We start from the raw sequence: 72,089 nt of genomic DNA on the forward strand, positions 1-72,089 counted from the left end.
ACTTTGCTAAAAGGAAAGTTAGAAAAAAGTTTTTGTTTGGTTTTAAATAATTAGTGAGTTTCTTTGGTGTTTATTTTTTGTTTTGTTGAAGCCCTACTTGCAATTAAATTATTTTACAGTATTTTCACATTCTAATTTTTGTGCAACTTGATAAAACAAAAATTCACATTTGGACGTTAATTGTATGTACTTGTATTTATTTGGATGGGTCCGCATGCCATTCTCTCGATATTGGTCCCATCTAACCTAAGTCCGGTCGTTGTTTCTTTTATCTTCGTCTTCTAGTTTTCAGTGAAAGATATTCTGTTTTCTATGTTTTTATAGACATCACCTATCTGTTGAAGAAAGTTTCGTTCTCTCACTTTCTGTAGACTTTGTCAGTCTAGAGTTTTCACTGGAAGATGTCTCATCCTCTGTATTTCTTTTGACTTCATATGTTTTTGTATTTCATGTTTTGTAGACTTCCCTGTCTTCAGCTTTGACTAAAAGATCTTTTGCCAAGGTTCACATTTTCCCTATTAACTGCTAAAAGGTTTTTTATTTTCTATTTTGTTATTTCATCTTTCGAAGCTCTACTCAAATAAGTAGTTGAGTCTAACAATGCAAAATGCATATTATTTCTTTATGTTCATTGGACATAAGATTTTGGCCAGCAGTGTATAAAGCTATCATTTACAGAAATTATTCAACGAGTTTATAATGTGTAATAGAATATAAAGAATTGTGTTATTACTAAAAGAGTATCATATGCGATGGAAGATGGAGAGATCTGTACAATGATTTTTACTGGTACCGGATTATACTGAATACATATATTTTAAGTAAAAAATGTTTTTGGTGTTTTCTTGGGGTGGATTGTGACTTCTTCAATTTCTTAATACTTGAAACACAACATATGTCCAAATATTTGAACAAAAATAAAATATTACATTGCTATAAATTGTAAAGGTGAAAAAATACATGTTTGTTGTTCTTTTATGAATTCCGAATTTTAATATTGGAAGTCTGTAAACTTGTGGCTGACCCAGCGCACTATGACTTACGTTGTCATTTTTAGTTGAACGTATGTCTTTCACATAGACGAACCCCTTAAGTACGTCTGTTTTGATAAACAGGTTAGTGGTTTGGTTTGTTTTGAATTTCGCGCAAAGCTCCACAAGGTTTATCTGCGCTAGCCGTCCCGAATTTAGCAGTGTAAGACTAGAGGGAAGGCAGCTTGTCATCACCACTCACTGCCAAGTCTTGGGCTACTCTTTTACCACCGAATAGTTTGATTGACCGTCGCATTATAACGCCCCCACGGCTGAAAGGACGAGCATGTTTGGAGTGACGGGGATTCGAATCCGCGACCCTCAGATTAGAAATTGAGTTCCTTAACAACCTGGCCATGCCGAGCCGCGATAAGTTAGTGTTGTGATAGAATATTACAATGATTTTTAAACACATGGACGATAAATATAAGTAAAAATAGTGTAACAAACTTTGTTATCTATTTATGATTTACTCTAATTAATATGAAATTAACTACCTTTATCGTCGATGAATTCGTAGAATATTCAGAGTTTTGATAATTGAGAATAATCTGGCTTTTTTGCAAGAGACACGTTAGATGTTTGAATAATAAGGAATTCAAAACTGGTATTTCACCAGGTATAAAAAATTTCTTTAAGAAGTAACATTCAATTAAACATTCCTTTGGTAAGATAAACCTAAGAGTGTGGTTGTCGGTAGTGGTGACTTGCAGCTCTTAACTCAAGTCTCAATTATTTTTAATAATTTAATACTTCTTCGTGTTCGTATAATTATTTAGGATAAAAGGGAAAGAAAAATATTATAATGACGTAACATTATAGTTACGGACAAAGAGAAACCTGTTGGTCTATCTTAGTTATCATATCCTGTAAGTAATACTAGAAAACAGTTATTGCCAGTTCTTGTCAAGACCTTTTTCTTTCATTACATTGTTATGTTTATTCCCATTTACATTAAACTTATAATTCTAATTATGATAAATTACATTCTACGTCTTGCATTTATTATAATTAAAACCTGTCTACTACTTATTCACCCAACTCACTAAGTTATCTAAATCCTTTTGTGAGGCAGCAGCATCCTCTTCACAGCTAGTAACACACAAGACCTTTATATCGTCAGCACATTTAACACTTTATTGACAATTCTTTCATCTATGTCAATTGAGCAATGTTCGTAAGACTGAGCCAAGAGGTACTCCATTTGCAACATTTCTCCAGTTTGATTGAACTCCATTCATAAAAACTACATGTGCAGTAACATGAAGAAAGATTTGTAAGGCATGATTTTTCCTCAGTGGAACCGTGTAGACAATTCAATAACATTCTATACTTTCTTAAATGATTTTGCAAAATATCTTTTATCAGACTTTCCACAACTGAGATCATAATAATAAGTGTATAATTACTGGAAAACTTCTATTACCTCACCTGAAGATAGGAGAGACATTACCTAATTTCCAATCTCTTAGTACTTGTCCAATGTTCGAGGACAATAAAAATTGTGGCAGGTAGTTCAAATATCTCATCCTTGACCTCCTTTAAAACTATCGGGGAAACATTATCTGGCCCAAGAGCATTATTATTCTTTAAATTTCACAATTTTATTTTAACAAGCTCAGGATTTATACAGTTGTCTGGTTCAATATTGTTTTCAACTATTAACTGTTGAATATGAGGAATATTGTAGTCTTCATTAGTAAAATCAGAAAAAAAGCAGAATTTAATAACGTAGCTATTCCATAATCATCATATACAAAGCTTGCCTTTACCTAACCTCAACTGTGATTATCCATATTGAACATTTTGTTTACCCTTAATGTACTTGAAAATACCCTTGCTATTCATTTTTATGTTTTCAGATAAAATTTGTTTCATAGATCCTTTCAGACATTCTAATTTCCTGTTTGACCCACTTTCTTGATCTAAATCTTCTATAATACCAGTCAATTTAAAGTTCCTAAATTCATTATGATTTTATTCAATTTTATTAAAGCTTTTCTAAAACATTCTAACGTGTGGTTTATCTCAAATATATCTACTGCTGGGTAGGAGACCGCAAGAAGGAAAAACATGGCGAATAAGAATAAAGAAAAACGATACATGTTTATATTCCACTTAAAGTGACGTTCAACTGAAACATTTAATGAGACTTAAAACGTCCAACACACAATCACACGATACAGATAATTGTTTTCGGTACAAACACTAATTTTATCACATAGATGGAAAAATGTAGTTGCTATCGAGAGCGATATATGTGTTGTTCGTTTATGTAAATATTGGATATTTTTTAGATTGATCTACGATGAAGGCTAACTATCTAAAAATAACTGTGTAGATACACGTGATATAGTTCAAAGCAGTTCCGTTAAGAGTTGTGACAAAGTGTTTTCTTTTCTTTTATTAAGTCACCAATTGCTGATGTACTGCTTGATACAAGTGATTTTTCGATAAGCTGAAGTTAAAATGGTTCTGTTAGAGATTGCCAGGTGGAGATAGGCATGAAACGCGTCTATTTGACCTAGTAGATTATAACTTCTTTCTTTTTGCTGAGGCGACTTTGTCTCAAATTAACCCTATACTTAAATTATCTTTACATTTGAAATAGTAACTTCTTGTACACTAAGTCTAATAGATATCTGAAAAGGTAAGTTTTGTTTTCTATATATCATTCTAAGTTTTAATGAAAAACACATGACCTTGATAACATTTTACATAACGTACAAATATAGTTCAAATAATAATTCATTATATTATTCACGACGTCAGAAAAAAAAAGTAAGTTCAATAAGTCTAGATACAAAATGATAAAAACCATTCTTTATATGAATTATCGTGAAACTACGAGATCTCAATATAAACTTGTACGTCTTTATGTTTTAAAGGTTGCCCTAAACACATACGGCGTACAAGGTATGGAATGTTTGTTTTAAAAAACACATCATTCTGAAATATCGAACGCTTTTTATTTATTTATAATAGCTAAACTAAGATAGCTCTAAAGAAGTTCTATTCTGGTGATTCATAATTACACCATAAAATGTTCAACGCTCACACACACACACAATGAAGTTAAGGTTAACACCAAAAATTTTATATTGCTGGATATGGAATAGCATTTCTACAGTGTTATGAAAAGAATAGTTTTACTAAAGTTCTTATAACACGAAACGTAGGGGGAAACCATATTTAATTTAAAATATTTCAGAGAAGTTTGGTTTTTGAATTTTGCGCAAAACTACACGAGGGCTATCTGCGTTAGTCGACCCTAATTTAACAGCATAAGACTAGACAGAAGACAGCTAGTCTTTTTTACTCTTTTCCCAAAGAACAGTAGGAATCACTATTACAATATAACGACCCCACAGACGAGAATTTGAAACTCCGACCCTTATGTTATGAGTCAAGCGCCTGATCAAGTGGCCATGCCGTGCCTTGTTATAGTTAATAACAAACTTAAAGGTTACGTTACTCAATTATTAATAAACAGTTATTAAACGTAACTGGTATTAACGCTTCGTTATGTTTCCTGTTGTTAATGAAGCGTTAACTTGTAATTATTATTTCGTGTTTTTTCGTGGATTAGAAGGCTTGACTTTTACTTGCTGATCATGGAAGAAACCATGTCTACAGCAGAAGGAAGAATCGAGGTCGTACATTTGCCACGTAGTAATAACTACAATCCAAAAATTAAATTATTAAAATTAAATCAAATTAGCTTTCAATCGAAGATCCATAAATAGAACATCCTGCATCTTAAAAAACGAAGAATCCGTTCTGCAACATTGTACATTTTATGTGATTAACAATTTTATTATGTTTTGCATAATGTTAACAACGCGCTAATTTAACACATTTATATCTTCATTTGTTACATTCCTACCATCTGGAGTGCACTTTACCTGATGTCGCAGAAAACATTTAGTTTTTGTTGTTTTTTGTTAGTTTAATAGACTTTTATAGTAAGGGTGTTTCTGCTACACATGTCTAAAATTTATTACACTTGGGACGGTGATAATTGTGGATGAAGATATGTGAAGATAAGAGGATAGTGGTGTCAATGCCTGGTTGTCGTATTTTCCTGTCTGGAGGGTCAGCTGGTGGTCATAATTAACTAAACACTTGTGTCGTTATTGGCAACGTTATATGTACGTGATTTACCCTATAAATAGTCTAGTACAAGTAATTAAATAAAAGTAACAGTTTTAATGACGCTCGTCAAACTAATAAACCTTTGATTTCACATAGGATGTTACTTTTCAGGTAGACAGTGAACAAATAGAAACTTGGACATCATAATGTTGAAAGAAGTGTTTGTACATAACGTTCTTAAATAATGATTTATATGAAAATAAAGAAATCTATCGAGTCCTTGTAAATAATAGCAATAAATGTTTAGAGATAAATGTTTAGGTTTTATTTCATTAGCTAACATTCTAATGCTTTACTAACAGTGATATGTCAAAAGGTGATTTGAACATTTTCCGACTACAAAATAAATTAATACCGTGACTTAAGTTAATTAGTTATAAAATAACAAAGTATATTATTTAGCGAAAATTCTGAGAGAAACAGAAATACAAGAGAAAGTACTAAATCGTGCCCCGCTGAGAAAGCGGTAAGTCTACGGACATACAAAGATAAAGGCCTGGCATGGCCTAGAGCGCTAAGGCGTGCGCTTCGTAATCTGAGGGTTGCGGGTTCGCGCCAAACATGCTCGCCTTCCCAGCCGTTAGGTCGTTATAAAGTCACGGTCAATCCCACTTTTCGTTGGTAAAAGAGTAGCACAAGAGTTGGCAATGGGTGGTGATGACTAGCTGCCTTCCCTCTAGTCTTACACTGCTAAATTAGGGACGGCTAGCCCAGATAGCCCTCGAGAAGCTTTGTGCGAAATTCCAAAACAAACAAACAAATACAAAGATAAAATCAAGGATTCGATTCTCCTAGAGTGATGTAGCGAATAGCCCGATTTAGTTTTGCTGTAAGAAAACACACACAAAGTACAAATCAGTAGTGTTGTTTAGAACAACAAGAATGTTTTGTTTCTTTTGAATTTTTGCGCAAAGCCACAGGAAGGCTATCCACCCCTAATTTATCAGTGCAGGACCAGAAAAAAGGTAGCGAGTCATCACTACCCACCATCAACTCTTGGGCTACTCTTTTACCAAGGAATAGTGGAATTGTCTGTACATTATAATGCCCCACGGCTGAAAGGGCGAGCATGCCTGGTACGACGGAATTTGAACCCGTGACCCTGAGATTATGAGTCGAGCGCTTAAACCACCTGGCCACACCGAACCGCTCCGTGACGGGAAAGTCGAATATAAATGCACACAAGATAAACATCTCGCTAAGTTGGGGGTTGCACATCGCGTAATAAATATGATTTTTTTCCATTACCATATAAGAAAGATTTCCATTATAGAATGATGATGTACTCTTCGTAAACTAAATAACTGTACATGTACTAGAGGACCTATTGTGAAATTTCTGTTGTTATTCATAAGTTAACCAATCATTTTATATAAGTCGTTCTTTGAAGAATTTAGAGTAACGTCACGCACGACGGCGTACCATCAGTACACTTCGGTGTTCTGTCAATAGTAAAAGCCATTATGATCTTTCTTCTTTCTGAAATATTTAAGAGACAACTTCCAAGTATCGCTAAAATGTGTGTTTCGGTAACGTTGGCGGTCATAGCACAAACAGCCCATTCCCAAAGTTATGCGCTTAACAACAAACCACCACAAAGATTGAACAGTTAATCAAACATCAAGATTCAATATGTTTAAAATCACTGAAGCCAAATGATAAAATCTTAAAACCCAAAATCGAATACAAATGCTCCTTGTACAGTAATACATATTTCTACGAAGAAACGAATGTCATCTATTTTTAGAACAGATTAACAAATTCATTTCTATTTTAAGTATTATAATATATCTTGCAATACAAAGTTAGTGGTGAACATAGACTTGATAAATAGTTAAAGGTCAATATTTTTTACATTGTTTTTTTGAAACCAATACTCCATAAAGAAGGCCTATCATAAGCCTTTATACACTCTTTTGTAACAACCAGATTGGTCTTGATGCATTGAGCCCCAAACATTAAACAATAAATCATGTGACTGTTGACATAATAAATTTGATAAAGGAAAAACCCTCTTGCACAGAGTGTTTCGAGTTAATTTTAATATACCCCTCCCATTTGAAGTTATTCTGAATAATTCCTCGAAGAACGTTTTTCGAATCTACTCTGGATAGCATATTTCCTCGAAAATGTAAAACATTTACTTATTCCCTTGATATAATCGTATATTGTAATTTAGAAGTATTTAAAACAAGGCAGTTGTCAACAAGAGAGGTATCTGTTAAAAATAGCTCATTGTTCGCTATTTTAAAACAGACAGTAGCTGGTTTTATTTGGCAATTATCAGCGCAAAGCTAGGGTATCTTCGATAAATAACTGGTAAAAACCATGAAAGTAAAATTGTTATAAAATTAAGAAATACATGGAGTTAAAACTAAACAATGTCTAAAATTCATACAAACGAATTATAAAGGCCAATAACAAGTAAAATTACCATTATGTTTGATAGTGTCACCATCGCCAAAGGCACTATCCAATGTGAGGGCTAAACGTTTATAAAACATGTATGTAAAACAGAGTCTTCGCTCAGACTTTAAAAACGGCACAATAGAACGATGTGGGATATTTTGGCTTGAGTTTTAGAAAGATCACACATTTGTTGACCAGTCCCAGATAAAAGAATACAGTGGATTTAGAAACTAGGATCAATGTGTAGCCTAGCCAGGACAACTTTCTTTTTCCAATCATTACGGAAAGAAGACAAACAAAGAGAAACAGAAGGTTTGATCTGGAAAACTTATCACATATCTCAATCCAAATCGACTGGCTGCCAGCGTAAAGCCGAGACTTTAATAGAGCACTTCAGTCCATATATGGAACAGGCACGGCCGTAACGGCACCACAGCAGACGAACTTAGTTGCGATGTTAGCGAGCTCGTTCCTGCGAATTCTGACGGGGCCTGGTATCCAAATAAAACAGATAGAAACAGAAGATAATAAAATAGACCAGTCGTTTTTGAATATCAACGAGAATATGGTCAGAACTAACCTGAAGAGATTAAAGATCTAGTAGAAAGCTACTAGAGTTTTGTATATAGTAATATTGGACTACTGCATATTTTACGTAATCCAGTAAATGGCATACAACTCGACAGTGAACACAGAAATTATAGAGTGGATAAAAAAAAAACACCGAATGGTTCGAATGATGTTCGACAAACAGAAGACGTACTTCCTATCGGTAGTATTCGCCTTCTTCATAGGAATCAAAGAAAGTTCACGGTTGGGAGGGTGGTAATAAAGGATTGATCAGTGGAGACAAAGATAGAACCAATTCAGCCAACTTCAAAAGGAAGAATGAGATTGTATATATTGAAAGAACATAATCCACTGAAGAAAAAAGACATAAGCGGCCGAAGTTAAGAGGAGGTTCACTGGACTCAGTGCATAAGCTCTGAACTGAAGAAGTGTAGAAAGCCCCTGTGCAGAGCCGATGCCATAGATGATGAATGGGGCGAGGATAATCAAAACCCAAGTTCACCAGAACCATAGACTGGAGACATATAGCCCAGCTTGGAGAAAATTAAGGCATGATAGATCATTAGCATAAAATATTGATCTACTTCTCAAGAGGTGGAAGAGAGGACCTGGATAATATACAGTGTCCTTGTACTCTTGTCATATAACTGTTTGATGTGTGGAATGAAAGTAAACTTACAGTCAAAGATAAATCCCAAGAACATTGCCTCAGGGGCCATGAGAAGAAACACATCACCAGTATGGTGTATACCCCGTTGATAATAAAAGTGCATGCAAATAGATTTGGAGAAAGAAAAGATAAAACTGTGTGTTGTGATCCACTTCAACAACCGATTGAGGGCAGTCTGAAACTGCTGATCAGTAAATCTCATGTTAGACGACCGACACGAGATGTGAAAGTTGTCAACAGATCCCATTTGCAACAGTAGGAGGAAGTTGTGTAGAGATATCACCAATTTTGATACTGAAAAGTGGGATACTTAAGACGCAGCTCTGGGGCTCCAAGTTCTTGTGGAAAATAACAGTAAAGTCTCGAACACATACGGAGTTGAAATCACCTGTCCAGTAAAATGTTCTAAATAAAAATGGATAAATTACTATGCGACCTAAATAAGTGGAGGTCCGGTTAAAAGAACAAGGAAATAAGATGTTCTCTCTTGAGGAAAGCCTTCTTGAGTCAAGTTTCAAGTTGAATCAGGTGATTTATGTAGAGCACTGTCTTTTGAACCTACATTGGGTGGGAGAGAGATGGTTATTTGATTCGATGAACCAAAGAAGACGAGCATGAACCTTCCTCTCTAAAACTTTACAGAGACAGCTAGTCAAAGCAAGTGAATGATAATTAGGGGAAATCTTTGGATCCTTCCCAGGTTTAAGAAAGAGACGATAATAGCCTAGTGCCAAATATGATAAAAACATTCTTCTGACACATATGGTTAAACACAACCAGGAGAATAACAAGAGAGGCAGGAAAGAGATGACACCATACCTCATAGTGAACATCATTAGATCTGGCTGATGTACTGTAAGACCAATTGAAAGCAAGTTTGAGTTCCATCTGTGTAAAGGGGCAATTATAGTCACAGAAACAATCGCCTCAGAGGAAAGAGGCGATCTAGCTATCCAATACTTAATGGTCAATTTGGCAATGGAAGAAACATAAGTGCTGGTTGCACAAGGAAAGATTTCAACAATGTTCTGCACATCAGCAATTTCCTGGCCATTGTAGAGGAAGATGGAAAGTGTACTTCCCGTTCACCTTCCAAATCTTATAAAGGATGGTTTTGGAACTGGTGGTTGAAGAGATGCTGGTTGTGAATTTAATCTTATGTTCCTTGTAAAATTTAAAACAGTGCTTACAAAAAGAGAAAATCGTGAATCAACATTTGATTCTCCACCTATAATTAACACCGCTTGAAGCAAGGTTAAAAGTTTCATTGTGTTACCATTAAGCCTTTTATTGTCTTGTAATAAACTTTGATGGAATTACTCGTACAGCAAAAGACAGTATTAACAATTAACAGTTTGTTATCTGTCAATTTCAACCTACGATAAGTAAGAGATTGAGTGTACTGAAAAATTTCACATTATAATCAAGTAAAGAGGATTCAGAATTGTTACAATTGTTATTATCGACACGTGACTCCAAAGAATCGAAAATATCACCACATTTAACTGAAGATGGATAATAAATATAAACAACAGTATGAAATTATTCTTTAGTAAAAGTACATAATATAATAAGTAATAATAATAGAATTGAAATTAAACTTATACTTTATGTCAGGGCTTGTATATATAACAATTCCACCACCATGTCTACCTATCAAATCAATATTATAGTTTAGTAAAGGACTTAATCCCCAGTAACAAATTAAGTAAGCACATCATCTGCCGTGTCTGTTTTCTATTATTGATCTCATTAGTAGACTTCTGTTTAGCCTCAGTTAGATAACATCTTGGACAAAAAATAAATTCACAGTTAAACCTGCCAGACAAAGTTTGATTTATTTTAAATGTAAAATAAAGTTGAATTGCTTTTTTAAGATTTTTTCATTATTAAGACAAAGATTTTATGTTTTAATTTTAGAAATCTTGTAGCATACTCATACAAAATGTTCTCAGAAATTGTTCTACTTATGTTCGCCATATTGTCATAAAAAAGTTGCTTCTGTCACGTATTTTGAAGTTGGGTATTCTTTTCACCAGAAACAAATTTTGAAACTTTAGTTTCGGCAACATGTTTAATGCATGCTTGATTAACCACAACTAATGTTATACGTCCTACTAGACCCTCAGCAGTAAATCTGAAGCGTTGCAACACGAAAAATGTGGTTTTCCATATATGTGGTGGGCACAGTGCATATAGCCTTTCAGTAGATTTGTATTTGCTACAAACAAGAGAGAAACAAAATATGTAAAATTTCATTGTTTTCTCATCTGAGTCACAAACTAAAGTCCCTAACTGTTTCTAACGATAGCATGTTTTATATAATCTCGTGTAGATTTTTCTCTTGGAAAACTAACTATAAAATAGTTATCTGACATCTCTCAGTACTAAGAAGGGCAGTGAGAGGCCTCAACAACATGAAATGAAGAGAGTTAAAGGCAGAGTTCGAGGGTAACTATACATCAATATGACATCAGTATTTATTTCTTTTCTCCATTATCAGATCCTGAGTTCGTCATGCTAAAAACTGTGTTTATACACTTACTAAGAAGCTAGCGAAACCAACTTGACTCACGTGCACAGATACCACATAATTTTAATAACTTAATAATAAACTCACTTTATGTTTTAAACAGGGCTTATATTTATTGTGCAGTTACATGAAAATGTAAGTTATGTTAAAGAAGTTGTAACTTTATTATTCAATCATGGAAAAATAGAAATTATATTTAAAAAGCTTTGACGTATTCTTATATAGTTAGAAATAGATTCAGAGTTCTATAAAGAAGTGATCTGTTCAGCTACAGAAAGATGTAAGATGTTGCAAAGTATTTTTGAGCATATTTAGTAAGCCTGATCATTATTAGTTCTGATTTTTATAATTAAAAACTTAAGGTGCCATCTATCATATGTCTGAGTTAGAATGTGTTTGTATTTTGTTTGTTTGTTTGTTTTGGAATTTCGCACTAAGCTACTCGTCCCTAATTTAGCAGTATAAGACTAGAGGGAAGGCAGCTAGTCATCACCACCCACCGCCAACTCTTGGGCTACTCTTTTACCAACAAATAGTGGGATTGACCGTAACATTATACACCCCCACGGCAGGGAGGGCGAGCATGTTTAGCGCGACGCGGGCGGAATGTGTTTGTAAGTATGCCAAAATGGTAGATTTTCATATCTGGTTTTAAACTTCAAAAAATCAATATATTTTTTTATCTTTTCTTACAGACTAGCCAAATATCGGACAAAATGCCCAGTTATATGGAATTTGATCACCTAATCACTTAAAAAAATTATAATTTAAATAAGTAGTGTACTTTTTGTCATATCGGAAGACATAAATAACAGAATATTGGTTTTTCTGCACGCACTTGGCTGAGCTCAAATAGCGTATTATGTACCTCCGCATTGAACAATAAACAAGCTGAGAAAGAAAACTACATCAATACCTTATTGCGTGCAGAAATTAATGAGAAAAGACTGTAAAAAGAACAAACTGTGCGAAATAATTATACTGGAGAAACTAGTTTGGCGAATTCTTTTAATTTTACTTTCTTTCTTGGCGAAAAACTGGTCAACAACGTCTACGTTACCTCGAAACTTCGAAATCCCGCAGAACAGAGAACAGATTAGCCCTAATTGACCTTGAGAGGTGTCGAAAGAAATAAGGCAGACTTTAGAAGTAGCTTTTGATAGTTCTTGATCTAACGTTGTTCTTTCGTATATAATTATTGCTGATTTACAGTCGAGTTCACGGCCATGATCTCTCACATGAACCAAAAAACAAACAAACGTACTGCTTGCTGCTATATTTGTCTTATAATTAGTATCAAAGGAAAAATATCACGCATGTCATTTCCTGTCTTATTTTTACATTTTCACTTTTAACATAAGCAGCAAGGATTAAAATATATCGGGATTTCGATCTTTGAACCATAAAAATCAAATACTTTAATTTGAAAAATTCCTTCAATAAAAACAGAAGCAAAGATCAGCTATGAAATTGTTTGTTTCTCATTTAAAGACATGACCTGAATTTTACTGCACATTATCTGTTTAGTTATAGAATATCATTATGGTCTCTTTACTGACGTTTTGCTTTGGTTAACAACAATACTCATTATGAATTATAATATACTTTGCGCATTTAACAACATATTCGTCACTCACTTGAGGTCACTACTTGTGTATTTGACTGATTTTGGTAATGTAGCGTGTTGATTGAGTCTAACTTAATCCTATTTTTCTTTCAAAATAACAAAACACATATAACTTCTGATAAAACTGTGATAAATCATAACAGCTTCTTTCTGTGCAGGTTAACTGCATTTAGTCAGTTGAAGTCTTCGTAAACAAGATGTAGAATGTAATAAATTTGCGCTCATTTTATTTCAATATTACATATCATAATACTCACGTGATCTGTAAGAATTCAAATTGTCCTCACGTTGAGCGGTGAAAAGATTTCTACAAGTTAAAAATAAGTTGGAGGTTTGTCTACCTCGAAATGGCATATAGAAAATTGTCGTTTTCAAACGCAAATCTTGGATGATGGGATACCGCACCAAAAGTGGTCTGACTTAGCAGTGCTAAATATAAGTTTCATGTCCGCCTTTGTGACGTCAAGACATGATTCCTACATGCTCTAGCAGCCAGGAAGTTTAATAAAACACGTTCATCCATAATGTGAATAAATATCGTGGTTCCACTGGTTTACTGTATTTGCTTCTATTTTTATTGTTTCAAATTTTTTTCATACTTTCATAAAACATTTTCTCAAGCTACCACTTATTGAGAATGCTAGTAAATTAACTATGGAACACCAATGTAGAAGAATACCAAATCATGACATGTTATATGATTTATATTGACCCTGAGTCCTAGTAAAAAGTCTAATTCGTTTATGAGTTGGTGATGAGTGCACAAAGTTACTGACCAACGTGTACAAAAGATTAATTTTTAAACAAAGTCGCTGATCGCGTAGCGTCACATAGAACAACTAGCTCACTTTCTACACTGCTGTGAATTACTGAAATTATAGTGTAGCTGGTAAGGTTTCAGTCACTAATAGTTTTCATTATAACGTATTGAACGATGCATCATAATATATCTTAAGTACACCGTTTTAACCTTCTGAAATACCACTGCTGTGCAAAGCCGATTCAACTCTAGAACTGGACTGACGATGAATGGAAGACGTATTCATATCGTTAGACAGTCAGAACCTAATGTTGAGCCAGTGTTGGAGATTCTGATACCAGTGTATTCTATAACCAATAACGTTAGAATGTTCTTGTGAACACTGTAGTATTTTTAAAGAGTTTGATTATAAATGTACAAACACTTTTGTTACACACTGGTCAGTCACACAATCCGTTTAATTTCGTTATTGAGGTCTTATAATGCTAAAACTCAGGTTTAGGTACTCGAGTTGGGAAGAACACAGCTAATGTCACTGCGTAGCTTTGCGTTTCACAACAAAATATTGAAACACCCAGAGAGACAGTTGAAACAATGACTGATAATATGATTCGTAAAATCAAAAGCAACAAATTCAGTTGCATAAAATGTTAAAACGTTGGAAGTAAGAACTTGCTGCTATAAATAAGGACTATGTGTACCAGTTGTTCTTAAGATAATAGCGGTAACACTGGAGTCCACAGCACCCATTGCAAACTCTTGGGTGACTCAGGTCGAATAGCTGAATATGATTGTCACTTTTATGACGCTTCAAACCTAGAGTGGGTTGAAATTTGAATCACATGGTTAAGAGCCATGCAATAAATGTTAAAAACAATTAACACAAAAACTGACAAATCTTAATTCACATTCGATGTTATAATAGGAATAACTTTGAACTAAGAACTTATTTTACTAATCTGTGTAAAACTGAACATTAAACCTACTTCGTACTTTCCACATAATTTTAAAATTGATTTAGCAAAATGAGTTACATCGTATAGAGTTTTTGTGCTCATCACATAACATAAATAGTCGCTCAGTTATTGTGACTAACACTGAAGTTTTGGCAGAAGTACCACATATTAAATGTTTTTTTTCTTACAGCAAAGCCAGCCACATCGGAATATCTCAAGTGGTAACACTAGAGACCTCAGTACCCACTGCAAATTCTTGGGTGACTTAGGTCAAGTAGCTGGTTTTTCACTTCTATGACGCTCATAAACCCCCAATGTAATGCATACATAGATAACCATAATATTGTTTGTAATAGTAGCAAGTCTATTACGATATAGGTAATTAGCTTAATTAATTATATAATAATGTGAACAACACAAACGATATCAGTAGTGAAGACATGGACTATTCCTTCACTGTACTGGGACCTTTGACCTTTCATCTCGATGTGAAGAATTAACTTTTACGTTGAAATTGGACGGAAACGTTTAATTATCTGTTTTAATAATTGTGACAAAAACAGTCTGTATGAAAGAAATAGTATTTTCACAAGTGCAATATCACTAAGCATGGTAGGAATTGCATTCAACCTGTTACTTACAAATAACTGCTAATGTTCAGTTATAGCCTAATTTGAGTTAACTGCCAATATCGGCCGTTTTACATCTTGAATAACAGTAATATCATTCTGTTCTTCTACAATACGTACTTATGTAAGGAAATAATGAGAAAAGCTATCACTTAACAGAAAGCTCAGTTTGTAATCACATATAACGTACATGTTTTATAAACATCAATTTCATTTCTAGTCGCTAGATAACAAAAAAAAATTGTTCTTCTATAACGACAGTTTTTGACTTTTCGTTGCTAAAACATGATATATGCCAAAAAAGTCCAATAAACGCAATGAAAGATAATCTAAATTAATATTAAAGGTATCAAGACAATCGAATATTTGTGCAACTGACAGACCTGTATACATGTTATTGAGCTGAAAAAGACCTTTTTTAAATAAAAAAAACAATACATTACATAACACTACTTTTTGTCGGTTTTTGTGTTCTTGACATATTGCAAATTGAGCCTAAAAATAAAATATAAAAAAAAATTCTATGCTTGAAAATATTAAAGTTCAGTCATATTTGATTTAGATGTACTATAATTTATATAGGTTTTTGTAATTATTTGAAAAATTGAATATCAGTTTATCTTAATCCTGCAATGTTTCAATATTTAAAAAAAGCTCGTAATTCTGTTAATAGCCATTTCGGAAATGTGTATAAAATCTAGAATGCAAACCAACTAAATGAAATCAAATTTTGTTTTGTTATATAATTTTTCTGACGTAATAGGTAATACAATAAAAAAACATTAAAACGTATACTAAAATTATGAACATTTATATTTCCAAACGTAGGTCCCTGTCACACCAAACATGCTCGCCCTTTTAGCCATGGGTGCGTTATTATTTAACGGTCAATCCCACTATTTGTTAGTAAAAGATCAGCCGAAGAGTTGATGGTGGGTGGTGATGACTAGATGCCTTTCCTCTAGTCTTACACTAGTAAATTAGGTATGGCTAGCACAAATAGTTCTCGTGTAGCTTTGCGCGAAATTCAAATACAAATAAACCAAACGTATGATTTGCTAACCGGGAAACGCCTGCCTGTGGAAACAAGAATTCACATTTTCTATATTTTGTACTCTCCAAAAGAAGAAAAAAACTAGTTCGTTGAACTTAAATCAATGTTTTCATATCTATAACTATAGAAATATAAAAATATTCTGTAATATGCAGAAACATTGTTCGTTTGGTCTTAGTTCGTAATTATGTTATTTTTAATATTTATCATCATATCTGCAGTTATAATAATTCAAATTTGGATAACTTGATCCTTTCAATATATAATCCATTTGATCTGTTTTAATTTTACTTTGTTTACTTGAAGTTAAGCATAAAACTGCATAATGTAAGAGTGAATTTTATGTAAATATATCTATATAATAAGCTAACTGTTCTCTCCCCACCACAGGTATCTAAACCCGGTTTTCTTGAGTTATAGACCTTCAGTTTCACTGCTCAGCCACTAGAAGGATACAGTTAAAAAAATTATAAATCAGAGGTAAATTATGAAACTGAAAACTAAAATCCGGTGTTCATTTCTCCCTACAGAAAATAGTGCAGGTAACACAATATGTAACTTTCTGCATAGAAAACAACAGTAACAAAGAATGTTTTATTACCCTCATAGCGATGATTTGTATTTGCATTTTTAGATCTTATTTGTATGTAGCAGCAAATAGCATACGTTACGCATTTAATTTAGATTGGTCTTTGTTCTTTCTTACATTAACTTCAAGCTACTCCAGAGCTATCTGCGCTAACCGTCCTTAAGTTATAGACTAGAAAAAAGACGGCTAGTCAGTGCCGTCAACTCATATGCTGATTTAATTCACTTATGGGATTTAACAGTCAATCTTATAACACATCCACGATCACATATTGTAGGGGAATTTTTTTCGATTTTACATATTAACATGAATGTTTCCTTTGGGGTTTCAGTCAAATCATTTTTGCTATATGTGGGTACAGTAACCCTCAAAGCCTACTCTTAAATCTCTTTAGTTTGTCTTGTAACCCCTCCCACAAAAATATATTAATTGTGGTTACCCAATTATACATTAGACATGTTGCCGAAACTGAAATTAAAAAAAAAAATTCTGCTTAAAAAATCCAATGTATCATGAATATGTAGTTTCCGACAATTGGCAAAAGGTTTTTGAGTTTTTACCTTCAACCAATGAAAAAAAACACCAAATCATGTGACAGAAGAATTATACTAATTATAACATGGACGACAGAAGTATTAAAACATTTTCTGAGAACATTTAGTATGAGTTTGCCAAAAGATTTATAAAACATAAAAATCTGTGTCTTAATAATGAAATAATCTTAAAGAACAATTCAACTTTATTTTATGCCAAAAATAAATCATACTTTACCTAGCAGGTTTAATGATCAATTTTTGTTTCGTCCAAAAAGTAGTTTAACGGATGGGCAAAAGGAGTCTACTTATGAGATTAATAATGGAAAATGGGAAGACAGTTGAGATGATTACTTAATTTATTATCGGGAATTAAAACCTTTACTAAACTATAATATATATTTTATAGGTACACACAACGGACATGGCGGTGGAATTGTTATATACACAAGTCCCAACCTAAATTATAAATTTAATTTCAATTCTATTCTTATTACTTACAATATTCAATTATGCAGTTTTACTCACGAATAATTTAATACTGTTCTTTATATTTATTATCTATCATCTAGTAAATGGTGTGATTTTATTAATACATTGTAATCGGTTGTCAATAAATCAAGCAAAATAACTGAATTCTTTTTACTTGATTATAATGTGAATTTTTTTCAGTACACTCAATCTCTTACTGATCGCAGATTGAAATTAACAGTTTGATATCTGTCATTTATACATATTGTTGTATTTACCAACACATTTTGTAAGTAAGGGCTGCTCTATAGACACTGATAATACTTTTACAAATTGTTGAGATGTTTCAGATCATTATGCGTTAATACTGTCTTTTGCTGTATCAATAATTCCATCAAAGTTTATTACAAGACAATAAAAGTCTTATTAATGGTACAAGAGTAAAAATTTTTAACCTTACTTTAAGTTACGCTAATTATAGGTGGAGAACCAAATGTTGATTCAGATTTGTTTTTTTTTCCTTTTCTGTAGAGCACCATTCTAGACATCATAGTACGTTTTCCATTTGTTGAAACTGTTAAATTAAATGGTGACAGATATCCACTTTGGATGACCATAAATTTATTACGTATGGTTAGACGTAAGCAAAGACTATCATCACTTTAAAACATACAGGTAATCTTTGGACACGCAATTAATAGTTAGAAATAAAGGTGTTACTTCGGCACTTGAACAGATGTCTTCAGTGCAATTACTTTTTACATATGAGGAACCATTAATAAAAAACTAGGTAAGACTAAAGGCAGTAATGTAGAGATAACACGTATTTATAACACAGGCTCTCGTGTTACTGACCATGTAGGTGTTGTCAATATTTTAATTATTATTTTGCTACGCATTGTGTTATTCCTTATAAATTAAATGTCAACACAAGTCTTCAACCAGACTAGTTCTTCTACAGCTGGATGGATGATATTCTAAAATTAGTGATTCAGTATTGGATCCTTAACTTTACTTGTAAATAAAATATGTACAATTAGTAAATTTCCTGAGATTATTCAAATTGGTAAGATCATTCCCATCTGCAAGGGTAGACATCGTGATCATGTGCAAAAATTATCTTACTACATTCAGTTGTATCATTGACCGTATATTTTACAATATAATTATTATGCGTTGTTTGTAATTGAGCAAAATGCTACACAGTGGGCTATCTGGGCTCTGCCAACCACGGATATAGAAACCCGGTTTTTAGCGGTGTGAGTCCGCAGATATTCCGCTGTGCTACTGTGAGGAGGGAAAATTATTTTGTTTCTTGAGAAAAACAATATTTTAAGTAATTCGTAGTTTGGTTTTTGTAAACAAAGATCTACTGAAAAGTCTTTAATGGATATGAATACTAATCTCGTTAAGGCTTATGAGACCAAGAAATCTGTTTTAGTCTCTGTTCTTAATAGCATATCGTATTAAACTGTAGGAGTTTTGTATGTTACAGGCAGAGCAACATAGTGTACAATATTAAATTTTGGGAGTTGTTTATGGTACAGGCAGAGTAACATAGTCTACAGTATTAAACTGTAGAAGTTGTGTATGGTCCGAAAGAAAGTAAGGTAGCAATAAGGAATTGTTTGATAATATGCTAAAATTTATGCCTTTTACATATTTTTTAGGCTTAGCGTACTGTGTATAGTCATTATGATCTTTATAAAAACAAGGTTTATAGTGATCGTGTCACACTCGCTATTACCACTCCAGTGGCATAGCGATATGTCTGCAGACCAACAGCGCTAGAAGGCTGGTTTTTTCCCTGGTTGGCAGAAGATAGATGGCTGACTGTGTAGTTTTGTGCTCAATTACAAAGTAACAAACAAACCTTTCGCTACCGTCACATATTTGAAGACATCGTAGAAACCAAGTAAGTGTACCTGTTGGGAACGTGATGATACAATTAAGATGTTTTGTCACGAATGTTTACAACTCTGAATATGAATGGCAGTCACACTGAACATGGTTATTTTGTTGACAATGCGAATTTCGCAACTAGTGGTCTCTGGAGATAATCTTTTTTGGCACTGTTTCAGCAAGTGAATATTGTGGTTACAATCCATTTTTGTAAAGCATGATAGTAGTTGTTTGTCTTTTTTTTCGCATTTATAAGTTACGTATACGCCAAAATAAAATTACTTTATATAACACACACATGTATATATATATATAGAATGCTGTGTACATCCACGAATTGAGTTTGTTTTAAATTAAGTTAGTAAAATGTGCATCTACTGTATTAGTATTATTACAAGAATATTATTATTTGCTGTTTTCTGCTCTCCTAACCGTTGTACGTGATACTGCGTTTTTTTCATACCATTTCGTATAGCTTTGTTTATGGATACGCACGAAATCACAAAACACATTATTTTCGCTATACCAACCACGTGCATAGAAACCAATCGTGGGTGTTATAACAGGTGTTATAACATCAGTTTTAACCTTAGTTATTTAAATTACACTTCTTTAAGACGTTATTACAGTAAGGTGAATACAATATATACAATAAAATACTTGTCAAGCCCCTCCCAACCAGTAGTACAGCTGTATGTCTTTGCACGAACTTCGCTAGAAACCGGGTTTCTATACCCGTGGTAGGAATAGCACAGATTGTCCTGAGTGTAACTTTGTTCTTAACTAAAAACAAACAATCTTAGTGTAAAATACACAATACCATGCATGTTAGTTAGTTACATGAAACTGAAAACAAAACACATTATGGAACAAATTATTAATCAGTGATGACGAGAAAACCCACTTGTAGAGAAAAATATATAGGTAAAACTATTACTTCTAATCCAGGAAAACTAGTTTTGAAGCTCTCACTCGTCCTTTTAGTCCTACACAAGAAAGTATCTAATCTAGTCCTCTAGACCTTGTATAAATATTTTGTTGTGTTTTACAAGACTAGACCATGCGTGTAACTAAATTCGTTACACCTATCTTGTTTAAATTTACCTTTGTTCCCATGTCATTTCCCAAGTAGGAGATAATTGTTATTGATCATGGAGAACATTTTTTGTAGTGACTTCGTTAAGGATGTTAAGGATAAGTCTTTCCAAGGTTGTACAGATATTATATGGTTATCACAATCGTATCAGTATGGTATAAGAATAACAAGCCATATGGAAGCATTAATTAAAATTTCCCATAATCAGAATATCATTAACATCCTACTCCAGAGTTTCTCATTACTTTATTCAGTTTTATTTGGTTATCTGTAAAAAATTCCAACTAATAGCCAGCCCATAAGGTAAATCCCATATCTATGCCATGTACAACTGAGTATAACAAAGTTTCAAAAGTGTGTTCACTTTTTTAATGTTAAATTCCTTTGTTTTATTATATATGAGACAGGTTTTAATTTTAATAATCAAGGAGAACACGAATAATCAATAAAACAGATTCATGAGTCAAACACGAGGCAGTTTCTCTGAGAAATTGTTTTTATTGTTTTCAAAATAACATTTAAAAACCTTAATGCATGATAAAGTATAAATATTATAATAATTAAAGAAAAGTTATACTGACTTTAAGCTTAAGTGCTTTATAGATGTAAATAAACCTTTCAACAAACTGTATATTAGAGTAGCTTGAAGTTTGTAGAATATGTTTGAATAAACCTGAAACTAAAGGCATACAAGCAAATACTTATGTCCATCCTTGATATACAAAATATATTAACTTTTTTAAAATTATCTTAGTATGGTTTATTTTATAATTTATTTTAAACTTATTAGTGAACAAAGTTCAAAGTTACAAACATCGTTGTGCAGTTGTTACTATGGCGCCCTGACAGCAATGAGAGGTTAAACTGTTGACAGGGAAGCAAAACTTTATCTAGTTTCCCTTACTTCCATACTTATACAAATATACTCACCAGAAGCGATGTTGTCATTCTGAGTTTGTCATGTGAGAAATATATAAATACAAATATGAGAAAAAAAACCTCTTGTAGACACATACGAAGTTTAATTTTCTTTGCGTGAATTCAGCCAACATGTATTTAAATGTTTATTTAAGTATCATTTACCAACATTAACTAATTAATTTTTCATGGTCGAAATATTCCGAACTATTTTCACCCGTTTCCGAATTCCCATTCAGGCCTAAAGTTCTACATCTTTCAGTGGGACTTATTCTGCGATCGTGAATGGCTCGTGTCCATGAACCAAACGATGTTTATGTTGGGAATGTTGTTTGGAGTATTTATAGCCGGCCATCTTAGCGACAAGTAAGTATTTTAGAGACGATTTACCTTTTATAAAACAAACTTTTCTTTATTTAAAACATTTTAATAGGACAGAATAACATCAAATATTGGAAATAATAATCTAAAGTCATTATCATTACTGTTCTTGTTTTATTATTACAAAACGTGACTTGTGTAATTCTAACCCTCAGCTTGTTCTCTTGTACGTTTACAATGAGCTATTTCAAAAAGAAATGAGCTCACACTTTTAGACTAGAGAATGAATGGCCTCACATCCTGACAAGGCCCGGTATGGACGCTCGACTTGTAATCCGAAGATCACGGATTCGAATCTCCGTCACACTAAAACGTACCCTTACAGCCATGAGGACGTTATAATGTAACAGTCAATCCCATTATTCATTGGTACAATTGTAGCCCAAAAGTGTGCAGTAGGTGGTAAAGACTAGTTGCCTTCCTTCTAGTCTTACACTACTAAATTAAGACGGCTAGCAAAGATAGTCCTCGTGTAGGTTTGCGCAAAGTTCAGAAACAAACAAACACATCTTGACGCGATCGAACGATTTTACTTTGTGTTCGTCAGAATGTAGTATCAATACATAGAGAAAATCGAGTTGATTTTATACTAAATAAATTTATTTTCAATATGCAACTCTGAAACTCTTGTGACAACCAGAACGATACAGAGTCTCAATGGAACGCCATGTATCAGAACTACATCTTGATTTTGTTTGAGTTTCAAGTAAATTAATGCCCTGTAAGTTTATTGCTTTTATGAAGAGTATGTAACAGATTTTTTTCCGACGTAAAATAGTTTTACATTCAAATGATAAAGATGTGTTAATATTGAGACTTTTTCAAATGGAGGCATCTTTCATATCTAATAACGTTGAAAGCAACGGAATATAAATCAACACTGAGATAGAGGACCATTCAAACAAGACCCGCAACAATTCAAACTCCAGGCAACAGTATAAAATATAATTTAGGGACCAACGAAGATTTCCGCCTGGAAATGAGGCTGAAAGGTTATGGGTTCTTCATAACTTTCGTTGAACTGTCGCATATACAAGTATATGAAAATGAAACGGATATTCCTGCTAGTTCATACACAAACACACAAATCAATTTACTAGCTATACTTATTCTCGTTCCCCAGATTATTTAAGTAAAGTACTCAGGAGGAGTAGAGTGTGTTGGAATAACATCTATAGGAAAGTGTTTTTTGTAACATGAACTTCGTTAAAGGACTATTGCCAAGATGCACGATTGTCAGGTAGAACATGACCGTGCATGGTGATATAGACTATCACGACATGTTGAATCTCCAAAATCGTTTTAAAATAAGTTTAGCTTCTCTTTGAAACTTCCTTAAGTGGATCAGCTGTAAGTTTACGGACTTAAAATTCTAAAATTCGGTTTCGAAACCTCGTTGTAGACAAAAAGCATTTAACATTGCATTAAAAAAACAATAACCTCTATAGTAGTTGCTCCGAAATTATTAGAATATCAATTTGCAAACGTATTAATCCAATTTTAATCACTTTTCTATCTTATCTTTCACATTCACAACACAAATTAACTTTGTGACATGAACTTTACGTAACGATGTGGTGAGCTCCAGAATAATTCAATATTTGATGGAAACAAATTATTAGGCAATATCTTCTTAAACACGTTGCTTTAGCTTTGATCACGCACACTTCTGGATCTCGAATTTCTCATAACTTTTTTTAAATTATTTATGAAGTTATGGACTTTTCTTTTTGTTAATTTACACTATTTATCACTTAGGTTTGGACGACGTCCTGTGTTGCTGGGTTCCCTTTGTCTGATTATTGTTTCAAACTACGCAGGCGCAGCTGTTCCGAACTTGTCATTTTTTTACATCGCCCGATTTTGTTCAGCGATGGGGGTGGTCGGCATACAGAATGCAGGTGTTTGTCTTTGTAAGTAGTTACAGAAAGTTTGTTCTTGTTCATCTCCGTATGATGTTATTATAGTAAGTAATATTTGTAATATTTTAAACTCGTTTTCTTGTACGTGAAAAATAATTCTACCACCTTCTATCACTAGGTGTATCAGAAATGAAATTTTGAATAATGTCCACCGAAATGTGGGCCCTGTTTGTCTTAGATGTTTATTCCTCCCAAAATTTTATGTCTTCTATTGTGAATCAAGTGTCTTCAAAATTCATTTAGTATTGTCATTTTGATGGTAGTAGTTTTAATGTATAAAACTTATCTTATGAAATTTCTTTTTTCTTTTGTTTATTTTATGAGATAATATATATTAAGAAATCCAGCGTTATTTCAAATAATAACTGTTTGAAAGTACTTCCCCCAAGTTGTATGATGACGTAAAACAGATTCAGATCACTTTGTAATCTAGGATTTGTCTGGTTTGTTTCTGTAGTAATGGAACTATTAGCCCAGAGTATGGAGCTTGGGTATCAGTTTCATTTTCGTTCGGTTGGATTAGAGGATTAATCATTCTTCCCGGACTAGCTTGGCTAATCAGAGACTGGCAGTATTTTGAAGCTATAACTGTATGCAGCTGGTTACCGTTGTTGATCGTCTGGTGGTGAGTTGAGGAATATGTTCTGTTATCTCGTGAACCAAAACCTTCTCTCTCTGCGCTAAACGCAGTAGATAGCCGGATGTAGCTTTCATTAAAACAAGCAAACTTAACATAATTTTTATAATTGTACCACAGTTTGATTACTTTAGAAGTATTTGTAGCATTAATAAAATACTAAACTGTAGGTTAAGAGCTTTATACTATTTATTATTGTAGCAAAATATTTCGATTACTTTAATGATTCACTACAACGTCACCAAAACTCATAAACTACTTACAGACCGATATTCGGAATGATCGAGTGTCCAAAAATTGAACTTAAAAACAATTACACATGCAGGCCTATCTTCATTCATGTTGTTATATTACATGAACAGTACTATATGTATAAGGTATATTAGTTATATATAACCCGATAACTTTTTGGGTATGCTGTAATTGTTCCATAGATCTTTATACTTTTTACCGTAGTTAATATTTTCTAATCTTTTGAAACATTATGTCAAAATTTACATAATAATAATAACCAATAATAACGATAATTAATGATGATCATATTATTATAAAAACAGGACAAAAAGTTGAATAGCATTTAAAAGATAAAACAAACTACAGCATTGGTGGATGGTTTTTTATTATATCGATCTGCCCCCAATAAAAAGTAGTTAACGCTTTCTAGTGTAAAAGTTATGTAGGAGTGTTTTAACAAGCTGTGTAATCAAATTCTATAAACATAAATACATTTACAATTATCTAATTACAAAATTATCATACCTAGTTTGTTTTAAATTAAACATTCACAATGGCAAGAGAACAGCTTTGTTTTATAGGTATAAATTAATAACAATGTAAAATGTACGAGTACAAATATGTTAGGCTTAAATAATGTGTATATTGTTGAATTTAATAAATGAGGAAACCACCTTTATTTTGTCGTATATACAGAACTAATTAAACAAGCTATTTTTACGATCACCATTAATTATTGTCTTAACCTTCATAATGGGCAGTGAGTCCAGTATTATATATGTTAACCCAGTTATGTATTTTTACATCGAATGATACATTTGTACAATGCTCATACTTAATTAACGATATATAAGGTTTTAGCAGCATTGCTGTGTGTTTGTAGCTCAGGTTTTGTTCTAACCGAATTAGTGTTAAGTATTACAAAACTCTAGTTTATAATTACGTTGTTTATGGTTTTTTCTGGAATATGTAACAGCTGCCATCTTTATTTTTATTAATCCTATTGTCATAGGTGTGGTAATATTATTGTATTAATTGTATTACTTTACGTGTGATAATAGTATTGTAAAATAGTATTAATAAATGCGTGATAGTATTGTTGTATTAAAAGTATTAATACTTGTGTGATAGTATTACTGTTTTAAGAGTACTAATACTTGTGTGATAGTATTATTTTATAAATAGTAATAATACTTGTATGATGGTATTATTGTATAAATAGTATTACTACACGTGTGATAATACTATTGTAGATATAGTACTAATATATTCAATAAAATCTTTAACCAAAGATGTATATTAATATTTCAGGTTCCTGCCCGAATCTCCAAGATTGCTTCTTACCAGGAAGCGGTATACAGATGCAGAGAATACCATCAGGAAGTTTCTTAGTATCAATAAACTAAGTGTTTCAAACCTGAATCAAACGATGCAGATATTGGAAACAAAGATTGAACTGGTAATTAATTTATATAATGAAAGACTTGAAGAAGAATTCTAAACATGTATTTCTTGCATATCTAACAAGGGCGTGCGTAGGAATATCACTTTTACTGATATCAAGGGTTAAGCAAACACACACACTATATATTTGTATACAACTTACGAGTACAAACACGTACATCACATGCAAATAAAGAAATAGTATTACACTCATCAAAATGGCGAAGTTTGTATGCATATGATTACTGTGAGAGGGGGAGCTGTTTGCTGAAGTTTGTGCACGCGTCTCTTGTCTCATCACTTTAAGTGCAAAACTGGTTAACGGATTATCAATACTGTTCTGTACAAACTGTCAGGATTAAACTCTGGATTTTAGCGTCATAATATATGAAGATTGCTGTTGAGTCAACAGACAGAGATAGAGTAACTTAAACCGTAACTATAAAATAATTTATAATAACATTTTATCCTGTAATTTTACTTCCTTTTATTTGATGAAATTTGTAGTAAAACCTTCGTTATTCATCTTACAGTGTTAGTTTCGGTTCTACAATGCAAATTAACAGAGACGATCCTGGTTTAAGTCACTACCTCATTTGTTCGGTGAAAGTTATTACTGGATGAGTGATATAATATGTGACAAACGTTTTGTAATAATCAGCGAATTAAACTCTTATCTTCTTTTTATTATTAGTGACGTATAAAACACAACCTTTAATCACAAAATAAAATGTTGTGAAAACACATTTTGAATAGCAGGTAAAATAACATTTTGAAAACATAAATAAGTAATAATTTTTCAAAATTAAAATTTCATATTTTTTACTTAATACGTCGTTCCTTAGTAATTCACTAGCCATAATAGTAATAAATATATTATTTCCCCCAGTTTGTAACTGTGAAATACACCTTGGTTTATTATGAAGTCGACCTTACTGCGATGTTGTATATAAATGAATTAGACACGATAGAAACTAAGTAATCCGTCCGGAATTATAACACATGTTATTTCATTGCAAAAGTTCCAAACACAGTGAAGTGTTGTTTAAAATAACAGTGTTTAACAGCTTGTCAGATCGTTTATATTCCTTCGCTATTTGACAAGAAATGTATTTGTAACAATATAGCTTTAAAAAACAAAAATTGAAAAAATTAAACTTATATTGTCCTTCTAAAGTAATTGTACATTTAAGAGATGACTTATTTTTAAAGTTCCAAATTTATTTATAAGTTTAAGAATAAGTTACAATAAGTCCTTCTATATTCTACTTTAGAGTAAATCCACGCACGTCGCTGTACCTTCAGTAATCTATGGTGTTCTGTCAATAATAGCAGCCATTATGGTCTTCCTTTTACCAGAAACATTTAACAGACAACTTCCTGACACAACACTGGATATAGAGAACCCAGAGAAGTAAGTGAGCTTTTAATCTAGATTTATAATAAACCATGACAGTTACGCTGTTGAAGCATTAAAAGTGAATATTTTCTAATAAATATGAATTCAGAGAACAACATTCTGAAGTTCACTTTTTATTGTAAATATATGATTCTGACACGGTTTTTTTTTCGGCTCTTTAGTGATAAGCTGGAGGGCTTATAATTCTAAAAAATGAGGATTCAATACCTGCGGTCACTACAATATAGGTGACCGATTGTTCAACTTTGTGTTTAATAAAATCAAAACAAAAGACTGTCATCAGGCCATACTATAATTTAGTTAGTTATAAAATAAAGTTGGAATGTTTTGTTGTTGTTAGGATTATGTGAGAATTTAAAGTTTAGTTCTTGATGTTTCAAATAACAGCAAAATTATTAATTTAGTTGTTCAATTGTTCCACTTGGTTGCGTAGTTACATGTTCAAAGACTTAAAATACTTTAGGTTGGGTTTCGATTCCCGAGGTGAATACTGAACAAATGGTAAATTATGCAGCTTTACGTTTAATTAATAAAACAACAACAACAATATATTTAACATATTTTGTGTAAAATTTCATCGTTTTTCTATATGAATTATAAACGGAAATGTCTAACTGTTTCCAGCATTAAAACATGATCTCAAATATTCTTGACAAACTAAATATCAACCATCTTCGGGTACCAAAGGGGAAGGGGGATACAACGTGAGCTCACCCAAGCATTATAGAGGGAGGGGTATCCGATAGTAGGTTTTGAGTGTAGCTGTATTTGGCACCAGTTATTGCGTTCTTTGTACCCCTCCGTCTCGATCAGAATCCCTTGGACATCATATTTGAAACTGTATTTATGCTCTTCCCAAAACACGTACATACACACTCAAAAACTAACGAAACCAAATTTGACTTTCGTTCTTAAATATTATGCGCGAATTTCCAAACGAATATGTTTTTCGAGTAGTAACCACATTGGAGCAGAATGTCACTGGGGATAATGGAGGAGTTTTGTTGGTATACTAAGACCTCTATGAACTGTTTGTTTGTTTTTTGAATTTCGCACAAAGTTACTCAAGGGCTATCTGTGCTAGCCGTCCCTAATTTAGTAGTGTAAGACTAGAGGGAAGGCAGCTAGTCATCACCACCCACCGACAAGTATTGGGCTACTCTTTTACGAACGAATAGTGGGATTAATCGTGACATTATAACGCATCAACGGCTGAAAGGGATTCGAACCCGCGACTCTCAGATTACGAGTTGCACGCCTTAACACGCTTGGCTATGCCGGGCCTCTATGACTGTGTAGACGAGGGTATTTTGATAGTTATATCCAATTTAAATGTGAGCTTATTTGGGAAGCGAAGCAATAAATCTCCTTTTATGTTTTAAACAAGGGTTTTCCCTATTATACAATTATACGAAGATTCGAAATGTTTTAAAGAATATATATCTTTATTGTTTATTAACAGAAAGATGCCTTGGTTTATTATTATTTAGTTAATCGCATATCTAAAGTGTTCTAAAAAAACTGACGGAAAGATGAAAAATGTTGCGTGGTATTTCTGAGCAAAGCTGACAAGGCTGAGCATTGTCAACTTCCGATGCCTGTGATAAAATACCTAAAGCGCCATCTATCTTGTGTTTGAGTTAGAACCAGAGAATATGTTTGGAAATATTTATAAAACAGAAACTTTTTTACCTATATTTTAAAATAAACATATCAATTCGTTACATTCATATCTTTTCTTATAGACTGACCAAATATGAGATGAAAGGTCCAGTTGAAGAGACTGAGCTTCCAGAACCAGTAACAGCATGAAAATAGACGTATAAAATCTATGTTAATTTGTGTTTAACTGTATACTAGAAATGTTTTATTGACTTATATTTTAAGAAAAATAGTTTATTGTGACGTTTCCAATATTTGTTTAGCAAGTACTAAGAGTTAAAAGTAGTAATTTTAATACGTATTAAAAAAAATTATCGCGTGGGTTTCTTTGTTTTTGAATTTCGCGCAAAGCTACTCGAGAGCTATCTGTGCTAGCCGTCCCTAATTTTGTAGTGTAAGACTAGAGGGAAGGCGGCTTGTCATCACTACCCAACGCCAATTCTTGGGCTACTCTTTTACCAACAAATAGTGGGATTGACCATCACATATAATGACCCCACGGCTGAAACGGCGAGCATGTTTGATGCGATGGGAATTCGAACCTTCGACTCTCAGATAACAAGTCGAGCGCCTTAACCCACCTGGCCATGCTGTGTCTATATCGCGTGGGTAGCGCCCCACACTAGAGATCCAGGGTTCCGTGGTTTGGTCCCCACTGACTACGCGTACTTCTATTTCCCTTAAGCGATTTTAATAAAAAAATATCGTACGAGGTACATATCTAGTCGTAGGCATTATAAAAGTGACTGTCAGTTACCATTACTGAGTTAGAGTAACCTATAGGATCGTGTTGACTAGCTGTCTTTTTCCCTCCCATTGTATCGCTTGAAAATTAGGAACGGCTAGAGAAGATAGGCCTTGAGTAGCTTTCAAGGAAATTGAAGAGCAAGAAATGGGGAAAAAAAAATCTTAATTAAAAAAGTAGCAAACGATTGCTGCTACGTACAAATAAAATTTTAAGACGGAAATTTTGTCGTTTGGATTACAAAATCTTAATGTATTGGTAAACAACTCTTCTTTTTATCCTGTTTAACGTCATTCCTTTCTCTTTCTCTCTTTCCTTCAATAGAGCGTTACACATTCGGCTGTCTTCACTCTGTTCACTTCTTGGAAACGAGTTCCAGATTTTAGCAATGTAAACTCGTTTATTCATTTACAAAGTACAACGTTTTTAACATGGAAATAGTTTTTTGCGGGAAGGAATTGGAGGGTTTTTTACTTCTACGCATTCATATGTGCATTTATATGTACATATATAAAATACACGATTTTCATATGTTCTGTTTTGTTCCATGTCCCAAAGAATATTCTAAGTTTCAAACTAAAATTCCACAGCATCTTAAAATGTTAAATATATCCTTCAATATTCAAGTGAATTCCTGAATGAATTTAGTACTGATCAATTTAAGACGGACGAAACAAGATATTAGGACTGAACTTCCTATTTGATATCCTTAGTTTAGTTACTGCAGCAGCAACTTTCGTGTAACTTTGACCTTTGACCATGAACGTACGGACTTGTTTACGTACCGTAAACTACTGCTGTTTTTTATCGCCTTTAGTGTGTGATGTTTGAACTTTTTCTGAAATGTATATAATCCAGGATAACTTTGTATATCACAGTCACTTTATTAACATTACGTACTTACTTACTCCAAAAGGAGACCAAAGGCCGCCTGGAGATATCTCCTTTTTAACCTTTCCCACCACAATAAAATAGTGTGTTGTCTGTCAGTAGACTCTGACAGCACTACGAAACTAGAATGACTAAAGCGATTCAAAAGGGCTCGTCGAATTCTTAAACACGTGTTTTTTATGGATTTATGCTAAAGATTCCTTGTGGATTGATGACTTTTTGAACACAGGACCTCTTTCAACATTCGAGACACACAAATAATATAAACAAAATACCACCAGTATTACTGTGAGCTCCACTAATAAATTCAGGATTTCCTGTCGATTTTGCACACAAAAAATTAGTAATTTTGTTTGGGATCAGTTATTTAAACTGGTTGTTACTACAGATAAAAGTGTAAAATAACTGATGCAACGTCATTAATAATTCGGTAATTTGAGGGCTAACTTTTATACAATTGGTTTCACATATCCCAAACCAATTTAATTTTTTGTTACTGTTTGTAATTAAGCACAAAACTACATAATGTTATTTGTAGTCTGTCGAAACCAGAATTATAGCTTGTCAAGTCTTCAGACATACCGCTGTGTAATTGAAAGATCATTTTAATCTAGAAATAAACAGTTTTCACATTCGTAATAATATTTAGGTTTTTTTGTATTTCGTATGTTAGCGGATGTTTTTAAACAGAATAATAAACATGTTTCTCAACAAACTGTGTCTTTTCTGAAAACAACAACTTTATGATGTGTGTGAAGCCTTACAAAAATTATCAAACATATATATATACAGTTTGCACCCACTTGGCTAAGAGATTAAGAACGTCTTCTTTGAGCTATTCGTCCATTTTGTCCAATTTCTATGAGGGCTATATGTTTTATATTTTTTAAATGTGCGAGTCGCGTTTTCGAATCCCCGTCTCATCAAACATACTCGTCCTTTCAGTCTCAGGGATGTTATAATTAAAGGTCAATTACACTATTCTTTGATAAAATAACCCAAGAGTTGGCGGGAGACGTTGTTGATGCCTTCTTTTTCGTATATAACTGATAAATTACGGTATACTAACGCAGATGGCACTCGTGTAATTTTGCACAAAATTTAAAACAAACAAGTGTTTCCGGTTTGGGCCGGGAGTAGCCATATAATGACTGAAATTGTATAACGTTTGTTGTTTTTTTGTTTTTGAATTTCGCGCAAAGCTACTCGAGGACTGCGCTAGCTGTCCCTAATTTATCAATGTAAGACTTGAGGAAAAGCAGCTAGTCATCACCACCCACCGCCAATTGTTGGACTACCCTTTTACGTTAGATTACTCTCAGTACACGTACAGTTCTTTCAGCTTAGTTATAATTTAAGTTGCAGTGAGACAAATTAAATGATTTGTTTTATTTAATAAACATGGTCTAAAACTACTTAATTGTGAAATATAGACTAAACAGTGTTAACAACATACTACTGTTATCTAACCATAGTATCGAATGTTTATTTTAATTCTATATATAATCGAATTGTTAAGACTAGTTTGGGGACTAAGCATTTCCAGTGTGATAAGTTTTAATATCAGACATACTGACTGGATAATGCTAGAGTCAAAATAATGAGAAAGAAAGGTTTCTGGAAAGTGTTCGAGATGGGTTTTCACCAATTAATAAAAGTGATAATTGCTCTATTAGGCTCAATGTTTTGTTGCATATCAAGTGAAGAAATAATGATATTTTGATTACATATTTAAAAAACAAATTTTGAAAGGATGTGCCAGGAACTATAACGTTGTGAACTGGGCAGCTAAGTCATTTCGAGACACTGATCAGATATGGAAAATGTTTAAAGATAATTTTTAAATATTCAAAGCAAGTATATTCTTTACAGAAAGAAAAGAGTAGCTGCAAATGAAAATCAACGTTGGCTTACAAAGGGTACAAGAGATAAAATGAAAGAAAAGTATCACAATTTTGGGAAATTTAAATTGACTGGTATTATAGACAATTTGGAAAATTATAGAAAATCAAGAAAGTTAGTCAAGCATGAAATTAGAATATCCAAAGGATTTATGAAAAAAAAAAGCTGAAAACACAAAATTTAATAGTAAGGATTTTCAAAGTTCATTAGGGTTAAACATAATCTTAGGAGTCCCAGTGTAGCCAGGTGAGTTAAGGCGTTAGACCCGTAATCCGAGGGTCGCGAGTTCGAATCCCCGTCGCACCAAACATGCTCTCCCTTTCAGGCGTGGAGCGTTATAATTAGATGGTCAATCCCACTATTCGTTGGTAAAAGAGTAGCCCAAGAGTTGGCTGTAGGTGGTGATGATTAGCTGCTTTCCCTCTAGTCTTACACTGCAAAATTAGGGACAGCTAGCGCAGATAGCCCTCGTGTAGCTTTGCGCGAAATTCGAAAATCAAAAAACAAACAATAATGTTTGGATTGGGATAGGACCCTTGAGGGATGATAAAGGAAGGTTTTTATCTGTTGATTATGAAATGGTAGGGTATTAATTAATTAAATTATGCTTTAGAGAATGATAAGACTTCTAAGCCATATATTTCCCGAGGAGTTTTAAAGAAAGTCAAGAATTTTATATGGGAGACATTTACCACAATTTCTTGTAATTCCTTAAATACTTGACAAGTACCAACAGAATTGAAAGTAAAAGGGAGATAATAGAAGTTGTCCCAGTAAATATAGGCTTATTAGTCTCACATCAGTGGTAGGAAAAGGTTTAGAATGTCTGACAAACGATACTTTAAAAATAATTTAGCAAAGTTTAGAATTTTATCGATTGGTAAACACGATTTCACTAGGAAAAATTTTGTCTTACCAATCTTTTGATATGCTTTGAAAATGTTACTGCATACCTAGATGAAAGTAATGGTGTAGATTTATTGTATTTGGATTTTTATAAAACATTTGACAAAGTGGACGTAAAAGGTTTGTAAAGAAACTTATCTCTGTATGTGTGGGGGATAAGTTAACTAACTGGATAAAAGAGTGTCGTGATTGAAGGAAGCAGAGGTTTGTCATAAATGGTGTTCAGTCAAACTGCATTCATTCTGGAAGCAAAGTACTTCAGAACTCAGTCTTAGGACCACTGCTCTTTTTGATTTACATTAGTCACATATATGAAGGAATAGCTAATAAATTACTTAAATTTGCTGATAATATTAAGGACTAGGATGTTGCAGAGTGTGAAGAGAGTGCTGCTGTTTTGTAAAATAATTTAGACCATTTAGTGTACTGGGCATTTAAATGGCAGATTGGTATAGATTATGATAAGTGTACGATAATGCATGTGAGTTATCATGATTAGAAGTATCAGTATAATTTTGATGGGAATAAACTTAACAGTGCCATGAAAGAAAAGTATAGGGGGATGATGGTTGATGAGTATTTTAAGCCATCTGAGCTACGTGTTGTTACTAGTGGAAGGACAAATAGGATTTTAAGTTGTTGAATAAAAATATTGAATACCAATCTAAAGAGGTTATAATATAATTGTATGTGTCACTGGTTCGGCCACATTTGAAATATTGTATTCAGTCTTAGGCTCCTTACTTTATGAAATAGTTGATAGGGTAGAATTTATAGAACATCTATGTAAAGATCATTTCCCATTTAACTTTGATGTTTTTATGGATATGGAAATACAAAAATGGTGATATTTTGGGGAAAAACTTTGCAAATACAAATTTTGAAGCAGTAAAACAAGAATTATACTCTATAGGTGGGTAAATGCATTAATTGGACATACCGATCAAATGTGGAAAAGTTTCAAAATATCATTCTTAAATATTTAATATTGGAAATTTACTTATAGAGGAAAAATATTACTTAAACGGGTTGTGTTAGAAATGACGTAAAGGATAAACATTCAATAAAAACATTATAAAAATTATAAATTTAAATTTACCAAAATGGCTGGAGAATTAAAAGACTACAGAAGATGAAAGTGTTGATGAAACAAAACTTAGGATATGAGAACTATAAAGAAAAAAGTTGACTGAAAATGTAAAATCAAATAATAAGAATTTCTTCAAATATATTAAATGTTAAAATGGGAGTAGAGCCTTTGAAATATGATATCTTAAGACTAATATCTGATAATTATTGATGACTAGGTTACTAAATTATGTGTTTTTAGTTTTCACTAATGAATATTTAAACAATATACCTCAACCTCAAGAGCTGCTAGATGTAAACAATCTTGAATAAAATTATCACATTAAATCTGAAATTGTTAAGAAAGAACTGGGGAGTTTGAAGAATGGCTGAGAATGTTAGATAGATAATATACACAAGGGATTTGAAAGACGATAAGGATTAGATGTGTGAGCCACTTGTAGTAAATTTTGTAAGTCTTTGAATGGTGGACAGGTGCTAGAAGGTTGGAAGTTGGCCAAAGCTAGAGCTCTTTTCAAGGGAGGAGATAAAACATGTGCCTGTATTTACAGTCCTATTGGACTTGCAGAGTTGGTCTGAAAATGTTTTGAAATTCTGTAAAAGATTTTTCTGCAAAGTCATTTAACAAAATTAGTATTTTGTTGGGTATTGATTATCTTCTCACAACTACAGAAATATTCTGTGATATGTAGAAACATTGTTGGTATGGACTTAGTTCATAATTATGTTATTTTTAATATTTATCATCATATCTGCAGCTATAATAATTCAAAGTTTGATAACGTTATCCTTTCAACAAATAATCCATTTAATCTGTTTTAATTTTTGTTTGTTTACTTGAAATTAAGCATGAAACTACATAATATAAGAGTTAATTTTATGTAAAAATATCTATATAATAAGCTAACTGTTCTCTCCCCACAACAGGTATCAAAACCCAGTTTTCTTGAGTTACAGTCCTTCAGTTTCACTGCTTAGCCACGACAAGGACACAGTTAAAAAAAATTATAAATCAGAGGTAACTTTATCAAACTGAAAACTAAAATCCGGTGTTCATTTGTCCCTACAGAAAATAGTGCAGGTAACACAATGTGTAACTTTCTGCATAGAAAACAACAGTAACGAAGAATGGTTTATTATCCTCATAGCGATCATTTTTATTTGCATTTTTAGATCTTATTTGTATGTAGCAGCAAATAACATACGTTACCCATTTAATTTAGATTGGTCTTTGTTCTTTCTTACATTAACTTCAAGCTGGTCCAGAGCTATCTGCGCTAACCGCCCTTAATTTTAAAGTTATAGACTAGAAAAAGACGGCTTGTCAGTGCCGTCAACTCTTATGCTGATTTAATTCACTTATGGGATTTAACAATCAATCTTATAACACATCCACGACCACATATTGTAGGGAGATAAAACCCGTTCTTTTTTTTGGTTTCACATATTAACATGAATGTTTCCTTTGGGGTTCCAGTCAAATCATTTTTGCTATATGTTGGTACAGTAACCCTCAAAGCCTACTCTTAAATCTCTTTAGTTCGTCTTGTAACCCCTCCCACAAAATATATTAATTGTGGTTAGACAATTATACATTGGACATGTTGCTCAAACTAAAACTTTTAAAAAAAAATTCTGCTTAAAATAATCCAATGTATCATGAATCTGTAGTTTCCGAAAATTGGCAAAAGGTTTTTGAGATTTACCTTCAACCAATGAAAAAAGAACACAAAATCATGTGACAGAAGAATTATCCTAATTTCAACATGGCCGACAGCAGTATTAAAACATTTTCTGAGAACATTTTGTATGAGTTTGCCAAAAGATTTATAAAACATAAAATTATGTGTCTTAATAATGAAATAATCTTAAAGAACAATTCAACTTTATTTTACGACAAAAATAAATCAGACTTTACCGAGTAGGTTTAATTATCAATTTTTGTTTCGTCCAAAAAGTAGTTTAACGGATGGTGAAAATGAGTCTACTTATGAGATTAATAATGGAAAATGGGGAAGACAGTTGAGATGATTACTTAATTTATTATCGGGGATTAAAACCTTTACTAAACTATAATATATATTTTATGGGTACACACAAGGGACAAGTATAAAGTATAAATTTAATTTAAATTCTATTATTATTACTTATTATATTCAATTATGCAGTTTTACTCACGAATAATTTAATACTGTTGTTTATATTTATTATCTATCTTCTAGTAAATGGTGTGATTTTATTGATACTTTGTAGTCGGTTGTCAATAAATCAAGTAAAATAACTGAATTCTTTTTACTTGATTATAATGTGATTTTTTTCAGTACACTCAATCTCTTACTGATCGTAGATTGAAATTAACAGTTTGATATCTCTCATTTATACATATTGTTGTATTTACCAACACATTATGTTAGTAAGGGCTGCTTAGAGACACTGATAATACTTTCATAAATTGTTGTGATGTTTCAGATCATTATGCGTTAATACTGTCTTTTGCTGTATCAATAATTCCATCAAAGTTTATTACAAGACAATAAAAGTCTTATTAATTAAGTGTCAACACAAGTCTTCAACCAGACTAGTTCTTCTATAGCTGAATGGATGATATTCTAAAATTAGTGATTATGTCTCCTTGAGATTCAGTATTGGATCCTTAACTCTACTTGTAAATAAAATATGTACAATTAGTAAATTTCCTGAGATTATTCAAATTGCTAAGATCATTCCCATCTGCAAGGGTGGACATCGTGATCATGTGCAAAAATTATCTTACTACATTCAGTTGTATCATTGACCGTATATTTTACAATATAATTATTGTGTGTTGTTTGTAATTAAGCAAAATGCTACACAGTTGGCTCTGCCCACCACGTATATTTTAGCGGTGTGAGTCCGCAGACATTCCGCTATGCTACTGTGGGAGGAGAAAATTATTTTGTTTCTTGAGAAAAACAATATTTTAAGTAATTCGTAGTTTGGTTTTTGTAAACAAAGATCTACTGAAAAGTGTTTAATGGATATGAATACTAATCTCGTTAAAGCTTATGAGACCAAGAAATCTGTTTTAGTCTGTGTTCTTATCTCATTAAACTGAAGGAGTTGTGTATGTTAAAGGCAGAGTAACATAGTTAAATTTTGGGAGTTGTTTATGGTACAGGCAGAGTAACATAGTCTAAAGTATTAAACTGTAGAAGTTGTGTATGGTGCAGATAGAGATGGGATTTAAACATCCTCACGTCGCTTTTCCTCCGAAGAAACGTAAGCTAGAAATAAGGAATTGTTTGAGAATATGTTAAAATTTATACCTTTTATATTTTTTTTTAGGGTTAGCGTACTGTGTATAGTCATTATGTTCTTTATAAAAACAAGTTTTATAGTTATCGTGTCACACTCGCTACTAGCACTCCAGTGGCATAGCGATATGTCTGCAGACCAACAGCGCTAGAAGGCAGGTTTTTTCCCCTGGTTGGCAGAGGATAGATTATCCACTGTGTAGTTTTGTGCTCAATTACAAAGTAACAAACAAACCGTTCACTACCGTCACATATTTGAAGACATCGTAGAAACCAACTAAGTGTACCTGTTGGGAACGTGATGATACAATTAAGATGTTTTGTCACGAATGTTTACAACACTGAATATGAATGGTAGTCACACTGAACATGGTTAATTTGTTGACTATGCGAATTTCGCAACTATTGGTCTCTAGAGATAATCTAGTGGTCTCTAGAAATAAAATTACTTTATATAACACACACATGTATATATAGAGAGAGTATTGTGTACATCCACGAATTGAGTTTTTTAACTTAAGTTAGTAAAATGTGCACCTATTGTATTAGTATTATTACAGTTTTCTAACAAGATCTATAAATACACGCGGTTTTAAAAATTCAATTTTTTGTATATTTGACTTAATCAACTCTCCTCATTTCCTATATTTAGTCAGTACACAAGCTTAGACCCATTTTAACTGATGAATATGTTGATATGTGCACAAAGTATTTCACAACGTATAGCGTGTAGTGTTGACAGCCGATAAATAAACGTCAGTAAAGAGACACCAATGCAATTATATAAGTAGATGTTTATTGAAGTTCTCTAACGAAAATATACTGCTGGTCGGTTCGTGATCTTCACTAATCAATATATTCGAAATTTGTTTCTGTTCTGAACTTAGCAAAAAAGCTTGTGTTTTTATAAAATTTTGAAACATGATTTGAGGTCGTGTTTTATTCCATAGAACAAAATTCTGTGAGATTGTTTGGTTTCGATCTTTGGTATAGTAAACAAAGCCTATTTTCTAGAGCTACAACTGACAAACTTAAATGAAAGTGATCGTCAAGAATGAATGTTGTGGAATATGCAAGGAAAAGAGTAGATAAGAAATTACAATTGTATGTGTTCTTGGTTGTGTTTGTCGATTAAAGTGTGATTACTTTTAAAATATTTTTTATTGTAAAAAGATTTGCTTTATTTTCATTGGTTTATAGCTCAGCTAACAAAGTGTAAGTTTTAAAATCACGTGTTTGATTTTTAAGGATGAAACATCGAAATCCTGATATATTTTAATCTCTCTTGCTTATGTTAAAATTAAAAATGTAAAAATAAGACAGGAAATGAAACACGTGACTTTTATCACTTTAATATTAATTATAAGGTAAATATTGCAGTAAGCAGTACGTTTTTACATTCAGCTATTCAATATTACTTATTTCATTTGTTCTCTGTTGTAGCTGTTATTGTGCTATTTACCTTCTGAACATTTAAAGTTGTTATACTTATTTAACATTTTTCATTCAGGACTAGAATGTAAAAGCGGTTAATATTTCATTCCCCAAGTTACCAAAATCCAATTGCAAAGCGACTAACAGAATTTTATCAATTGAACGTGTTATTGGTATATCCTATATTCCAACTTCAATAGCTGTCAGTGGGCGCTGTTAACTAGCGGTGATCCCTGCAGTTTATAGTAAGGAGCTACTACTACCAGTTTGTTTGTTTGTTTGTTTGTTTTTTGATTTTCGCACAAAGCTACTCGATGGCTAGACTAGAGGGAAGGCAGCTAGTCACCACCCACCGCCAACTCTTGGGCTACTCTTTTCCCAACGAATAGTGGGATTGACCATCACATTATAACGCCCCCACGGCTGAAAGAGCGAGCATGTTTAGCGCGACTGGGATGCGAACCCGCGACTCTCGGATTACGAGTCCCACGCCTTAACACGCTTGGCCATGCCGGGCCTGGAACTACTAACAGAAAGAACTGTATAATATATTTGGAGCATTTGGTTATTTAGAGCAAAGCCTATTGGGTTATCTGCTGTGTTGGTTCGTTTGATTTTGAATTTCGCGCAAAGCTACACAAGAGCTATCTGGGCTAGCCGTCTCTAATTTAGAAGTGTAAGACTAGAGGGAAGGCAGCTACTCATCACCGCCCATCGCAAACTTTTGGGATACTTTTAACCAACGATAAGTGGGATTGATCGTTACATTGCAACGCCCCACGGCTGAAAGGGCGAGAATATCTGCTGCCACGGAAAAGCGAATCCTGGATTTTAGAGTTATAAGTACATAAACTTACCGCTGTCCCACTAAAGGATTATACCTTGAGGGAATTGATACAAAATAATAGTAAGAAGTGACTTTATTAACAATTTACAAGTTTTTATTTGAACTTACTCTATGTGCTGAAAAGTTAGCTGTAGCAATGACATCCAAACCTCACAATTAGGCCAAACAAGAGTAGTATAAGAGGGTGTTGTTGACACTGACTTCCTTCTAATCTGTCAGTATGTGATTAGGGACAGATAGTCCTATGAGGTAAGTTTTAAAACAAGTAACTGAAAAAAAAAATTGAAGTGTTAAAATAAAATGTTATTCAAAATAAATCGGGAAATAATTTATATAAAATTAATGATAACTCACATACTGAAGGCTTAACAAAAATAATATTGAATGTTAGTTTTCCTTGTTTGCTTGAAGTACAAAGCTGCATAATTGGCTATCTGTGGGGTGCACCCTCGTGGACATCAGAACTTAGTATTAAACTGTACGAGCCATCAGACTTGCCGTTGAACCACTGGGGTGACTTACACTTAAGCTAATGGGGGATTCACATTAGTAAATCCAGTTTAATAATACGACCACGTGATGGTTGCAGTTTTAAGCTAGGGCGAATGTGGCTGAGTGCTTGACATACAGGGTGTGTGTGAGAAAACCCAAAGTTAGCTTGGAATGAGTTAGATGAGTGACATTTTGTCGTTTCATGCTCTCTGGATGTTTTTCAATAAGTAATTGACAATCTATACCTTAGCATTGTAAAAGGGGGACACTTTTCCTGGCCGTTCCACATTGTACACAAAAGTTCTTCTTCGTTTGAAAAATAATAGTACCAAATTACAATTACGCATTTAATTGACTACCAGTAAAACTTTACAACCAATAAAATATTACGTTTATAAAACATTTACGGTTTTACACACTTCAGCGAAGCTAACGCGATCGTTTCCTCAAACCGTCCAGATTACACAGAACTTACTTCTGTTGGTTTTGGAATTTTGCGCAAAGCTACACGAGGCCTATCGGCGCTAGCCCTCACTAATTTAGTTGTGTAAGACTAGAGGGAAGACAGCTAGTCTTCACCACCAACCTCCAAGTTTAGGGTTACTCTTTTGTCAACGAATAGTGGGATTGACCTTAACGTAAAAACGCCCCCACGGTTAAAAGAGTAAGCATGTTTGGTGTGACGGGAATTCTAATCCGCAATCATCAGATTACGAGTCGAGTGAGTGCCTTAACAGCCTGACCAACTCACAACAGATCATTCTGTAGATTTATTTATAAAGTACGAATAGTTTTATCAAAGTAGAAACACTTATCCTAGATTTTGTATCTGAGAAATAAAGAATTAAGTGATTATCAAATCAATGATTTTGTTACTCTAGTTTACATTCTTTGTTTGTTTTATTAAATATGATTTTTTTCAAGTACTTCTCGATTTACGCTATTGAGATTTTCAGATTTCTTTTTAAATATCCAATACAACTACAAGACTCACCGTCGAGTTTTGTTTTATTTAACCAACTGTCTCCAGTCAAACCTGGAAGAGTATAGTATGTTTGTAGTAGGAAGAAACTTGTCAAAAAACAACAATGAAAATAAAACATGGAAATCACTGACGTCATAGGTAACTTAGGACGACTTCAGTGTTACATAATAATCTTACTTATATACCGCGGAATGCCGACTGCTTGGGATAATTTTGGCCATACCGTTTTTGGCTCCAGATACTGACCACTGGTGTTCGAAACCACACCAACTAGAGAACTGGACAGTCATCAGATGGAGGAATGTCTCCATACTGTCTGACACTAATAAGCAAGAATTCAGCCGGTGTCAGAGTTACAGCTACACGTTAGTAGTTACCTGATTCCTGGGATGTAATTATTGATCAGAATGTCACAGTTCCATGTACAAAATGGGATTACAGCTCTAGAGACAACACAATAATAACTCAGGTAAACTGTAAACTGTAAATAAGTCATTTCATAAGTTTTCAGTGTAATTACTTTTAGTCGTCAGTCGTATAAAAATAATACGTTAAACCTGATAGTTGAAATACAATTTGACAACGTAAAACCCACTTTTAGACAGTAAAGCTATAAAGCTGTCTCCAAACTTTATAGCTTACGAGGTAAACTGAATTACCTTTCTGTATGTGAAATAAGAAACATTATAGATATTCATAGTTCGGAAACAAAATTATTAATTTGAAGAATGATTTTGTGTCATTGTGAATCAATATTTAACTGAAGTAGTCAACAAATTTTGTCCTCCAGCTCCATTTGAAACAGTTAATGGAAGAAAATGTCAGAAGTTTTGACATCAGAGAAACTACAGAGAAAAACAGCAAATAAAGCAAAAGTCTTGATATTAGAAAAACATTCAATATCGCTTACTCATCACTCCTTTGAAATCACGAGAGATCAAAAAATAATTTGTTGATAGTGAATTTTGAAGTAAGTTAAGCAGATGATTTATAGTTTTATGTAATTTTTTCTTATAAACTTCTTGTCGGTTTATAATCGATATGATGGCAATGAACCAAAATCGTCACGTAACACTGTAAATGACAGACAAACGTGTTGGAAATACAGGGTGTTCGGAAAGTCACTGTGCACTTACATATTTATTAACAGACAAAACTGCACAGTGACTTTACGTGACCATTTTGGTTCATTGCCAAGGAGAGATGAGTAAGCGATACTGAATGTTTCTCTAATTACAAGACTTTTGCTTTATTTGCTGTTTTCTACTCTCCTAACTGTTGTACGTGATACTGCGTTCTTTTCACACCATATCGTATAGATTTGTTTATGGTTACGCAAGCGCAGCTGTTCCGAACTTGTCATTTTTTTACATCGCCCGATTTTGTTCAGCGATGGGGTGGTCGGCATACAGAATGCAGGTGTTTGTCTTTGTAAGTTGTTACAGAAAGTTTGTTCTTGTTCATCTCCGTATGATGTTATTATAGTAAGCAATATTTGTAATATTTTAAACTCGTTTTCTTGTACGTGAAAAATAATTCTACCACCTTCTATCACTAGGGGTATCAGAAATGAAACTTTGAATAATCACTACCGAAATGTGGGCCCTGTTTGTCTCAGATGTTCATTTCTCCCAAAATTTAGTGTCTTCTATTGTGAATCAAGTGTCTTCAAAATTCATTTAGTATTGTCATTTTAATGGTAATAGGTTTAATGTATAAAACTTATCTTATGAAATTTCTATTTTTCTTTTGTTTATTTTATGAGATAATATATATTAAGAAAGCCGGCGTTATATCAAATAATAACTATTCGAATGTACTTCCCCCAAGTTGTATGATCACGTAAAACAGATTCAGATCACTTTGTAATCTAGGATTTTTCTGGTTTGTTTCTGTAGTAATGGAAACGATTAGCCCAGAGTATAGAGCTTGGGTATCAGTTTCATTTTCGTGCGGTTGGATTATAATAATCCAGCTTGGATAATCAAGGACTGGCAGTATTTTGAAGCTGCAACTGCATGCAGCTGGTTACCGATGTTGATCGCCTGGTGGTGAGTTGGGGAATATGTTCTGTTATCTCGTAAACCAAAAACTCTTAACTTCCAACATGCAGCAGGTCAGCGCTAAGATCTGGGATTTTTCTCTCTGCGGAAAACGCAATAGATAGTCAGATGTAGCTTTCATTAAAACAAGCAAACTTAACACCTTTTTATAGTTGTATCACAATTTGATTACTTCAGAAGTATTTGTAGCATTAATAAAATACTAAACCATAGTTTAAGAGCTTTATACTATTTATTGTTGTAGCAAAATATTTCGATTACTTTAATGATTCACTACAACGTCACCAAAACTCATAAACTGTTTACAGACCGATATTCGGAATGATCGAGTATCCAAAAATTGAACTTAAAAACAATTACACATTTAGGCCTTATCTTCATTCATGTTGTTATATTACATGAACAGTACTATATGTATAAGGTATATTAGTTATATATAACCCGATAACTTTTTGGGTATGCTGTAATTGTTCCATAGATCTTTATATTTTACCGTAGTTAATATTTTCTAATCTTTTGAAACATTGTCAAAATTTACATAATAATAATAACCAATAATAACGATAATTAATGATGATAATATTATAATAGAAACAGGACAAAATGTTGAATAGCATTTAAAAGAATAAAGCAAACTACAATATTGGTGGATGTTTTTTTTTATAATATCGATCTGCCCCCAATAAAAAATAGTTGATGCCTTCTAGTGTAAAAGTTATGTATGAGTGTTTTAACGAGCTGTGTAATCAAATTCTATAAACATAAATACATTTATAATTATCGAATTACAATATTATCATACCTAGTTTGTTTTAAATTAAACATTCACAATGGCAAGAGAACAGCTTTGTTTTATAGATATAAATTAATAACAATGTAAAATGTACGGGTACAAATATGTTTGGCTTGAATAATGTGTATATTGTTGAATCTAATAAATGAAGAAACCACCTTTATTTTGTCGTATATACAGAACTAATTAAACAAGCTATTTTTACGATCACCATTAATTATTGTCTTAACCTTCATAATGGGCAGTGAGTCCAGTATTATATATGTTAACCCAATTATGTATTTTTACATCGAATGATACATTTGTACAATGTTAATACTTAATTAACGATATATAAGTTTTTAGCAGCATTGCTGTGTGTTTGTACCTCGGGTCTTGTTCTAACCGAATTAGTGTTAAGTATTACAAAACTCTAGTTTATAATTACGTTGTTTATGGATTTTTCTGGAATATGTAACAGCTGCCATCTTTATTTTTATTAATCCTAATGTCATATGTGTGGTAATATTATTGTATTAATAGTATTACTATACGTGTGACCATCAGGAAGTTTCTTAATGTCAATAAACTAAGGAATATCACTTTTACTGATATCGAGGGTTAAGCAAAGACACACACTGTATATTTGTATAAAACGTACGAGTACAAACACGTACATCACATGCAGAGAAAGAAATGGTATTACACTCATCAAAATGGCCAAGTTTGTATGCATATGATTACTGTGGGAGGGGGAGCTGTTTGCTGAAGTTTGTGCACGCGTCTCTTGTCTTATCACTTTAGGTGCAAAACTTGTTAGTGTATTATCAATACTGTTCTGTACAAACTGTAAGGATTAAACCCTGGATTTTAGCGTTATAATATATGAAGATTGCTGTTGAGCCATCAGACAGAGATAGAATAACTTAAACCGTAACTATAAAATAATTTATAATAACATTTTTTCGAACATTTTATTAATTTTCTTTAAATTACCTCTATAATTTAATTTCATGATAGTAGCGAACTATATAAGTCTATATAAAAATCAAAAAAGAGTCAAACAGTGGCGTATGATAGCAGTGTTTTATTTAATTACTTCTCGCCTGCTGGTATTTACAACACTAAAATGAAGGGTTCGATTCCCCTTGGTAGACGCAGCAGATAGTCCGATGTGGCTTTGGTATAAGAAAAACACACACTTTAACAACTAATATTAATATATTAATTAAATTAATCCAACACATTATTATAACTTCATTCGCTTGATTCAACTACTTTCTCCATAAATGTAGTTCTTTTTTAAGTTACACATTTCAAAAGTTAGGGAAATCATAAATTCTTCGAGAGACAATTTTAGCTCATTCTCGATAACGATAAAAGATAATGATAAACTTTAGAAAATGAAACCTCCGTAGCAAAACGTGCACTTTGAGTCTTTAAATATTATAAGCATTATAAAAAGATGTCTGTCACTTGAATTTTGTCTAATCAGAATAGTTATTTCATGGAGATATTCTTCTAAAGTTGAATAATGTCTCTGATAACCTTGTTTCATCCGGTCATCTCAGTATGAACTTGGCCCGGGACTCGACATTCTGTGTTGGACACGGCAGAGAGTCTAATGCGTCTTTGTTGTTAAACAGAGATAAAGCATCCATCAAAAGATTAAAAAAAACGCTCATTTCATTGAAGGTGATTTATCTTTACTTGGCGAGAACAGGAGATAAGCCTAACCGAAAGAACAACATTATTGAAGTAGTATATTGTAAAATACATATCCATTAACATAAGTATGTTCTGATCAAAGCAAGTTACCGACATAGAAGTTAATTTCAGAAAATAATATAAATAATTCGATATACAGATCTAACTAAGAGTCATAAAAGCAAAACTTGTAATAATTGTGTTGCATTAATACATCAGTCAAGGGACTTGCTTTATCTTTATTTTAAATGTATATATAATTCTTGTTAAATCATACGCGTTTAATGTCAGTCTTAAAATCGTATATTTAGCTAAAATTGTGAAATATTCTACAAACTAAAAATAGCGTATAATGTATACATGAAAAATGCTAAACAATGATATAGGTATTAGACATTTGAAACCACTAACAAAAGTAATCTTAAAGATAAAAGTTTAAAATAATCTCACTTATGAAAATCTCACTCAATCTCTTACTATCAGCTTGTTCCATTGCTATCTTGGCTTAAACAAAGGAAGACGTTTCTTTGTCAAAAAGCGTTAAACTTTGTTCAGGCTCTAATTACATCTTTTGTACCTTCTATTTGTCTGTATAATATACAACTTCTCAACGTCAACAGGATGTAATTCACACTTTACATGTACAGCCACTCCTCCCCCTCTCTGTACTACACTGTCCATATTAAATAATTTATAACCATGTATTTCAATGAAAGTTTCTCAACTAAAATATTTTTTTTAATCAAGAAATCTTCAGTATATCCAGGACATATATGAAAGAGACCTGTCAATCGTTCTGGGGCAGGGCGTAACAGCTTCGAGATATGTATTTACAATAGACTTCTGTTTACACTGAACCGAACGTATTAATAACCAGAACGATTTCACACTTGTATTATAAATATACTTACATAACTTCGTTTATAGACTATTAAAGAATAAAAGCCACGATTATAAAGCAGTGAGCCAATGGATGCGGATTTTCAATTTATAACCGGTTTCAGTGATACTCTGTTTCTTCCGTACTTGATACTTGTGCAGTGCGCAAAAGTTTGAGAAGTGTGAAAAAAAATTATTTAATATGTCCGCGTACGTGTGTGTGTGTGTTTGTGTGAATTGGCAAAATAGATAATTTTGATAATGTGTTGCTCTATCGAAAGAAAGTTGGTACCTGATAGAAAACTAAACATTAACCCACGACAACCACAACCGTTTTCTTGTCAAAGATTTTTTTACTAAACTTATTTTGTATTACTATCTAGTTTTGTATCATCATTTCTATACTATGCATTGATCTTTGACTCGGCTAGACTAGGGGGCAGTATATACATCAACTTATTAATCTCGGCTGCTAATCCGAGGGTCGCGGGTTCGCGCCCGCGTCGCGCTAAACATACGCCGTGGGGGTGTATAATGTAACGGTCAATCCCACTATTCGTTGGTAAAAGAGTAGCCCAAGAGTTGGCGGTGGGTGGTGATGACTAGTTGCCTTCCCTCTAGTCTTACACTGCTAAATTAGGGACGGCTGGCACAGATAGCCCTCGAGTAGCTTTGTGCGAAATTCCCAAACAAACAAACAAAAAAACTCGGCTGCTGTGGAAATCCCTGTTTGTGTAGCGACCCCACTACTAATACAGTTCGTGAAACAGAAACCATCATTCGTAGTATGTTTTGTGGTTACTAGTATTGCCTGTGTTCTGGTGATTGCTGTTCCGGAAGGTTCGTCTAAAAGTAGTGAAAAATCTTTGTTTTAAATTCCGGCAACTTGTAGAATAAATATGAAAACCAAAATTAAAATCAAAGTTCAAAACGCACAATAAAACTATATTTGGCCTGAGACCAAATTTAAAATGATGGCAACGTAAAACTACCGAAATATGTAGAATCTTTTAATTTTGGCTTTAGGCCAAATACAGTTTTATTTTGCATTTTAAACTTTTACCTTATTTTTAATATGACGCCCTTTTAAATTAAAAACTAGAAATTACTTTTAACATATCTAAAATGCTTTAATACTCGTAACGTGTAACAAACTAAAACAAATGGAAGCTATATTTGTTAAGTGTAAAAATATCATGATTCTAAATATTCATTGAAAATATGGTTACTGTGTTGTATATAAAAGTATCTCGTGAGATAATTCTCCTTTGTCTCTCTCATTTTTTATTTTTATGACAAATAATAATCTCGTTATTTTGACATCACCTTTTGTAACTGTATGTTTAACATTAGTCATGACAATGACGGGTTGTTGAATTTATCTTCCTGTGATATCTTTATAAAAGTCAAAAATTCATTTATATAAATTTCTCTATGGAGGAGAAGTGTTCCCCACTGTTATTCGTACTGTGGGGGTTGGCACTTCTATGCTGTGTTCAAGTATAGGAGGGGCAATCGCTTCTTTTGTCCGTGAATTGGTGAGTTAGAACAAACTTACGTTGTGATAAACATTTGTATACCAGGATTAAGTTTCTCCCTTATAGATACAACTCGAAATAAAGATTCTTAGTCAAACTGGGTTACAACAACCTTAAGAGATTCAAGCCGTTCAAGAAACATTTATGTATTAAAGTATACCAGAGTATGTATTGCCTCTCACCAGACATTAACTATATTCATGTTGAAACACTGACCGCCTATGCCTTATGCACGATCACATTTTTCATATATTAAAATTTTCGCATGACAAAGTGACCACAATGTAGATTAAATCAACTAACACATGTAATAGAAAATGAATTAAATTATAAATAAAAGGATAAATAGAATTTAGTCGAATTTTAGTCAACTTAGCGTTACGTTTTAGAGCTCGAAGAACTATAATTTAGTTTTGGATCCTCTCAGCATAAAAATCGCTGGACAAACAACTATTTAGCTTTTCGCTAAACAAAACAAACATTTAAGTGATATAACTTAAAACACTATAAATGTATCTATATACAGTTTGTCCCTGAGAAAGAAAGGTCCCGGCGTGGTCAGGTGGTTAAGGCACTAGACACGTAATATGAAGGTCGTAGGTCACACAAAACATGCTCTCTTTTTCAGCCGTAGGGACGTTATAATGTGCGGTCAGTCCCGCTATTTGTTGTTAAAAGAGTAGTCCAAGAGTTGGCGGTGCGAGGTGATGACTAGCTACCTTAGTGTTGTCTTACATTGATAAATTAGGGACGGCTAGCGCAAATAGCCCTCGTGTACGTCACGCCAAGTTCAAAACATATAAGCTAATTTTTGGAAAGTGCTCTCTTTAGGTTTTATATATATAGACTACCTGGCTATGTTTGTCATGCTTTAAGTATGAAAAAAAGAAATAAAATTTCACAGCAAATACGGGCAGTTATCAAACATAATTGACGCAACTGCACTTTGAATATGTTTGCGTGTAATTTTATTAAAATTTGATACAAGTAGTATCTGTTTATTATAAAATTCCATCACTAGTTCTAAACTAACAACCACATACTTAAACCACTGGTTTAAGTCACTACTTCATTTGTGAAAGTTATTACTGGATGAGTGATATAATATGTGACAGACGTTTTGTAATAATCAGCGAATTAAACTCTTATCTTCTTTTTATTATTAGTGACGTATAAAACACAACCTTTAATCACAAAATAAAATGTTGTGAAAACACTTTCTGAATAGCAGGTAAAATAACATTTAAGAGATGACATCCACGCACGTCGCTGTACCTTCAGTAATCTATGGTGTTCTGTCAATAATAGCAGCCATTATGTTCTTCCTTTTACCAGAAACATTTAACAGACAACTTCCTGACACAATACTGGAGATAGAGAACCCAGAGAAGTAAGTGAGCTTTTAATCTAGATTTATAGTAAACCATGACAGTCACGGTGTTGAAGTATTAAAAATGAATATTTTCTAATAAATATGAATTCAGAGAACAACATTATGAAGCTCACTTTTTATTATGAATATATAATTCTAACATGTTTTTTTTTCGGCTGTTTAGTGATAAGTGGGATGGCTTATAGTTCTAAAAATAAGAATTCAATACCTGCGGTCAATACAATACAGGTGACCGATTGTTCAACTTTGTGTTTAATAAAATCAAAACAAAAGACTGTCATCAGTCTGTACTCTGATTTAGTTTGTTATAAAATAAAGTTGGAATCTTTTGTTGTTCTTAAGATTATGTGAGAATTTAAAGTTTAGTTCTAGATGTTTCAAATAACAGCAAAATTATTGTCAAGTTTACTTTGTAATTTAGTTGTCCAATTGTTCCACTTGGTTGCTTAGTTACATGTTCAAAGAATTAAAATACTTTGGGTTGGGCTTCGATTCCCGAAGTGAATACAAAGCAAATGGCAAATTATGCAGCTTTACTTTTAATTAATAAAACAACAACAATAAAATCTTTAAGATATTTTGTGTAAAATTTCATCGTTTTTCTATATAAATTATACACGGAAATGTCTAACTGTTTCCAGAATTAAAACATGATCTCAAATATTCTTGACAAACTAAATATCAACCATCTTCGGGTACCAAGGGGGAGAGAGGGATACAACGTGAGCTCACCCAAGCATTATATAGGGAGGGGTATCCGAGAGTAGGTTTTGAGTGTAGCTGTATTTGGCACCAGTTATTGCGTTCTTTATACCCCTCCGCCTCGGTCAGAATCCCTTGGACATAATATTTGAAACTGTATTTATGCTCTTCCCTTCTTTGTTGGTATACTAAGACCTCTATAAACTGTTTGTTTGCTGTTTTTTTTAATTTCGCACAAAGTTACTCCAGGGCTATTTGTGCTAGCCGTCCCTAATTTAGTACTGTAAGACTAGAGGGAAGGCAGCTAGTCATCACCACCCACCGCCAATTGTTGGACTACTCTTTTACGTTAGATTACTCTCAGTACACGTACAGTTATTTCAGCTTAGTTATAATTTAAGTTGCAGTGAGACAAATTAAATGATTTGTTTTATTTAATAAACAAGGTCTAGAACTACTTAATTGTGAAATATAGACTAAACAGTGTTAACAACATACTACTGTTATCTAACCATAGTATCGAGTGTTTATTTTAATTCTATATATAATCGAATTGTTAAGACTAGTTTGGGGACTAAGCATTTCCAGTGTGATAAGTTTAAATATCAGAGATACTGACTGGAAAATGCTAGAGTCAAAATAATGAGGAAGAAAGGTTTCTGGAAACTGTTCGAGATGGATTTTTCACCAATTGATCAAGGAACCTAATACAACTAACCCTAATTTATTTTTATTATTAACTTCTACTACAGAAATGATTGAGAGGGCGGCAACTGGGGATCATCTAGATAAAAGTAATAATTGCTCTATTAGGCTCGATGTTTTGTTGCATATCAAGTTAAGAAATAATGATATTTTGATTACATAGTTATGTAACTTAAGTTATGTGCTTAACAACAATCCAACACAAAGATTGAATAGTTAAATTGTTATTTTTATAAGATAATTTTACATGTTGTAGATTACAAAGTTTTTCAATATTCTTATTTATAAATTTCAAAATCAGTTCAGATAAGTCGTTATATTTTCTACTTTAGAGTCAATCCATGCATGTCATTGTACCTTCAGTAATTTTTGGTCTTCTGTCAAAGGTAGCAGCGGTTTTGGTTTTACTTTTACCAGAATCATTTAACAGACAACTTCCTGATACAACACAAGAGACAGAGAATCCAAAAAAGTAAGTAAGCTTCTAATCTAGATTTCTAAATAAACCACAATAATGACAGTGATGAAGAAATCTTTATGAAGTTTACTTTTTACTTTAATTATTTGACTCTAGAATATTCGTAATAAATTTATTCCGCCCGGTTGTTTAGTGGTAAGTTTGAAATTTTTAACACTAAGGAATTCGACCCCTATGGTGAACATAGACCAGATGACCAAATGTGCAACCTTGTTATTCGTTGAAGCAAAATAGAAACAAACATTATAAGTTAATTCTATACATTACAATCATAAGAATCTTTACAATAAAAAAGATATAATTTCAGTAGTTACATCGGTGACACATACTATCGATACCGTGGATCGAAACGATATAATTATTAAAATAAGAACCGTCTGCTGAAAAGTTCTCGTTATGGTATTTCTTAATCAATTATTAAGTTCGCTAGGTTTAACCGTAAACAAACAAGTATAAAGTTTATCTTTTTTATTATTTAATCAATACTTATAGCCAAGAAGGAAGTAATAATAAAAACAACAAAATAAACTGTTTACACACATTTTAAATAAACATAGAATAATTATAATGATTTTAAATAGCTTGATACCTGAGGTAGACCAGTCATTCAGAATTCAGTACACAAAAATCACTGACACCCTAAATATTAAAAGAACTTAGAACCCAAAATCTTATCAATGTGCTCTTTGTATAGTAATAGATATTTCGAAAAGAAAACTGATATAATCTTTCTTTAAAAGAGATTAACATATTTATTTTCATATTAAGTATTATAATACCTTTTGTAACACGAATGAAATAGTGAACATGGGTCTGATAAATACTTGTAGGCCCATATTCTTTAAATTTGTTTGAAAGCAATGCTTCGTAAGTTATGTCTATCATTAGCCTACGAATGCGGTATTAACGCATAACGATTTAAAACATCTCAACGATTTATAAAAGTAATATCAAGTGTCTCTAAGCAGCCCTTACTAACATAGTGTGTTGGTAAATACAACAATATGTATAAATGACAGTTATCAAACTGTTATTTTCAAACTACGACCAGTAAGAAATTGAGTGTACTGAAAAAAAATCACATTATATTCAAGTAAAAAGAATTCAGTTATTTTGCTTGAGTTATTGACAACCGATTACAAAGTATCAATAAAATTCACTCAATCTACCAGATGATAGATAATAAATATGAACAACAGTATGAAAATATTCGTGAGTAAAACTGCATAATTGAATATGATAAGTGTTAATAATAGAGTTGAAATTAAATTTATACTTTATACTTTTATATATTATAGTTTAGCAAAGGTTTCCTGATAACAAATTGAGCAAACACATCAACTGTCTTTTCTATTTTCCAATATTCAACTTATAAGTAGAATTCTGTTTACCATCCGTTAAATTACTTCTTGTAAGAAAAAATTGACCATCAAACCCGCAAGGTAAAGTATGATTTATTTTTGTCGTGAAATAAAGTTGAACTGTTTTTTAAGATAATTTCATTATTAAGACAGTTTTTTTACGTTTCATAAACTTTCTGGCATACTCATACAAAATGTTTTACTACTTCTGTCACCTATATTATAACAACGAGAATTTTTTTGATTTGGCATACTTTGTTGATTGGTTGAAGGTGAAAAGTCAAAAACCTGTTGCCAATTGTAGGAAACTACAGATCTATGATACACTGGATTTTTTTTAAAACTTTAGTTTCGGCAACATGTCCAATATACGATTTGCTAGCCACAATTAATATATATTTGTCCTCGTAGAGCTCAGCAGTAAATCTGGAGCCTCACAACGCCAACAATCTGGTTTTCGATACATGTGGCGGGCACAGCACATATAGCCATTGAATAGTTTTGTAATTAATAGAAACAAAAAACGTGTAAAGTTTCATTGATTTCTCAGCTTAGTTGCAAACTGAAGTCTCTAACTGTTTCCAACGGATAACATATTTCACATGATCTCGTATAGATTTTTCTCTTGGCAAGCTAACTATAAAATAGTTTATTTTTATTATCAAACATCTACAAGTACTAAGAGTAGTGAGAGAAGCTATAACACGAACTGAAGAGATTTAAGAGAAGTAGCCTTTGAGGGTCACTGACCAAATATTGAAAAAGTGTTTGTTTCTTTGTCCCCCACCCCGCCATGTTGGAAACTGTGTTTATACACCTTCTCAGAAGCTTGTGTAATCAAACATACCTCACGTTCACAGATACCATAGATGGTTGTCCAAACTGACTTTTTCTTCTGTAATGTCTCCTCTTAACGGTGGACATAAAGTAATATGATATAATGAAGGACCTTAAGTGATAAACTAGGTCCGCTATGAATCATGAATGGTCTTCGTAAGAATATAAAACCGACAAAAAGTAGAGTGTTATGTAATGTATTGTTTTTTATTAAGAAAAAGGTCTTTTTCAGCTCAATAACATGTACACAGGTCTGTCAGATGCACAAATACTCGATTGTCTTGATACCTTTAATATTAATTTAGATTATCTTTCGTTACGTTTATTGGACTTTTATGGCATATATCATGTTTTAGCAACAAAAAGTCAAAAACGGTCGTTATAGAAGAACAATTTTTTTGTTATCTAGCGACTAGAAATGAAATTGATGTTTATAAAACATGTAAGTTATGTGTGATTACAAACTGAGCTTTCTGCTGAGTGACAGCTTTTCTCATTATTTCCTTACATAAGTACTTGTTGTAGAAGAATAGATGATATTACTGTTATACAAGGTGTGAAACGGCCGAAATTGGCAGTTAACTCAAATTAGGCTATAACTGAACATTAGCAGTTATTTGTAAGTAACAGTTTGAATGCAATGTGCATTTTTTATCAGACCATTCCTACCATGATTTGTGATATTGCACTTGTGAAAGTACTATTTTTTTCATACAGACTGATTTTTCTCACAATTATTAAAACAGATAATTAAACGTTTCCGTCAAATTTGAACGTAAAAGTTAATTCTTCACATCGAGATGAAAGGGAAAGGCCTCAGTACAGTGAAGGAATCGTCCATGTTTTCACCGCTGATATATTTTGTATTGTTCACATTATTATATAATTAATTAAGCTAATTACTTATGTCGTAATAGACTAGGTACTATTACTAACAATATTATGGTTATCTGTGTATGCACTACATAAAAGTGACAATTCAGCTATTCCACCTAAGTGGCCTAAGAATCTCCAATGGGTGTTGTGGACTCCAATATTACCACTTGTTATATCCCGATGTAGCTTTCCTATAAGAAAACACACACTTAATATGTGGTACTTCTGCCAAAACTTCAATGTTACTCACATTAACTGAGCGACTATTTATGTTATGTGATGAGTACAAAAACTTTATACGATGTAACTTATCTTGCTAAATCAATTCTATAATTGTGTTGAAAGCACAAAATAGGCTTAATGTTCAGTTTTGAATGTGAATCAAGATTTGTAAGTTTTTGTGTTAATTATTTTTTAACATTTATTGCATGGATCTTAACCATGTGATTCAAATTAAAACCCATTGGGGGTTTGGAGCGTCATAAAAGTGAAATCATATTCAGCTATTCGACCTGAGTCACACAAGAGTTTGCAATAGGTACTGTGGACATCAGTGTTACCACTTGAGTCTTAAGAACAGCTGGTAGTCATAGTCCTTATTTATGGCAGCAAATTCTTACTTCCAACGTTTTAACATTTTATGCAACTGAATTTGTTGCTCTTGATTTTACGTATCATATTATCAGTCATTATTTCATCTGTGTCTCTGGGTGTTTCAATATTTTGTTGTTAGACGCAAAGCTACGCAATGACATTATCCGTGTTCTAAGACCCAGTTCGAGTACCTAAACCTGATTTTTGCATTATAAGACCTCAATAACGAAATTAAACGGATTGTGTGACTGACCAGTGTGTAACAAAAGTGTTTGTACACCTGTAATCAAACTCTTTGAAAATACTACAATGTTCACAAGAACATTCTAACGTTATTGGTTATAGAATACACTGGTATTAGAATCTCCAACACTCGCTAAACATTAGGTTTTGGCTGTCTAACGATATGAACACGTCTTCCAATCATCGTCAGTACAGTTATAGAGTTGAATCGGCTTTGCACAGCAGTGGTATTTCAGAAGGTTAAAACGGTGTACTTAAGATATATTATGATGCATCGTTCAATACGTTATAATGAAAACTATTAGTGACTGAAACCTTACCAGTTACACTATAAATTCAGTAATTCACAGCAGTGTAGAAAAAAAGCTAGTCGTTCTATGTGACGCTACGCAATGAGCGACTTTGTTTAAAAATTAATCTTTTGTACACGTTGGTCAGTAACTTTCAACAGATATAAGCCTTGTTGGAATCGACATAGGTTTATCGTGTCACCACTTACAAATGTGTGAACAGCCAGGAATTGTAGTATTCTAAATAGTTGAAACGAACGCAATCTACTCTTTCTATAGTTTTCTGTAATTATTATCCAGTTTCGTAAAATTCGCACACTTTTCACACTCATGGATGGATTAAGACACATATAAAGATGAAGCATTGGATAATTCTATTACAAATTATCAAGATGATGTGCTGGTAGTTATCGGATCATCCAAGGATATCAATACAATACTAATGAATGCTCTCCATACTTTCAGCTATGGGTGTGTTGTAGAAATAACACAAATTACAAAGTCAAAGCCGAATGAAGTCTTTGTGGCAATTGCTGTTGGTGACTGACTGATTTTCCTACAGTTAGTACTTTAAAATTACAGACAAATATTCCTGCAGTCTAGAGGTTTCAATCCTGATTAGTCACAAAGAAAAAAAATGTTAGATTGTCTTTGTTACATTATTATTTAGTTTTTAATTGATCGTTAGAGTATACTTGGACTTTATCAAATGTAACCACATTTCTCCTTTATGTGCTAACAACTTTATTTACATATTTTATAATATACATATAGAAACACCGAATCACCAAAAGTTACGCTGACGTTTCTTGACTGGGAGTTCTTACACTAACACCAGTTCATAAACGAATTAGGCTTGTCTCTAGAACTCAAAGTCAGAGTAAACCATATAACATGTACATGGTTTGGCATTCTGCTAGAGTTGTGTTCTATAATTAATTTATTAGTATTTTCAATACTTGAATAAATGTCTCATGAAAATATGAAAAGAACTGAAACGAGAAAAATAGAAACAAACACAGTAAACCAGTGAAACCACGATATTTATTCACATTATGAGTGAGCGTGTCTTTAGTAAACTTCCTGGCTGCTAGAGCATGTAGGAATCATGTCTTGACGTCACAAAGGAGGACATGTAACTTATATTTAGCACTGCTAAGTCAGACCACTTTTGGTGCGGTATCCCGTCATCCATGATTTGCGTTTGAAAACGACAATTTTCTTTATACCATTTCGAGGTAGAGAAACCTCCAACTTATTCTTAACTTGTAGAAATCTTTTCACCGCTCAACGTGAGGACAATTTGAATTTTTACAGATCACGTGAGTATTATGACATGTAACATTGTAATAAAATGAGCGCAAATTTACTACATTCCACATCTTGTTTACGAAGACTTCAACTGACTAAGTGCAGTTAACCTGCACAGAAGCTGTTAGGATTTATCACAGTTTTATAAGAAGTTATATGTGTTTTGTTATTTTGAAAGAAAAATAGGATTAAGTTCGAATCAATCAACACGCTTCATTACCAAAATTTGTCAAATACACGAGTTTTGATCTTAAGTGAGTGACGAATATGTTGTTAAATGCGCAAAGTATAATATAATTCATAATGAATTGCGTTGTTAACCAATGAGAAACGTCAGTAAATAGGCCATAATGATATTCTATAACTAAACGGATAATGTTCTTGCTTAGTTCTTTCTTTGTCAGGAATCAATCTATTAAAAATTTGATTCAGTTACGATGGTAACACAAATATATATTTTTGGTACAAGTTTGATTCAGGATTTGAACCAATACTTCATTTCATAGAATAATATCGTGTGAGGGTTGGTTGGTTTTGGTCTTTGACGTGCAGTAACGTAATACATGAATGAGATTAAAGAAAGTTGACTTTCTAAAGTTGCAGTCGACCAAATTAAGAGTATATTAAAAACATATAACCACTTGAGAATGATGGTTCGACGACTATTGAAATCTCCCGCTGGTACACCGGTATGTCTACGGATTTACAATGCTAGAATCAGGGGGTTCGATTTTCCCGGTGTATTCAGCAGGTAGCTTGATGTAGCTTTGCTATAAGAAAATATACATTTACACGAATATTCAAGGAAAATTCAGGTCATGTCTTTTTGGTTTAAATGAGAAACAATTTCATAGCTAATCTTTGCTTCTGTTTTTATTGAAGGAATGTTTCAAATTAAAGTATTTGATTTTTATGGTTCAAAGATCGAAATCCCGATATATTTTAATCCTTGTTGTTTATGTTAAAAGTGAAAATGTAAAAATAAGACAGGAAATGACACGCGTGATATTTTTTCCTTTGATATTAATTATAAGGTAAATATAACAGCATACAGTGCGTTTGTTTCTTTTTTGGTTCATGTGAGTGATCATGGCCGTGAACTCGACTGTAAATCTGCAATAATTATATACTGAAGAACTACGTTAGATCAAGAACTATCAAAAGCTACTTCTAGTGTCTGCCTAATTTCTTTCGACACCTCTAAACGTCAGTTGAAGCTAATCTGTTCTCTGTTCTGCGGGATTTCGAAGCTTCGAAGTCACGTAGGTGTTGTTGACCAAGTTTTCGTCAATCTCTGTCGAATCTCTGTCGGCGATTGGGTAAGAAACGTTCATACCCTGGAGGGTCGGGTTCTCTATGACCTCTTCCACCTCCCCGTACTTATGTTCTTGTCTGATTGGTATTTATAACTGTAGAACTGAATATTATTTTGATCCTTTTCAGGGCAATGTCCATGTATTGTGGCTCATATATAGTGATTATTTTATTCTATCAGCGGAATGTCAGATTTGTTGGTGGCATAATTTTATTGTTGATATATTTTTATTATTATTATTTTTTATTTTTATTATTTAAAATATATATATATTTTATTTATTTTTATATTTAAAATATATATATATTTTATTTATTTTTATATTTAAAATATATATATATATTATTTATTTTTATATTTAAAATATATATATATTTTATTTATTTTTATATTTAAAATATAAGTTAACTGGGGAGAGATTTTTAGGACTAGCTTCATCATGTATGAGTACCTGTTTTTCGCCAAGAGAGAAAGTTTATTTCTATTGGAATTTCGTGCAAAGCTACTAAAACGCTAGCGCAGATAGCCATCCCTAATTTAGCAGTGTAAGACTAGAGGAAAAGCAGTTAGTCATCACCACCCACTGCCAACTCTTGGGCTATTCTTTTACCAACGAATAGTGGGATTAACCGTGATATTATGACTCACCCACGCCTGAAATGGCGAACATGGTTGGTAGATTCGAATTCGCGACCTTCGAATTACGAGTTAAATGCCTTAACTCACCTGGCCATGCCGCGCCAAGAGAAAAAAGTAAAATGAAGAGAATTCGCCAAACGTATTCAAACTAGTGTCTCCAATATAATTATTTCGCATAATAATTTGTTCCTTTTACAGTCATTTCCCATTAATTTCTGTACGCAATAAGGTATTGATGTAATTTTGTTTCTTAGCTTGTTTATTGTTCAATGCAGAGCTACATAATACGCTATTTGAGCTTAGCCAAGCGCGTGCAGAAAAACCAATTTTTTGTTATTTATGTCTTCCGATATGAGAAAAAGTACTCTATTTATTTAAATTATAATTTTTATAGTGATTAGGTGATCAAATCCAATATAACTGGGCATTTTGTCCGATATTTGGCCAGTCTGTTAGAAAAGATAACAAAGATAATCTTTGTCTTAATAATGAAAAAATCTTAAAAAGCAATTCAATTTTATTTTACGATAAAAATAAATCAAACTTTGTCTTGCAGGTTTAACTGTCAATTTATTTTTTGTCCAAAATGTTATCTAACTGAGGCTAAACAGAAGTCTACTAATGAGATAAATAATAGAAAATATGCACGGCAGATGATGTGCTTACTTAATTTGTTACTGGGGATTAAAACCTTTACTAAACTATAATATCGATTTTATAGGTAGGCATGGTGGTGGAATTGTTATATATTCAAGCCCTGACATAAAGTATAAATTTAATTTCAATTCTATTATTATTACTTATTATATTATGTACTTTTACTAAAGAATAATTTCATACTGTTGTTTATATTTATTATCCATCTTCAGGTAAATTCTCTTTACTTGATTATACTGTGAATTTTTTCAGTAAACTCAATCTCTTACTTATCGTAGGTTGAAATTAACAGTTTCATATCTGTTATTTATACATATTGTTGTATTTACCAACACACTATGTTAGTAAGGGCTGATGTATAGACACTGATAATACTTTTATAAATTGTTGTGATGTTTTAGATCATCATACGTTAATACTGTCTCTTACTGTACCAGTAATTCCATCAAAGTTTACTACAAGACAATAAAAGGCTTAATGGTAACACAATGAAACTTTTAACCTTGCTTCAAACGGTGTTAATTATAAGTGGAGAATCAAATGTTGATTCACGATTTTCCTTTTTGTAAGAACTGTTTTAAATTTTACAAAGAACATAAGATTAAATTAGCAACCAGCATCTCTTCAACCACCAGTTCCAAAACCATCCTTTATAAGATTTGGAAGGTCAACGGGAAGTACACTTTCCATCTTCCTCTACAATGGCCAGGAAATTGCTGATGTACAGAACATTGTTGAAATCTTTCCTTGTGTAACCAGCACTTATGTTTCTTCCACTGCCAAACTGACCATTAAGTATTAGATAGCAAGATCGCCTCTTTCCTCTAAGGCGATCGTTTCTGAGACTATAATTGCCCATTCACACAGATGGAACTCAAATTTGCTTTTAATTGGTCTTACAGTACATTAGTCAGACCAAATGATGTTCCCTATGAGATGCGGTGTTATCTCTTTCCTGCCTCTCTTGTTATTCTCCTGGTTGTTTTTAACCATATATGTCAGAAGAATGTTTTTATCATATTTGGCACTAGGCTATTATCGTCCCTTTCTTAAACCTGGGAAGAATCCCAAGATTTCCTCTAATTATCATTCACTTGCTTTGACTAGCTGTCTCTATAAAGTTTTAGAGAGGAAGATTCATGCTCGTCTTCTTTGGTTCATCGAATCAAATAACCATCTCTCTCCCACCCAAGGTATCTTCAAAAGAAAGTGCTCTACATAAATCACCTGATTAAACTTGAAACTCGACTCAAGAAGGCTTTCCTCAATAGAGAACATCTTGTTTCCTTGTTCTTTTAACCGGACCTCCACTCATTTATGTCGCATAGTAATTTATCCATTTTTATTTAGAACATTTTACTGGACAGGTGATTTCAACTCCGTATGTGTTCGAGACTTTACTGTTATTTTCCACAGGAACTTGGCGCTCCAGAGCTGCGTCTAAGTATTCCAATTTTCAGTGTCGAGATTGGTGATATCTCTACACAACTTCCTCCTACTGTTGCAAATGGGATCTGTTGACAACTTCCACATCTCGTGTCGGTCGTCTAACGTGATATTTACTGATCAGCAGTTTCAGACTGCCCTCAATCTGTTTTTGAAGTGGATCACAGCAAACAGTTTTATCTTTTCTTTCTCCAAATCTATTTGCATGCACGTTTATTATCAACGGGGTATACACCATACTGGTGATGTTTTTCTTTTCATGGCCCCTGAGGCAATGTTCTTGGGGTTCATCTATTACTGTAAGTTTACTTTCATTCCTCACATCAAACAGCGAAACGCAAGAGTACAAGGACACTGTATATCATCTATGTCCTTTCTTCCATCTCTTGAGGAGTAGATCAATGTTTTATGCTAATGATCTATCGTGCCTTCATTTTCTCCAAGCTGGACTGCATGTCTCCGGTCTATGGTTCTGGTAAACTTGGGTTTTGATTATCCTCGCCCCATTCATCATCTATGGCATCGGCTCTGCACAGGGGCTTTCTACACTTCTTCAGTTCAAAGCTTATGCACTGAGTCCAGTGAACCTCCTCTTAACTTCGGCCGCTTGCAACTTTATTTACTGTAAGCTTCTAAACTTCGATCCTTACCACAGCATTCCACCTGGAATTAGGTCTTCTTTTTTAGTGGGCTATGTTCTTTCAATATATACAATCTCATTCTTTCTTTTGAAGTTGGCTGAATTGGTTCTATCTTTGTCTCCACTGATCAACCCTTTATTACCACCCTCCCAACCGTGAACTTTCTTTGATTCCTATGAAGAAGGCGAATACTCCCAATAGGAAGTACGTCTTCTGTATGTCGAACATCTTTCGAACCATTCGGTGTTTTTTTTTATCCACTCTATAATTTCTGTGTTCACTGCCGAGTTGTATGCCATTTACTGAATTACGTAAAATATGCAGTACTCCAATATTACTATATACAAAACTCTAGCAGCTTTCTACTAGATCTGGAATCTCTTCAGGTTAGTTCTGACCATATTCTCGTCGATATTCAAAAACGACTGGTCCGTTTTATTATCTTCTGTTTCTATCTGTTTTATTTGGATACCAGGCCACGTCAATATTCGCGGGAACGAGTTCGCTAACATCGCAACTGCGTTCGTCTGCTGTGGTGCCGTTACGGCCGTGCCTGTTCCATATATGGACTGAAGTCCTCTATTAAAGTCTCGGCTTTACGCTAGTTGCCAGTCGATTTGGATTGAGATACGTGATAAGTTTTCCAGATTAAATTTTCTGTTTCTCTTTGTTTGCCTTGTTTCCGTAATGATCGGAAAGAGAAAGCTGTCATGGCTGGGCTACACATTGATCCTAGTTTCTAAACCCACTGTATTCTTTTATCTGGGACTGGTCAACAAATGTGTGATCTTTCTAAAACTCAAGCCAAAATATCCCACATCGTTCTATTGTGCCTTTTTTAAAGTCTGAGCGAAGACATGACCTGAATTTTCCTTGAATATTCGTGTAAATGTGTATTTTATTATAGCAAAGCTACATCAAGCTACCTGCTGAATACACCCGGGAAAATCGAACCCCCTGATTCTAGCATTGTAAATTCGTAGACATACCGGTGTACCAGCGGGAGATTTCAATAGTCGTCGAACCATCATTCTCAAGTGGTTATATGTTTTTTAATATACTCTTAATTTGGTCGACTGCAACTTTAGAAAGTCAACTTTCTTTAATCTCATTCATGTATTACGTTACTGCACGTCTAAGACCAAAACCAACCAACCCTCACACGATATTATTCTATGAAATGAAGTATTGGTTCAAATCCTGAATCAAACTTGTACCAAAAATATATATTTGTGTTACCATCGTAACTGAATCAAATTTTTAATAGATTGATTCCTGACAAAGAACTAAGCAAGAACATTATCCGTTTAGTTATAGAATATCATTATGGCCTATTTACTGACGTTTTTCATTGGTTAACAACGCAATTCATTATGAATTATATTATACTTTGCGCATTTAACAACATATTCGTCACTCACTTAAGATCAAAACTCGTGTATTTGACAAATTTTGGTAATGAAGCGTGTTGATTGATTCGAACTTAATCCTATTTTTCTTTCAAAATAACAAAACACATATCACTTCTTATAAAACTGTGATAAATCCTAACAGTTTAACTGCACTTAGTCAGTTGAAGTCTTCGTAAACAAGATGTGGAATGTAGTAAATTTGCGCTCATTTTATTACAATTTTATATGTCATAATACTCACGTGATCTGTAAGAATTCAAATTGTCCTCACGTTGAGCGGTGAAAAGATTTCTACAAGTTAAGAATAAGTTGGAGGATTCTCTACCTCGAAATGGTATATAGAAAATTGTCGTTTTCAAACGCAAATCATGGAAGACGGGATACCGCACCAAAAGTGGTCTGACTTAGCAGTGCTAAATATAAGTTTCATGTCCGCCTTTGTGACGTCAAGACATGATTCCTACATGCTCTAGCAGCCAGGATGTTTACTAAAAACACGCTCACTCATAATGTGAATAAATATCGTGGTTTAACTGGTTTACTGTGTTTGTTTCTATTTTTCTCGTTTCAGTTCTTTTCATATTTTCATGAGACATTTATTCAAGTATTGAAAATACTAATAAATTAATTATAGAACACCACTCTAGCAGAATGCCAAACCATGTACATGTTATATGGTTTACTCTGACTTTGAGTTCTACAGACAAGCCTAATTCGTTTATGAACTGGTGTTAGTGTAAGAACTCCCAGTCAACAAACGTCAGCGTAACTTTTGGTGATTCGGTGTTTCTATATGTATATTATAAAATATGTAAATAAAGTTGTTAGCATATAAAGGAGAAATGTGGGTACATTTGATAATATTCAAGTGTACTCTAACGATCAATTGAAAGCTAAATAATAATCTAACAAAGATAATCTAACATTTTTTTTCTTTGTGACTAATCAGGATTGAAACCTCTAGACTTCAGGAATATCTGTCTGTAATTTTAAAGTACTAACTATAGGAAAGTCAGTCAGTCACCAACAGCAACCGCCACAAAGACTTCATTCAGCTTTGACCTTGTAATTTGTGTTATTCCTGTAACACACCCATAGCTGAAAGTATGGAGAGCATTCATCAGTATTGTATTGATATCCTTGGATGATCCGATAACTACCAGCACATGCCCATCTCGATGATTTTTAATAGAATTATCCAATGTTTCATCTTTTCATGTGTCGTAATCCATCCATGAGTGTGAAAAGTGTGCGAATTTTACGAAACTGGATAATAATTACAGAAAACTATAGAAAGAGTAGATTGCGTTCGTTTCAACTATTTAGAATACAACAATTCCTGGCTGTTCACACATTTGTAAGTGGTGACACGATAAACCTATGTCGATCCCAACAAGGCCTATATCTGTTGAAAGTTACTGACCAACGTGTACAAAAGATTAATTTTTAAACAAAGTCGCTGATTGCGTAGCGTCACATAGAACGACTAGCTTACTTTTTACACTGCTGTGAATTACTGAATTTATTGTGTTACTGGTAAGGTTTCAGTCACTAATAGTTTTCATTATAACGTATTGAACGATATCTACACCATGGTATACCTTAAGTACACCATTGTAACCTTCTGAAATTTACCACTGCTGTGCAAAGCTGATTCAACTCGAGAACTGGATGGACGATGAATGGAAGACGTGTTCATATCGTTGGACAGTCACAACCTAATGTTTAGCGAGTGTTGGAGATTCTGATACCAGTGTATTCTATAACCAATAACGTTAGAATGTTCTTGTGAACATTGTAGTATTTTTTAAAGAGTTTGATTACAGGTGTACAAACACTTCTGTTGCACACTGGTCAGTCATACAATCCGTTTAATTTCGTTGGTGCGGTCTTATAATGTTAAAAATCATGTTCAGGTACTCGAACTGAGAAGAACACAGATAATGTCATTGCGTAGCTTTGCGTTTAACAACAAAATATTGAAACACCCAGAGAGACAGTTGAAACAATGACTGATAATATGATACGTAAAATCAAGAGCAACAAATTCAGTTGCATAAAATGTTAAAACGTTGGAAGTAAGAATTTGCTGCCATAAATAAGGACTATGACTACCAGCTGTTCTTAAGACTCAAGTGGTAATACTGGAGTCCACAGTACCCATTGCAAATTCTTGGGTGACTCAGGTCGAATAGCTGAATATGATAGCCCTAAAGAAGTTCTATTCTGGTGATTCATAATTACACCATAAAATGTTCAACGCTCACACACACACACAATGAAGTTATGGTTAACACCAAAAATTTTATATTGCTCGATATAGAATAGCATTTCTACAGTGTAATGAGAAGAATAGTTTTACTAAAGTCCTTATAACATGAAACGTAGGGGGAAACCATATTTAATTTAAAATATTTCAGAGAAGTTTCGTTTTTGAATTTTGCGCAAAACTACATGAGGGCTATCTGCGTTGTCGACCCTAATTTAACAGCATAAGACTAGACAGAAGACAGCTAGTCTTTTTTACTCTTTTTCCAAAGAACAGTAGGAATCACTATTACAATATAACGACCCCACAGACGAGAATTTGAAACCCCGACCCTTATGTTATGAGTCAAGCGCCCGATCAAGATGCCATGCCGTGTCTTGTTAAAGTTAATAACAAATTTAAAGGTTACGTTACTCAATTATTAATAAACAGTTATTAAACGTAACTGGTATTAACGCTTCGTTATGTTTCCTGTTGTTAATGAATCGTTAACTTGTAATTATTATTTCGTATTTTTCCTGAATAAGGAGACTTGACTTTCACGTGCTCGTCATGGAGGAAACCAGGTCTACAGCAGAAGGAAGATTCGAAGTCGTATATTTGCCACGTAGTAATAACTACAATTCGAAAATTAAATTGTTAAAATTAATTCAAATTAGCTTTCAATCGAAGATCCATAAATAGAACATCCTGCATCTTAAAAAAGGAAGAACCCTTTCTGCAACATTGTACATTTTATGTGATTAACAATTTTATTATGTTTGGCGTAATGTTAACAACGCACTAATTTCACACATTTATATCTTCATTTGTTACATTTTTTACCATTTGGAGTACACTTTATTTGATGTCGCAGAAAACATTTAGTTTTTGTTGTTTTTTTTAGTTTTATAAACGTTTATAGTAAGGGTGTTTCTGCTACACTTGTCTAAAATCTATTACACTTCGGACGGTGATAGTTGTGGATGAAGGTATTTAAAGATAAGAGGATAGTGGTGTCAATGCCTGGTTGTCGTATTTTCCTGTCTGGAGGGTCAGCTGGTGGTCATAATTAACTAAACACTTGTGTCGTTATTGTTAACGTTATATGTACGTGATTTACCCTATTAATAGTCTAGTACAAGTAATGAAATAAAAGTAACAGTTTTAATGACGCTCGCCAAATTAATAAACCTTTTTATTTCACATACGATGTCACTTTTCAGGGAGGCAGTGAACAAATAGAAACTTGGACATCATAATGTTGAAAGAAGTGTTTGTACATAACGTTCTTAAATAATGATTTATATGAAAATAAAGAAATCTATCGAGCACTTGTAAATAATAGCAATAAATGTTTGGAGATAAATGTTTAGGTTTTATTTCATTAGCTAACATTCTAATGCTTTACTAACAGTGATGTGTCAAAAAGTGATTTGAACATTTTCCGACTACAAAATAAATTAATACCGTGACTTAAGTTAATTAGTTATAAAATAACAAAATATATCATTTAGCGAAATATCTGTGAGAAACAGAAATACAAGAGAAAGTACTAAATCGTGCCCCGCTGAGAAAGCGGTAAGTCTACGGACATACAAAGATAAAGGCCTGGCATGGCCTAGCGCGTTAAGGCGTGCTCTTCGTAATGTGAGGGTCGCGGGTTCGCGCCAAACATGCTCGCTCTCCCAGCCGTGGGGTCGTTATAAAGACGGTCAATCCCACTTTTCGTTGGTAAAAGAGTAGCCCAAGAGTTGGTAGTGGGTGGAACTGACTAGCTGCCTTCCCTCTAGTCTTACACTGCTAAATTAGGGACGGCTAGCACAGATAGCCCTCGAGTAGCTTTGTGCGAAATTCCAAAACAAACAAACAAATACAAAGATAAAATCAAGGATTCGATTCTCCTAGAGGGACGTAGCGAATAGCCCGATTTAGTTTTACTCTAAGGAAACACACACAAAGTACAAATCAGTAGTGTTGTTTAGAACAACAAGAATGTTTTGTTTCTTTTGAATTTTCGCGCAAAGCCACAGGAAGGCTATCCACCCCTAATTTATCAGTGCGAGACCAGAAAAAAGGTAGCGAGTCATCACTACCCACCATCAACTCTTGGGCTACTCTTTTACCAAGGAATAGTGGAATTGTCTGTAACATTATAATGCCCCACGGCTGAAACTGCGAGCATGCTTGGTACGACAGAATTTGAACCCGTGACCCTCAGATTATGAGTCGAGCGCCTAAACCACCTGGCCACACCAAACCACTCCGTGACGGGAAAGTTGAATCTAAATGCACACAGGATAAACATCTCACTGAGATGGGGGTTGCACATCGCGTAATAAATATGATTTTTTCCATTACCATATAAGAAAGATCTCCATTATAGAATGATGATGTACTCTTCGTAAACTAACTGTACATGTACTAGAGGACCTATTGTGAAATTTCTGTTGTTTATTCATAAGTTAACCAATCACTTTATATAAGTCGTTCTTTGAAGAATTTAGAGCAACGTCACGCACGACGGCGTACCATCAGTAAACTTTGGTGTTCTGTCAATAGTAGAAGCCATTATGATCTTTCTTCTGTCTGAAATATTTGACAGACAACTTCCAAGTATCGCTAAAATGTGTGTTTCGGTAACGTTGGCGGTCATAGCACAAATAGCCCATTCTAAAGTTATGTGCTTAACAACAAACCAGCACAAAGATTGAACAGTTAATCAAACATCAAGATTCAATATGTTTAAAATCACTGGAGTCAAATGATACAATCTTAAAACCCAAAATCGAATAGAAATGCTCCTTGTACAGTAATATATATTTCTACGAAGAAACGAATGTCATCTATTTTTAGAACAGATTAACAAATTCATTTCTATTTTAAGTATTATAATATATCTTGCAATACAAATTTAGTGGTGAACAAAGACTTGATAAATAGTTAAAGGTCAATATTTCTTACTTTTTTTTTTTGAAACCAATACTCCATAAAGAAGGCCTATCATAAGGCCACTCTTTTGTAACAACCAGATTGGTCTTGATGCATTGAGCCCCAAACACTTAAACAATAAGTCATGTGACTGTTAACATACTAAATTTGATAAAGGAAAAACCCTCTTGCACAAAGTGTTTCGAGATAATTTTAATATACCCCTCCCATCTTAGGTTATTCTGAATAATTCCTCGAAGAACGTTTTTCGAATCTACTCTGGATAGCATATTTCCTCGAAAATGTAAAACATTTACTTATTCCCTTGATATAATCGTATATTGTAATTTACAAGTATTTAAAACAAGGCAGTTGTCAAGAAAATCTAGACACATCACATCCACATCTATATAAGCAATAAACAAACAATGTTAAATGATTAGTAAGACAATATTTTCCCTTGGTGAGAATATAATCAATACCCGACAAAATACTAAACTTTGTTAAATGACTTTGGAAAAAAATCTTTAACAGAATTTCAAAACATTTTCACACCAACTCTGTGAGTCCAATAGAACTGTAAATACAAGGGAGTGTTTTATCTTCTCCCTTGAAAAGAGGACTAACATTGGCCAACTTCCAACCTTCTAGCACCTGTCCACCATTCAAAGACTTACAAAATTTACTACAAGTAACTCACACATCTAATCCTTATCGTCTTTCAAATCTCTTATGTATATTATCTAGCCAACATTCTTAGCCATTCTTGAAACCTCCCAATTTTTTCTTAACAATTTCAGAATTAATGCGATAATTTTATTCAAGATTGTTTACATCTACCAGCTCTTCAGGTTGAGGAATATTGTTCAAATACTCATTAGTGAAAACTAAAAAAAAACATAATTTAATAACCTAATCATAAATAATTATCAGCTATTAGTCTTAAGGTTTTATATTTCAAAGCCTCTACTTCCATCCGAACATTTAATATATTTGAAGAAATTCTTATTATTAGTTTTTACATTTTCAGTCAACTTTTTTCTTTATAGTTTTCATATCCTAAGTTTTGTTTCATCAAAACTTTCATCTTCTGTAGTATTCTAATTCTGCAGCCATTGCCGTAAATTTAAATTTATTATTTATTTCCATACTTGTATCATTGACAGTTGAAATCTAAATCTCACTGTAGAGTTTCTCATTACTTTTATCAGTTTTATTTGGGTGTCTGCAACAAATTTCAACTAAAAGCGAACTCATAAGGTAAATCCTATATCTTGACCTTGTACAACTGAGTATAAAAATGTTTTAAAAGTTGGTTCAGTTTTTTAATGTTAATGTCCTGTGTTTTATTATATATGAGCTGGGTTTTAAGTTTATTATCCAAGGACAACACGAATAATAAATTGAGATTTGTAGGTCAAAAACAAAGCAGGTTCTCTCAGAAATTGTTTTCATTATTTTGAAATATTAGTTTAAGTGGCATTTTAAAATCTAATGTATGGAAAAGTATAAATATTATAATAATTAAAAAAATTACATTAACTTTGACCTCAGGGGCTTTATAGATGTAAATACACCTCGAAAATACTTTAGGTCAAGCAGTTTATAACGATGATAGTTTTAAAGAAATATTGACTCTTTTAATCTGGGTTTTCGACAAATTCTATATTAGTTTAGCTTGAAGTTTGTAGCAAACGTTTGAACAAACCAGAAACCAAATGTATATAAACAAGTTTTTTAAACGTTATTCAAGAAATTGGGTAATTGTTGGATAAAAATTCTGGACTCGTTAACATAATATTATATCGCATGCTGTAGTCACCAGTGGATGATGATAAGATATGACTCTTTATTATTAAAGATCATAAAGTTAAAAAATCCATAATATATTATGTGTGTCTGTGGGTGACTCTCGTATTATTAGGAACCATTTAACTATCTACCTTCACTCTTTATATTCCTCTGTAATGTGCTGGTCTAAAGAGCAGTATTACCGGGAAAATATTTCAAACAAACTATTGTAATTCTTGCAATTGATGGAACATTAATCATAGTTAAGGTTGTTATTCAGAGTTCTAAGATGTAAATAAACAATCAAATCAAACTTCGTATGGTTTATCTGTATTGTAACATATATTTTATGTTGTTTTACCCACAACATCGCATGAATTCAAAAGTAATAACAAGTCATACTTTTGTATCAATAGAATGTTTAAAAAGTGACACGTACTGGCTATTTAAAAAAATATATTTTTTTTTCAAAACAAATAAAGGAAAAAGAAAAAAAAATTTCAGAACGCTTTCAAAAAACACAAAAAGCATAATCTGAATAATCAACCCGTCTGTTGTTTGTTTGTTTCTTGAATTTCGCGCAAAACTACACGAATAGAGGAATACAGATGTAGAGTAACGTACCAAACTTTTATATAGTTCAACGTTCTGCATGTCGATCATACGGTTATTCCTACATCAGGAGTTTAAATCCACAATATTAGTTCATTGATGTTCGTGGGTGACCTTACCTTTGATAGTTAACTGAATTCGTATTCTTTCTGAACTTGTTGAGAGCAAATTTTTATTTCCTTATCATAATTCCTAAACAGTAGTGAGGTAAAGCACGATTAGATGTGGCGACATGATTGTTTGTTTGTTTGAATTTCGCGTAAAGCTACACGAGAGCTATCTACGCTAGCCGTCCTAATTTAGTAGTGTAAGACTAGAGGGATGGCAGCTAGTCATCATCACCCACCGCCAACTCTTGGGCTACTCTTTTACCAACAAATAGTGGAATTGACCATCACATATAATAACCCCACGGCTGAAACGGTGAGCATGTTTAGTGTTATCGGTATTCGAACCCGCGAC

General features: G+C 33.0%; 1 protein-coding gene across 1 annotated transcript; it reads left to right on the forward strand.

The window, feature by feature from the left end:
• Positions 1-21,934: 21,934 nt before the first annotated feature.
• On the forward strand, positions 21,935-31,963 carry LOC143252280 (solute carrier family 22 member 4-like). The gene is made up of 6 exons (XM_076504170.1): positions 21,935-22,269; positions 24,043-24,250; positions 24,664-24,831; positions 26,389-26,536; positions 27,795-27,934; positions 29,686-31,963. Exons 2-6 carry the CDS (start codon positions 24,180-24,182, stop codon positions 29,750-29,752), a joined length of 594 nt encoding a protein of 197 aa, XP_076360285.1. The 5' UTR covers positions 21,935-22,269; positions 24,043-24,179; the 3' UTR covers positions 29,753-31,963.
• Positions 31,964-72,089: the final 40,126 nt, after the last annotated feature.

This window comes from Tachypleus tridentatus, chromosome 6 (assembly GCF_004210375.1).
Source record: "Tachypleus tridentatus isolate NWPU-2018 chromosome 6, ASM421037v1, whole genome shotgun sequence".
Taxonomy (NCBI): domain Eukaryota; kingdom Metazoa; phylum Arthropoda; class Merostomata; order Xiphosura; family Limulidae; genus Tachypleus; species Tachypleus tridentatus.

Coding starts and splice junctions, on each gene's coding strand:
- LOC143252280 (XM_076504170.1), top strand. CDS start 24,180: ATGCAGGTGTTTGTCTTTGTAAGTAGTTACAGAAAGTTTGTTCTTGTT. Junction 24,832..26,388: donor CCGTTGTTGATCGTCTGGTG/GTGAGTTGAGGA, acceptor TTAATATTTCAG/GTTCCTGCCCGAATCTCCAA. Junction 26,537..27,794: donor TGGAAACAAAGATTGAACTG/GTAATTAATTTA, acceptor ATTCTACTTTAG/AGTAAATCCACGCACGTCGC.